The sequence below is a fragment of the Phaseolus vulgaris genome, chromosome 3, assembly GCF_000499845.2.
Source record: "Phaseolus vulgaris cultivar G19833 chromosome 3, P. vulgaris v2.0, whole genome shotgun sequence".
Taxonomy (NCBI): Eukaryota; Viridiplantae; Streptophyta; class Magnoliopsida; order Fabales; family Fabaceae; genus Phaseolus; species Phaseolus vulgaris.
This window is the reverse complement of record NC_023757.2, coordinates 50,697,548-50,757,013: the sequence shown is the minus strand read 5'-3', so window position 1 is coordinate 50,757,013 and position 59,466 is coordinate 50,697,548. Positions and strand designations below refer to the sequence as shown.

The 59,466-nt window shown below is 30.1% G+C and overlaps 6 protein-coding genes across 15 annotated transcripts; 5 read left to right on the top strand and 1 right to left on the bottom strand.

The window, feature by feature from the left end:
* The first annotated feature begins 4,413 nt into the window (after positions 1–4,413).
* On the top strand, positions 4,414–16,396 carry LOC137808529 (protein GET1). Of its 6 annotated transcripts, none has more exons than XM_068609685.1 (10): positions 4,443–4,581; positions 4,882–4,962; positions 7,084–7,120; positions 7,601–7,821; positions 8,850–8,929; positions 9,739–9,809; positions 11,621–11,679; positions 11,765–11,846; positions 13,811–13,860; positions 16,037–16,396. In XM_068609685.1, exons 4-10 carry the CDS (start codon positions 7,705–7,707, stop codon positions 16,109–16,111), a joined length of 534 nt encoding a protein of 177 aa, XP_068465786.1. In that variant the 5' UTR covers positions 4,443–4,581; positions 4,882–4,962; positions 7,084–7,120; positions 7,601–7,704; the 3' UTR covers positions 16,112–16,396. The 6 variants fall into 6 exon arrangements, with proteins under 6 accessions (XP_068465790.1, XP_068465788.1, XP_068465791.1 ...); XM_068609686.1 differs by having other exon boundaries at positions 4,469–4,586; XM_068609689.1 differs by lacking the exon at positions 4,882–4,962 and having other exon boundaries at positions 4,414–4,581.
* A 1,613-nt stretch (positions 16,397–18,009) lies between these two features.
* LOC137808528 (uncharacterized) lies at positions 18,010–19,948 on the top strand. Of its 2 annotated transcripts, none has more exons than XM_068609683.1 (2): positions 18,010–18,253; positions 18,986–19,948. In XM_068609683.1, the coding sequence occupies exons 1-2, from the start codon at positions 18,237–18,239 to the stop codon at positions 19,761–19,763; spliced, it is 795 nt and encodes a 264-aa protein (XP_068465784.1). In that variant the 5' UTR covers positions 18,010–18,236; the 3' UTR covers positions 19,764–19,948. The 2 variants fall into 2 exon arrangements, with proteins under 2 accessions (XP_068465784.1, XP_068465785.1); XM_068609684.1 differs by having other exon boundaries at positions 18,044–18,253; positions 19,075–19,948.
* A 6,003-nt stretch (positions 19,949–25,951) lies between these two features.
* LOC137808527 (probable serine/threonine-protein kinase PIX13) lies at positions 25,952–30,608 on the top strand. Its single transcript, XM_068609682.1, has 6 exons — positions 25,952–26,254; positions 26,338–26,684; positions 28,423–28,558; positions 28,644–28,786; positions 29,354–29,477; positions 29,896–30,608. Exons 1-6 carry the CDS (start codon positions 26,197–26,199, stop codon positions 30,282–30,284), a joined length of 1,197 nt encoding a protein of 398 aa, XP_068465783.1. The 5' UTR covers positions 25,952–26,196; the 3' UTR covers positions 30,285–30,608.
* Positions 30,609–32,133: 1,525 nt separating this feature from the next.
* Positions 32,134–36,618, top strand: LOC137808521 (dehydrodolichyl diphosphate synthase CPT3). 4 transcript variants are annotated; one of them, XM_068609671.1, is made up of 4 exons: positions 32,134–32,405; positions 33,738–33,831; positions 34,575–35,740; positions 36,256–36,618. In XM_068609671.1, the coding sequence occupies exon 3, from the start codon at positions 34,620–34,622 to the stop codon at positions 35,697–35,699; it is 1,080 nt and encodes a 359-aa protein (XP_068465772.1). In that variant the 5' UTR covers positions 32,134–32,405; positions 33,738–33,831; positions 34,575–34,619; the 3' UTR covers positions 35,700–35,740; positions 36,256–36,618. The 4 variants fall into 4 exon arrangements, with proteins under 4 accessions (XP_068465772.1, XP_068465775.1, XP_068465774.1 ...); XM_068609674.1 differs by having other exon boundaries at positions 32,294–32,384; XM_068609673.1 differs by lacking the exon at positions 32,134–32,405 and adding an exon at positions 32,479–32,578.
* Positions 36,619–39,203: 2,585 nt separating this feature from the next.
* LOC137808520 (dirigent protein 5-like) lies at positions 39,204–39,939 on the top strand. Its single transcript, XM_068609670.1, has one exon. It carries the CDS (start codon positions 39,259–39,261, stop codon positions 39,814–39,816), a length of 558 nt encoding a protein of 185 aa, XP_068465771.1. The 5' UTR covers positions 39,204–39,258; the 3' UTR covers positions 39,817–39,939.
* Positions 39,940–40,900: 961 nt separating this feature from the next.
* LOC137808519 (phosphoinositide phosphatase SAC6-like) lies at positions 40,901–56,884 on the bottom strand. The gene is made up of 21 exons (XM_068609669.1): positions 56,737–56,884; positions 56,324–56,490; positions 56,126–56,209; positions 55,660–55,790; positions 55,485–55,576; positions 52,993–53,050; positions 52,712–52,768; positions 52,580–52,613; positions 52,347–52,427; positions 50,144–50,250; positions 48,513–48,599; positions 48,346–48,423; positions 48,006–48,076; positions 47,825–47,923; positions 47,412–47,511; positions 47,016–47,124; positions 46,791–46,863; positions 45,771–45,864; positions 44,882–44,971; positions 42,255–42,321; positions 40,901–41,336 (listed from the first exon to the last, which is right to left on the bottom strand). The coding sequence occupies exons 2-21, from the start codon at positions 56,469–56,471 to the stop codon at positions 41,206–41,208; spliced, it is 1,791 nt and encodes a 596-aa protein (XP_068465770.1). The 5' UTR covers positions 56,472–56,490; positions 56,737–56,884; the 3' UTR covers positions 40,901–41,205.
* Between the last annotated feature and the right edge of the window lie 2,582 nt (positions 56,885–59,466).

Here is a 59,466-nt window from a genome sequence, read left to right as displayed (position 1 = left end):
CATATTATTTTTAAAATATAGAATATGAGGATACAACAAAAAAAATATTTTTATAACTGATTAAAAATAATTTATTTTTTATTTTTATAATCATAATAAAAATTTATACAATAAATTTAAATTTTTATAAAATTAATGTATTTTTTTTAAATTATTGTAGAACTAAATTATAATTATAAAAATTTTAATAAATATTTTTTAAATTAGACATGATATATATATCTAACACCAACACGTTATTTGAAATGAGTGTCTCAGATTCTTAACGTATATGATAACTATATTTTATATATCATAACTATATTTGTTTGGATTCACTAGTAAGAGTGTACAATTTATTTACATTTACGACAATTCGTTTAAAAATATCCCTGTAAAAAGCTAATCAAAGGTACAGATAATTTTTCAATTAAAATATTTTTTTAAATTACATCTAAAATATAAAATCATAACAAGTATCACATAAAATATCAGTGAAAATAGGACAAATTTCTTACTCAAAAATATAATTTTTAGAAACAGTGTCATCTTCTTCTTCCTCTCTATAATTTTTTTATACAATAACAAATTATTATTTTTCCAATAAGAGTTCCTCACAACAAAATCAATCCTCATTTATTACTCTTTTCTATATAAAAACAATACACAAATGGAGATAACCATAATATACTTAACTTTTTTAGTTAGTTTCTAACTACCAAAACATTAGATATCTTGATATTATCTTAATATTTAAAGTTCAAATTATATCTTTATTAAATAACAGACAGATCAATAAGCAATTTAATATATGAGATCTCACAACAAATATTTGCATTAATAATTTCATACTCAAAGGAATCTCACCATTAATAAATTTACAGAAATATTATATACTAAATTATTGAATATTAATATTTTTTACCCTCTATGATAATAAATAACTTATCATATATTTAATATTATTGAAAATTTGAAGATTTTAATATCAATGAGATTTGTCATCTATAATAATAATAATATATAATTAGATTTTATATACCCAAATTATCTTCTTCTTGTTTTAATGAACGGTTAATTACAAAAATACAAAAACAATATAATAAAAAAAAGGAGAAAAAAAATAAACTAATATTGACATCTAAAAAAATGTAACTAACTACAAATAATTTATAAATATTTAAAATATGTTACTTTATATAATTAAATTTGTTTTATTGAAACACAATTTCAATATAATATGTAATTAGTTATCTTAATTTATATATTAAATAAAATTACATAAATATAAACAGCGATAAATCCAATATATTTTTTATTTATAAACAAGTATAATAAATATATGTTATTGTTTTTAAAGAAGTTTATAAGATTACATGATGTAAATGAAATTTATTATTGATTGCAAATGTTGTATAAATGTAATACAATACAAATGTAAGTTTACAATTTCCTAAGTTAAAATATCTTTTTATTTTGTAGAAACTCTTTTTATGCATCAACCACCTAAAGATAAAGTGTGTAGACTTCCTAAAGTCCTGTAAAACCTCAAGGAGCACATAGGTACTGAAATCTCTTGGGTGATTTTCAGTTAAGTGGGTTTTTAATTGATTAAATTATGGATAAGTTGTGTTTTGTTATGAATTTATTTTAAATAGGTTATTAAATTATGGATAAGTTGTGTGTTTATTAGCATGATTTTATTTTAAATAAGTTATTAAATTATAGATAAGTTGTGTTTTGTTGACAATATTTTATTTTAAACAGGTTATCATGGTGATGTTATTTTAGTGTGAACACATGTTAAATAAATAAGTCATACTAGTATAGAATAACTTTCACATAAATTTTGGATGATTAAAATTATATTGAATGGGCACTACTTTAATTAGCACAAGATTATGATGAATTAAAGGCATTTGTAACACAATCTCAATGTAAAATAGAAACAACTGAAGTTGTGTATGAGTGTGAAAATTTTAGTTATACGAACACGATAATAATTTAATATTTCAGTTTTAAAAGAAAAAAATTGTCATACATATATGTACGAGCAAGATAAGGATTTTATAATTTAGCTAATAAATAGAATAATCATTGGCGTGTGAGAAAGGACATAATATAATCAAGGTGTATGATGGAAGGATGAAAAAAAACACAATGTCTTTTTTGAGTCACTTTGAGGTTCACGACCACGTTCAAACATACAAATTGGATATTATGTTAGTGTCAATTATCTTTCATCATAAGGAAGTTCTATTAAATGGATCAATAATAACAAAAACATGGATGCACATAAGAGTAATTGCACTTTCTAACAAGGCATTTGATTTACTTGTAAGGGACAAATTTAAATTTCCAAGGCTCTGTACATTGTGAATTTGCACCAAGGTTGTGCTGAGTAATAAGATTTGTAAACTAAAATCGTGTAAGCGTAACACGACCTTGGTATGCAGGAAAAACAATTGAAATTGTCATGTGTATGGACAACTTTTAGTTATTTTTGTTTTGTATTGAAGTTGAACCAACACAACTTCAATTAAACCCTAATCTCATGTTAATCAAAGTCGTGTATACTCAAAATTGTCACGTGTATGCACGAGTTTTTATTGTTTTTATTTTGTATTAAAATTAAACTCACACAACTTCAATTAAACTTTAATCTAATGCTAATCAAGTCGTGTATACTCAACACAATTTTGACCATCCAATTATTGTGCCAAATTTTTTTATTATAGTACAATTTTTCATTTGACTTTCACTCACATTGAAGTCAAGTCGTCCATCACCATTATAACTTTTTCCAAGACAAAATTGTATCATCAAACACAACTTACTCATGTTGATAAATATTATTTTTGCTCATTCTTGTAGTATTAAATGAAAGTGTATATTTTTAGTGTGGAAAAATCCTGTTATTATAGATATGTGGTGAGTGCAATTCAAAGTGTAACTATTAGTATAACAATTTAGCCTAACTTACTAGTAAAGTTTGCAAATCAAACCCTATGACCAAAGATGAAAATTAGTAATACATAATCTACTTTATAAAAAAAACATTTACTATGACTTTCAAATAAGTAAGTGTTAACAACTACAAGTAATTAACTTCTATAATATAAATTAAGGTTGCCATTATAAAGAATCCTTTATAGAGATTTTTTTTATATATTTTCGTTCCAATATCATATCAAGGTTTTAAAAAATATAGTAGACTTCTAGGAACATTATAGAAGTTAATACAAAAGTATTGTAACAACAACATATATGTATTTGGATTCCTTTCAATTAAGTTGAAAGTAACCACTTTTATCCTGAATATATAATATAATAGTTTTAGAGTCATCATATTAACAACTTATGTATAATTTTTTTTATCAGTAATAAACAATGAATAAATGTGAACCACTTCAGGGGTGATCAAACCCTTATACAAAATAAAAAAAACTTAAGTCACCCCATCCTAAAACGCACACCACGAGACACCTATGATTTAAAAACACTCATGACTTTACTCAAAATCAAACATCCTAAAAACAAGCACTTGAGCTCAAAAACATATAAAGAAACCATCCTCATATAGACTAAAGGTTCGATACACCAATCAGAAAAGGAGAAAAAAATTAGAGAGAGACTTAGACGTAATCCAAAACCAAACTTTTACTTGAACCAAGACAACCACTTAAAACTATCGACAACTTATCTATGATACATCTATCAACAAACTATTTGGAATGGTAGGTCTTTTAGTTTATGTAGAACACAATTATGAAGAAAAAAGTCCAACTTATTTCGTTTCCTTAATCTTATTAATTTTCTCACAAAATATTTATAGAGTTTACTTTATAAATCTCAAAACTAAATTTAGATTGAATTTAAAAAGAATGTTAAATAAGTAAGAGGAAAACTAATTATATTTTGATTAGATTTTTTATTTAGTTCTCTTATATTGGTTGATTTTCGCTAATGTTTCATGTTTCTCTAAGCAACCCTTTACCTAACACTTACAAAAGAATAAATTTAGTTTGGTGAGTTTTTTTTTTTTTTAATATTGCGAGATTTATATTAATAGGTGTCTAAATAAGATAATCAATAATTTTTTGTATATCTTATGTTTTTTTGGTGTAAAAAGCTTTTACCAGAATAACTGACTGAATTGTTAATATCTTCTTAATACTTCATGACAAAATCAAACTATAATTTTTGTTTTGTTTTTAAACTTAATTTGTTATTATAATTTTATGTTTTACAAATCCTTCAAAACCTAAAAATACAAAATTAAAAGTATTTAAAAAATATTTTTTATAAAAAAATTAAAAACCTGCATATTTTTTTATCGTAATAAAGTACTTTATGTATTATTTTGAAAATATATATTTTAAAATATATGTAAAAAAAGTCTTCTATACATAGTTTTCCATTATTTTTCATTGAAGTAAGAAAAAGAAAAAGAAAAAGAAAAAGAGAAAGGAAAAACTTCAGGCTAAGTCTTGAAACGGTGCGCATCGTTGGATACCTTCCCAAGATTTGCAGGTTGATCTAGGATTCACATTTTGTGTCTCTTTCCTCCATTGAAGCACCTTCAGCGATCTCAAAAAACATGTATGGTATATGTGAACCTAACTTCATCTTTCTCATTCCTTATTCCCCCAATTTCTGGGCTCTCATTTCTGTGCGGTTCTGCTTGTGATTATAAATCGTGTGTGCATGTAAAACTAGTCTTGTTTAGCGTTTATAGGAGATGTTTGTGTTAAATTATATGGTGATTGAGGTTGATCATTGTATGAAATTATATTTTGATTTTAATGTGTGCGTTTGGCTAGGTTGGGTTTGGCAAACAAATATTATCAGGTCTGAGGCCAGCTACCGAAATACTTTCTGATTTCTCTCTTAATTTTGTAGCATGCCTAATTTTCTTTCAACCTTGTGGATGGGGTCAATACTGTATTCTTACACCCGGGGTAGCCTTTTGCTTATATTCAGGTTATATGATTCTTTCAGTAATTAACCTTGTAAGTTTGTTAGTGTAGCATTAGGTATATTGCTTCACTAGTATTAACTTTTAACCTTGAACCACTTTTCATTGTAATTTGTATGACTTTTCTAGCTTTGATGTTGTTTATACATGTCTGGCTTAAGAAAGTTATGGTCCTTGTTTGGTGCTCTGTTGCTTTAAGAAAGTTATCTAAGTTTTAGCCAAAACGACTCCAAAAAATAATTTCTCCCACTACATTAAAACTCCAAATACTCAAGAGATTAAACACATAATGATAATTCTCCCATAACTTATATTGGTGTTGAAGATATTCTTTAAAGGCATAGAGCCCGCTCAGCTTTGGGGCTTTTTAGCGCTGGATTGTTTAGTTAATATTGTTGTCAATGCTACTATCAGTTTATTTCATCTATGAAGGTAGAAGAAAGAAAAGGAAAGAGACTTCCACTCCCATTGCTACTGTTCTTAATTAGCAGTGTTATTTTTTAGATTCAATATTATACTTGAAAAAGGCTTTAATCAAGCTCGTGGCAACTACCAGGGAATCAGATTTTCTAAAATGAAATGCAGAAGACTTTAGTTTAGAGTACTATTTTAGTCTCAATACAACCAAATTTAGAGATAAACACAATATAAAAGTTTACAATAATTGAAGATGATATAACATTTGGAAGCAGTAGGTCGTTAGTTATTACTCCAATTAAATAAATAAACCAAACTAAAACTAAAACACTAATTAAGGTAAAATATCTAAATCACTATCTCTGTTTACCACAGACAAGATAAAAGCTAAAAGTAACTCCCACCTAAAATGAATTACACAGTGGACTCATCAAGTTTCCACATGTGTATGAGAAGAGGGGGATTTTTTGTTGGGTATGGAAATTTGAAGGGCAATATAGAAAAGAGGGGAGTTTTGAATGGGTATGAGGTTGGCTCAAATAGACCAAGAATGATGGAATCCAATTCATACTTCGGAGAGTGAACAATGAGACAGGTAGCTTACTTTATGGATATGGTAGTGGCTTCTAGGCCCCTCTCCCTTTCTCGCAGTTTGTCTCTGGGGGGTTTCCGCTCAACTGCATCAACATTGACATCATTAATTTTTTTGCTGGACTCACCATTGTCGAAGTGTTGTTGGTCAGAGAGGGGATGGTTCACAAACGAGCCATTTGTAGTCTTTGTGAAGGAGCAATGTACTTAAGAGACACTTCTAATATAACACCTCAAATTGGAATCTTTAACCAAAGTCAAAATGCACTTGAAATATGATTCTTCAAATAGGAATCACAATACCCTATAGCTAAGACAACTTGTGAACTTGCATCCAAAATTTCTTTGAGTCTTAATATGTACAACCTCACCCTACCTCCCACAAACACAATAAGTTACCCTTGTTGACCTCCTCCTTCTACTCATTGAAATTCCTTCCTCTTCAATTAAAGAAAAAATGTTTATGCTCCACTGATGTTTTTTTATTTTTAAAATTTCCTCCATATTAATCAGTCAAAAGTTAAGAGTTTATTTTAAAATTTAGTTAAGTTAATTTTGATAAATTTAATTTTAAGCCATCAAATATATGATTGAGATGCCAATTTAAATTAATTTTAACTATAAAGTTTGTATGATAACATGTAGTGAGAAGAACTAATTTTGTGTGTTTGTAAAAAATGTACCAAGTTAATCCATGACTCCATTTTCATTGACAGTAATATTAATAACACATTTTCTATTTAAATTAATGATAAAATTATATTTTTCATATTTTTATTTGTAATTCTATTGGTGAAAATTTATTGAAGTTACTGTGTATGAGACTTTTAAGAATGATAACTAACTACATAGTTTTATATGATATAAATCTTAGTTAACTATTAAATTAGGATCTTATATGATATGTGATACACATACAATAATTTATATAATATTTTTTTCTGTTTATATTTTTCTATCATTATGACATGTAATAAATTATGTCCAAGAGTGATTAGCACAAAAAATATTGTGTGCAAATTGTTCTATGAATTGATCTACAAATAACATTTGTCCCTTTTTATAACGTTTTTATGACTTTTTCCTCATTCTAACTTAAACACGTGCATTTGCCACAGCCCTAATCCTAATGCTCTTTGGTACCGCTGTTCCTAGGTATGATTTCTCCGTTTTTTTTTTCAATTCTCTCAATTACTATTTTCTCTCTTAAATTTTGATTTTCAGTTTTGTATTTGTAACTCATTTGGAGATTTTGTTCACTAGCGGCAATTTTTTTGTTTTCGATTTATTCTCTTACATTTCTTTTTCTGCATCGTTTTGGTGTGAATCGAGATGGCTATTATTTTCATCAGTGCTTGCTTCCTGGTTTTGATTTGATTGTTATTTATTTTTTCTGTATTTATATTGTACGTGTCACTATGTCATTCTGTAAATTCCTTTTTGTGCCCTCCCCTTCACTGTATTCTTAATCATTGCTTATGAATCGTGTGAGTTTTTTTTACGTGAATTTGTGATTGATAGGTACTTAATTTGATTTTTTTGTCTAAGTTTTTATGTGTGTGTGTGTGTATTCAGACCGTCATCTGGTTCAACCACTTGGATTAACTGGTTGAACCTTAATCTGAAACTTTACAGGTTTGTGGTTTGGTGTGTTTTCATAGCATCAATTTTTCCCTGGAGGAAAGAAAAGAAAGCAAAGTAACCTGTAGAATAGAGCTTTTTGAGCCTTTCAAATTGACATGATGATGGGAGACAAAACAAGTGAAGAAAATCAGAGGTCACTAGCAGCTCCTTTCATATTTTTCGTTGTTCTAGCTTTTCACTTTGCTTCTCAGAGGATTAATCAATCCAAGAAGGTGATCTCTCTCTTTCTTCTTTTCCTTTTTCATTATTCTAACAATTTAAAGGGATTCAGATAGTGATGCTAATATTGTTTGCTTTTAGATGTTTGGTTTGGCATATATCTTATTTGGCTCACATTTGCTTAATTGGAGTTTTGGTTATTTGATTTTTAAGCTATTTATGAGATGTTAATTGCTGTCCATTTCACACTTATAATAGGATTCTGGGAAACAGTTTGCTTATATGCACTCATTATGTTTAAATTTAACATTTTAAGAAGAATAGTTTACACTTTTCAAAACTCATTTAATTCCATGCTTTTTATGCAGTTGTTTCCTTGAAAAAAAATGTATAGGATGGGTAACTAGGTTCTGAATTTTCATGTTTGGTTTAGTGATTTATCTTGTTTAGTGAAAATGAATAGTATGTCACGAAAGTATACAGAAGATGAATAAGATGGTGTCAGAAACAGTGAACAGAAATACCTTCAGCCCCCACAGATCTTGGTCCCAAGTTTAGAGATGAAATATCTACAATTCCCTCTGTTTCCCTTGTCTATTTCATGCTCCCATTAATCATTTATTCGTTTCCTATTAACAAATGCCGCAATGTGTTTAACTGTCTGCTCCATTGACTGCTGCCACATTTCCCCTCCCCTTTTTTTAGAGGAAACCGTCCAAACTCTTTGGGTTGGGTCATTGTGATTTTAGTCTAGCATTTGCTAATGAAACCTATAGTGGATCAGGATGACCCTGTAGTTTTTTGACTTTTTTTAATCAAGCTTTGGAAATTTTCAATTTGAATTTTCTTCTTGAGTTCCCATGGTTGAGAATGAAGAAAGCTGTCATGAAACTCCAGTAGGACAATGTTTAGGCTGTTGTAGGATTGTTGCCTTTATTTGCAATATGCTATATCTTGCAATTTGTCTCTACCATAAATTTTATGTTTATTGACTTTTACTTTGATCTACAAGAAACATATCTAACACATTGACTGTTAGATTATGATATTAATTTCTTTTAGTTTTATGCTTTTGCTTCAGAGTGGATCCGACAAAGAAAAAGAAGCTGAGTTACATAGAGAAATAAAAGAACTTTTGAAGGAGGCGAGCTCACTGGCACAGTACGTTACTCATGCTTTGGCAATTTTTTCCTCCATGAAAAGAAATGGGTCTTATATAGAATTCCAACTCTTAATGATCAGAATTATCTTTGTCCTTCCCTATTTTAGTCTCAACTACTATTTACAAGGGTGGGCATACATTCTATATAAGCATGGAAGCTAGTAGCCTCACCCCTTCTATCAATTTATTTTTTTCTATACTTTTGGTTAGATCTATGATAAAAATATTATAGATATATTACATTGGTAATTGTTAGAATTTATGAAATATCTTATCATGTCTTAGTTTATCCTCTTGGATTCGTTTTCTTACTTCCTTATCCTATCTTAGGATTAGTTATCATATTTTATTACCATGATTGGTTTCCTAACAATGGTTTGTACTCTAAAGGTTTTTGAACATATCAACACATCAAGACATTGTAATTCATCTCAGTTATTACTAATTTAGTATTTTATTATCTTTTATCTCTCTTTCTTGTTCTATACCTAAAATCTCATAATGACAATATGTTTTCAATGAAAGAAAACATGTAAATTTTCATGTTCGAGCCAACTATGGGTTCTTTTACCTTCTCATTTATTGTATCTTGAATAAAATATTTTGTGAAACCCGAAAGGCCATTTATTTTATTTGTTTTTTCTATGCTTTTGTGTTTACTTCCAGTTTCTATTTTCTGAAAGTTTCATAGTAAATGAGATGCTTTATGGAAATTATGAAAAATAGAAATATCTTACATTTAAATCTAATATATTTGAATAATATATGTTTGTGAGAGTGTACATAAGTGATTTCATTCTTCTCTCAGGCCATCAACCTTTGCACAAGGTGCAAAACTCAAGAGGAAAGCCGCTGCAAAGGAGAAGGAACTTGCAAAGTGTAAGTTATTTACACGAGTCATTTCTTGTTGCATACTACATTTTTTATAATGTAGTGGGACATTTCAAATCTGCAATTTTGAGTTTGCTTTGAGTATAAATGTTTTGCCTGCCTACATTAAAAAGTGTAGATAGGTGGTACATATGCTCTTTTCAACTGTATTTAAAAAAAAACAACTATGATTTTAAACTCATTTGTGTTTTTCCCCTGTATTACATGATTCTGTGCCAGAGTAAGTAATAATATTGAAATCCAAGGGGGTAGAAGCTCTTTCAAGCTGTTATTCTTTGTGGTTTTGTCTGGAATGCTTCTCTATCAATCATGAAAAGGGAACAACAGAACTCTTGAGCTGACTTTTTTATGTTATTTGTCTTTTATCCTTTTGATGTCTTTTCTTTGTTTTGGGAGGATTTCAGATTATCAGTCTCTGATGTTGGATGAGCAGCACAATAGGGAAAGGGAAAAAGAATTGGGAAGAGGCAAATATATAGACAGGAGAATATAGATTTTTTTTAACTGAACTCAAGTTAGGCCAAATCAAAATTCTGAAGAAGCTACATTTGGATGAAAATACTAATCCTTTCTAGACCAAGCCAACTAGATAACCAAACAACTTAAATTTCTAGATTTTTTAAGATATTTAATAAATTTCAGAACGAAGAAACACTAAAATTCCAATTAACAATAATTTTGCTGGTGATTAAATGATATAGTTCTCCTGTAATCTTTATCCTTAATATCACTTCTTCATGTATTCTTAACCTAGTCATCATCACTTTGTATTTTCAATCCATCTCTATAAAGTCTTCTTATATGAACATGTTTACTGATCATATTACCATAATCATCAATTGATGGGATTAGGAGCAGATATGATAGTTATTGACAGAAAATAGGAGTGGTTACGTAATATTAATTGTGTATATTGTTTAAGTAGGTTCAGTAATGTAGTTTAGGAGCAGTTATTTTGTATAGAAAATGAGGAAGAAGTGGGCAGAGGAGGCGTTTTGAAGTTTTTTGGACAGAGTTATTCTCTGAAAGAGTTGTTACAAATATGGGACAGTTTCAGCTGTAATTTTCTAATTGATTAGTGTGCCTAAATACCAAAAAATGCTAAGAGGGCATGGTGGTTGCTGGAAAGAAAAAATGACCAGAGGACCATCCTTTGCTTACTCAAAACATAGGAAGATTACTCCCTCTCCAGACCCTCCTCCTCTGGTAAAAGACTTTAAGAAAACGTTTTAAATGACACTTGGCTTTTAGAACAATTAAGTTTCCATATTTTATGATAGTTAAGTTTACATTCGTGTCAGTTTTCTAAATGCTTGATTTAGGATTTTAATTTCCTATATCAAATTCAAAATACTAGGCATTGTGCATTTAATTTGCAAAATTATGGTGCTTGGCATCAAATGATGTATTGGTTAGAGTAACAAACTTTTACCCTCACTAAAGGATTATGGAATGCATAGCATAGGATGAGACAACCACTTGTAGATAAATTATTTTGTTACCTAATTTTTATGAATATAGAAATTAGGTAACAAAATTGTTTAATAAATTGTTTTATGAATATAATCTCATATGTACAATTACAACACTGGTGATTATTTATCAAAATATTGCAAGTGCTACTTAATCCATTTCTAAACAGATTAGATAAGACTGCTACTGAGTTAGCTATTTTTTTAAGTTGGATCCTTAAGTAGGTGGAACTAGATTTAGTCGCATAAGAATTTATATGCTATTTGTGCTGAGATCATGGTGAAAGTAGCATTACCGGAAAAGTTATACTTTAAACTAACATGCAGTTCAAAATTTACACGTCAAGGATACTGCTTTGTATTCAAAATTTCTGCTTATCTCAAAGGTATTTTCTGATCTAGAAATTGTTTCAGGTTTACTTATTTTCTTTGCAAAGGCCGATAAGATATTAACATGGTTGTGTGATGCAGGTTTTAACATATCTAATTTTCCTCATGTGGTTTTGGAGTGTTCCTGTGGCTAGCATATCTCAACAACTTGTGCAACCATTTGGTAATGCAATTATGATTAATACTTAATTTTACTAGATTATGATACAAACTCTCACTCATTTGTATTAAACTGTTGGGAGCTTAAAATAAGAAAATGTGCCTTTTTTGGATTCTAATATCTACGGACTTGCTGATTGAGAATATTTACTTATATTATTTAGTTTCCTTTCGTATTAGGTATAGGTTATGGTTGTAGATATATTTCTTGGCTATGATTATGGATATGTTAGGTTTACTTTTGGTTATATACATAGGCGCAAAATGAATTGTAGTTATAATATATTTATAGAGTTCTTGGTTGAATTTTTTTTGAGGTTTTTCCAATAAAACAAGTTTAGTTGCAAACTCTTCCCTTAACTACAAAACGCTTCATAGTGCTAAGATGTGACATTTATAGGCATAGTAATTGATATAATTGAAGTATTAGGGTTTGTTTGGATTAGATGAACTTCTTCATAAACATTTGTAGGGGAGAAGAACAAGAAGAAAAAAAATGCAATTAGTTTTTTTATAAATTAAAATTAGCTTACACACAAGTTTAAAACAAAATTTTAGGAAAATTGTATAAGAGTTTCTACAATTAGCTTGTGTAGAAGCTAATTTTTAGTTTATGGAGAAGTTGATTTCAATTTTTCTTATTTTTATTTCTAAGAATGTTTATGAAGAAGTTCGTCAAAATATGCTCATAATTCAAGAACTTTACTATATTTGGTCGTCCTATCTAACTTTTGGTCCCCTTATTATTTTATAATTTTAGAAATATGAATAAGAAGATAAGCTACGCATATTGTAAATACTTTTCTAACTGAGTAATTATTAAGTAGAATAGATGTATGTATTGCGGGGTGTATTGGTTTGAAATTTTAAAAGACTATTTTGACAAAAAGTCTTGTGGATTTTACTAGACATGTAGGAATCTTATGACTTCAAGATTGTTTAGAAGTCTTTTTGGATTTTAACCAATTTATATTGTAACAATCTAAAAGATTTAATGAATTTATAAAATTTGAAAGAATTTTATCCACACTTAGAAAACATTCAAAACTACAATGTTCCGACCTCAAGTTCGAGAGATAGTATCGCTAGGGTCAATCACCGCATCTGAGGTATTGTCCGCTTTGGAGGTCGGTGCTCCGTCACGGTTTTGTCCTTAAAAGACGCTTCGGTGGGTTAAGGGAGTGTATTTAAACTGTCATTGGCCTCAACTCCTAAGCGATGTGGAACTATAATGGCGGTACCGGAACAAGTAACAATAAAGTAATAAGTTTTGGATAAAAAAAGTAAACTCAGTACAATTTTTCATTAGTTAATTGGTTCTAACTTTATGTCCTACTCTATGCATTGGCATTTTTTTCATCCATGTTCTTGGATCTGAACAATACATTCCAGATTATGGTCCTTTTTGCATCCATGTTCTTGGATTTGAACAATATGTTTCAAACTATGATCTTTGTTATCTGAAAATACTATAGATGAAGATGTCTATTGGTTAAATTGTAATTCTTTTGTGAAAAAGGTTATCAAGTTCTGCACACCAACATCTATATTGGCTTCCGTAAAGAGAGAATACACATGTTATAAAAAATCTTAATTGAATACTATTGAAGTTCGTTGCCATCCTGAAAAAATCCTTCTTAACTCTAATTGAATGCCATGACTTTTTTCGTTCATTTAAAGTCTGAATTGAATACCATGAGAAAAACACTTTTAAAATCCTTGAAAATCCCTTGTTTTTATTTATATTATATAATAATACTTTTAATTTAAATTGATGCCATTTTTAATATAAATTTTTAATTTTAAACATTGTAATTTTTGTTTAAATTAAATGTGTTTAAAGTTAAAGTCGTTTGTTGCACCGAAAAAACATTTTTTTTGTCCAAATGTGGGCATAGGAGACAAATGCATTTCTTATTGCCTTTTTTTAATGGTTATGATCTGAAAATTATTTACATATTTTTGCAGGGAGATTATTATCTTGGAGGACTGGAGGGATTGAAAATAACAATATTATGGTAAGCAATTTCTAGTATCTTTCCTTCTTATATTTGAAACTTTGAATAAAAAAGAGATACCCAAAGCAAACCCTATTTAGGTTTTTATGAAAGAAAATTCGATGCAAGAATTGCTGAAAATTGTCTCTGGACTACACAATGTTGATCATAGTTATATGAAATTTTATGCTCATATACATGATGTGATATGCATATAAATCTGTTTCTAATAAAGTATTCCTATAATTATAAAAATTCTAGTTATATAAGGAAATAAATAATAAAATATAAAAGAAGAATAAATACTGAGATACTCTAAACTATTTTATGATATCATTAGATATTTCTTATATTTCTAAGACTTCTTAAGCTAAAGCTTTACTAAACTTTCAGCTTATTACAAGAAATTATTCATTTCCCAACAAATAAAAAACATAGAAAATGACCTTCACCAAAAAGTAGTTGGAAAAACAACTCAGGGCTATTGAAGAAGTTAGAGAGAATTGTTATAAAGATAGCATAGCTAGAATGGTCATCAATTTGACAGAATTTTCATGACATGGAAAGCAAGGTTTGTTCGGAGCAAAACCATATTAGGAAGTTTTAAACTGATAATATTTTTGGAAGGAAACAAGTTACCGCCGGAATGAATGTCGGTTTGAAAGAAGTTGCCATGATTTGTATGTGGGAAAAAATCACCAAAAAGAATGATCTTCGATGGGAAAGAAGTCACCGCTAATATGATTCATACAGGAGAAAAGACTCACCACTTGAATAATCATAGGTGTGAATGAAGTCACTACTAATAAGTAACTTAAAAATTGCCGAAAAAATCATTGTTAGTGAATAATGAGTACTAAGAAATCACCAGCGAAGAACAACTGTTGTCGGAAAAGTATGCAGCAGGGGGTGAACTGGAGTGGAAAATGGAATAAGGTACTGTGATGGAAATAATAGACAAAGAAAGGGATGATTGATTATATCTATATTACACAACTTGATAATTTTATACATGTTGATGATAATAAATACAAATAGCTATAATAATTTTTGTTTATATAATGCTTTGATATGCTATAAATAAGATTCTAAGAAATGTAACTCTAATTAGATATTCCTATATTTATAATGGTCCTAATTAAATAAGAAAATTGATCATATAATATAAAAGAATAAATTTTAAGAGAAAGTGTAAGGTACTCTAAAATATTAAGGCACTTCTCATATTTCTAATATATTTCAATCATTGAATGTATTGTTCGTTGCTCTTGCTTTTTGAATTTGGATGTATTTAGTAGTTTTTGACAGTGTCCTGAATTATGCCATGTTATGATGAATTCAAATACCCGTCATTTAACAAACTTCATTGGTCAGAGTTGAAAGATGGGAGCTTTTTATTAGAAAAAAAGGCTAGTGTCTCAGCATCTAATAAACTATTCATTCTTAGCTGAAATTCATATTTGGAATTTTGGATCAAAGTTTGCAAACATGAATTTGAAGAAAAAAGTATGTCTTAAAATGAGTTTACTGCAGTGCAGTTTATGTTTTAATATTTGTTGTTCAAAGTATGTCGATAAAATGAAATTTATTGTATAACATTATCAAGTACTTTTAGTATTGAAAATAATTTTCAAAAGCAACTAATTTGTTGCTTCTTATTCAAACTTTGTTTTGGGTGAAGCGATGATGAAAATGTGACTTTTAGAGGCAACAAACATAATAGAAAATTGAGTTTAGTGGTCCAAAAGTATGTTGGAGGAACCCAAAACGGTTATCCAAACATACCCTTAACGTATTCCAACTCGCAACTTTATTGTTTTCAATAAATTTTAACTAGTAGAGTATGTTAGAAAATGTGTTAAACTCCTCAAAAGAAATCACAATCTCCCGATTTTGAGATGTAATCATGAATTGGTGTTTCACTTGTGTATTTTGTGGATGGAATGTGCTTATCCAAAGCACTGGAAGTGAGTTTAACTTGCAATCAGACTACATTAAGTTTGGCTCCTCCACCTCTTAGTTTTACTTTTCATCTTTACGTGGAAGCTGGTAATTTTTCATGCTTTTATGCATTATACAATATACAGTGCAATCCACTGTTTTTCTACCCACTAAATAATGTAGTATAAATAAAAGAAGACGTGTGAAGCTTGTAATAGTTTATGAATGGCGTTCCAACTGTTTTATACTATTTCAGGTTGGGATAATACCTTGGCTGATAGCGTCTACCAGGGTTAGCAGATTTGTTTGTAGACTCGCCTATGGCAAATAGATGGTGATGTTCTTCATCTAGAATCACATAACATTGTTACCTCCTTCGACTGCTTGGTCTCCTGCATTTAAATGGAATGAACAAGGCTTCACTAGATTTGTTCCTTCTCTCCTTCTCTGGTTGATAACCATTATATTGTGTAAACTCCATTCTGCATATGCAAGCAAAATTTTCATATGCCTGTAATATGATAAGAGTTGCAGCCCCCACCCTACCCCTACTTTGGTCTTTTTTAAGGAATTGGTTTATATTCTTCTGGATTTCTAATTTTTTTTGAAACATGTATGCTGAGTGGTACCATCTTCTTCCCCTTTCTCTCTAGGTTCACTTTCACATCCAAAAACTTCTCTCCCTTACAAATGTTTTGCTTTGTAATAAATAATTTTTCATTCCAAACACATAACATGCACTTTTCTGGATTATTTTCTGCTTTTTAACACAGTCCCACTTCCCCCACAGTGCCCTAAAACATCACTCATCTCCTCTCTAATTGTCTCCCTTTTTGTTTCTTAAACACAAAGAATATACACTAAAATTTAAATATTTTATAAGAATTTAATAATGTAATTTCAGATTTCTAGAAAATGATTTTTTTTATAAGATCTAAAATTAAAATTGGTTAATTTTATAAAAAATAAAAGAAATTTTTTTGTTTAGTTTAAATATTAAGTATATATGTCTATCAATTTCTTAAACATGTTAAAAGTCTGATTGATCACCACTGCATAAATACTAGGTAATCCCTCGTTTAAAAAAAGTATTATTATAGAAACTGTTTTCCGTGATTTTAATTTCTTATATCTTACAAAAGTTATTTTCTCTAATGTAATTATTTATTTATTATTATAAAAGTTGGGGCTTCTTTTAAAAAAAGTATGTTTTGAAGATTTGTTTCTGATAATAATATTTTAATAAAATGATATACTTACAAACAGTACAAAGAAGAAAAATTGTTGCAAAAGAAGTAGAAGTTGTGGTTTCTATTCTCACTCCAAATGAACATTAAGAAAGAGAAAAAAAAAACTAGAGTAATACTTATATTAAAAATGGATGAAAAATTATTATTTAATTTAAAAATATCCGTAATTAATTATAAGTGAAAATATATATAAAATTGTCTAGTATCTTGTGCAAATGATTATATATATATATTTATTTATTTTTCAGACAATTTTTATACAGTTATTTACTACTTTTCACACAAATGGTTAGTTATGACTTTGAAAATTTTGTGCCTCTCTCCTTTTTTTTTTCTTTGATCCACTTTCACTGTCATAACAAAAAAAATTGTGTTCTTTTACCTCCCATCCCATGCTTTTTTGCATAGCATTGGATTACTTAACATCCTCAACTTTCTCTCATCTTGAAACTTTAAAATATTAAAAAAGTGACTTTTTTTTATCAATTCCATTTTTTTTTCTGCGAGTTTATATAATTAGTCTTTAATTAAAAAAAGTATTTTAAAAAATGAACATTTTGATCCTAATATAAGCAGATAATAGTATATGAAAGAACCAAAAATAATGTTTTTTATGCATAAAAAAATCTGACTTATTTATTAAATGTTTTAAAAAAAAGATCATTATTACATTTTATTTATAACTTAATAACAAACTATATTTGAAATTCAATCTTAGACACTACAATCAACTTGTAAAATAGTGTACTAAAAATTAACATCAGACAATAATGACTTTATTAATTCTTTTGAAAATTTAACTATTATGGGCTATCAAGCCAATAAAAAAACTACTTGTTAATAAAAAATATCATTAATTCTGAAAATAAATATATAAATTTTCTATATCACCCTTTCATCGGACGGTCATGTGAGGATCAACAAATCAGTGATTGAAGTCCAATTTAGCACTATATAGTATATTCTCTGGTATAGCACAGGATAAAAAAAACCATGAATAAATTAGATAAAGGAAAAAAAACATTAAACGCGAAGCCTTGAAAGGGGTGCGCAGTGTGTTGAAGAAGTAGAAGTCCGTGTAACCCTAGTTAGGGTTTGTATTTCGATTTGGGATTTCTTTTTCGTGTTATTGCAGCGCTGGATCCATATCGTCTTCCTCCATCTACGGAAGCGCCTTTCGCTCGATCCTTCGGCGATCTCGGAAACATGTACGGTCCCCGAGGGTATGTCAACCTAACTTCATTTTTCTTATTCTCTGTGTTTTTTTTCCTCCCATATCTTTTTCCTTTTTGTAATCTGTGGGGTTTTATTTCTGTGAGATGGTGCTTATGATTAGAAATCGTGTTTGTATTTAATCTGGTTTGATTTTATTGTTTACATAGATGTGTGCTTTGATTAGGGTGATTGAGGTTGTTTGTTGCATGAAATTATATTTTCTTCTTACATGTGGGTTTTCCTGGGTTGGTTTCGCCAAACAACATATCTATCAGGTCCCAGGCCACAAAAATGCTTTCTGATTTCTCTCTTAATTCTGTGTATTTTAATTTTGAATGATTTAATATATTCTATAATATGGGTGATATAACATGGAGTGTTTGTGAGTATGCCCGATTCTCTTTCAACCTGTTGGCTAGGGTCAATAATGTGTTGTTGCAATCAGTCACATTGTGCTTATTTTGGGTTTATATTATTCTTTAAATTAATTTGCCTTTTAAACCGTGTTAGTGTAACATTTGGTATATTGTTGTGATCCTTGTGTGGTCCCTCTGTTTCTTCTATAGGTGGTCTGGTAGATCTATTGTTTTTTTTTTTTTGTATGATGTTTGGCTGTGGGTTGTGATGAATATTATGAGAAATAGGAATTAAAATTAAGTGTCAGGGAAAAGAGGGTTGGGTTTGGCTTTATTAACATGTTGAGTGGGGGATTGTGTTTTTTTGGGTATGGAAATTTGAAGGGCAATGTTGGGAAGCGGGGGGGTTTCGGACGGGTACGAGGTTGGCTCAAAGAGACAAAGAATGATGGAATCAAATCCATACTTCGCAGTGAGCAGCGGGACAGGCAGCTTACCTTATGGATATGCCGGTGGCTTTCAGCCCCCTCCCTTTCCTGTGGTTCGTCTCAGGGGGCTTCCATTCAACTGTACCGACATTGACATCTTGAAGTTTTTTGCTGGACTGACCATTGTCGATGTGTTGCTGGTGAACAAGAGTGGACGATTCTCAGGAGAGGCCTTCGTGGTCTTTGCAGGAGCAATGCAGGTTGAGTTTGCTTTACAGAGAGATCGCCAGAACATGGGTCGCCGGTATGTGGAAGTGTTCAGGTGTAAGAAGCAGGATTATTATAATGCTGTTGCTGCTGAGATCAATTACGAAGGAATATATGATAATGATTACCATGGTAGTAGTCCTCCACCCTCCCGGTCAAAGAGGTTCAGTGATAAAGATCAAATGGAGTACACTGAGATATTGAAGATGCGTGGCCTTCCCTTCCAAGTGACAAAATCTCAAATTGTTGAATTCTTTAAAGATTTCAATCTGATAGAAGACAGGGTACACATTGCATGTCGCCCTGATGGGAAAGCTACTGGAGAGGCATACGTGGAGTTTGTTTCTGCTGAGGAGGCTAAGAGGGCAATGTCCAAGGATAAAATGACCATAGGATCAAGGTACGTGGAGCTGTTCCCTTCTACTCCAGATGAAGCTAGACGGGCAGAGTCAAGATCAAGGCAGTGATCGTGGTATTTTATCTTGTTTTAGGACTTTTACCTTGTTCCTTCTGGTGCTACTATAATGTTTTAAATTTTAGATGTACTTTACTATTAGTAGTTGAACTTGTTATAATTGCATGTCTAAAATGGATGCATTAATTGATTAATAGAAAGGGCCTTGGAATAATATATGGCTCTGGGATGTGAAAATGTGTAATATTTCAAAGTCCTTCCTATATCAGTCAGGGCAGATTGTGTCGATTTTAATATTGTTCAAGCATAGTTGGTAATTAATACTGGGCTGGGCTGGGCTGGGCTTTAATGACAAAGTGTCATTTCCAAAGTTCAATTAATTGGTATGGTTATTACATCAGAATGGGTGTAGTTTTGGATCCGACTGTCTTTTTGGATCAAAGTACTCTCTGTTTGGGTGGGTTAACTTCTGGGAATTGTTCCTTGTTGGTTTTCGTGTGTTTGGTTCAGCATTAGAGATCCAGGGTGAAGGCTACATCACGTGAAAACAATGCTAAGCATTTAATGATGTGTTGTTTAACGTAATATGTGAATATATGTAATTATGGAGTTTAATTTAAAGTTCATTAGCCATTTTATAACCTTAATGTTCAACTATTAGTTTGTGGGATTAGAGAAAGTCTTGTTATTTGAATATGAAACGCTTGAAAGTTTATACTTTACCTAAGTGTCTTCATCCGATAATGGTTTTTTAACATATTTTATCCCACGAAGTTGGAAGATAAAATAGTCATGCTTCCTTAATAGAGAGGGCATACATTGGATTTTTGAAATTTCAATTCATATTTAGTTTAAATTCAATCCAAATCCAAGAAAATAGATTAATTTAAAATTTATATCCATTTTTACAACTTAATTATTTTTTGTTTTAATTTTTTTTTCTTTTTCCTTTTTGACAATATGAGCATTTATGTATGCGTTTCTCTATTTTTAAAATAATGACTTATTGTTTGTTACTCTTTTTATTTCTTTTAATGTCAGTCCTTAAAAACCAAATAATTTTTGTAGTTGATAATGCCTCGGTTGAGGTTGAGCGTGGTTAAATCAAAGAAATAGTTAGTACATTAAATAGAAAAACGTTTCAACCATGATAAACATTTATTTTAGATTTACAAATCTAAAAAAAATATTGAATTCATATTTATTCTAAATCTAATTAGTTGTAAAAGAGTTTGGATATTAAAAAGTCTATTGAAATGGATTTAAAGTGATTTGGATCTGAATTAATATAATTATGAATTAAATTTGGATATTTTTTGTAATAGGGTACTTGATACAAAGTGGATTTATACTACTGAGATCCAACTCTTGACCAATACAGTCACTGTTTTGTGGAAGATGCAGTTTCTGCTTTGTGGAAAGTTGGGTAGATGGAGAAAAGGATAAAGAATAGTGTACTCTACTACTTTCATTACTTTGAATTGCCTCATTATTCAACAGCTGAGTGACTTCATAGGCAGAAAGGCTTCAGTATTCATACAATATGAATACTGAGATAAATAAAGTTTGAAATACAAACTTCACTTTAGTTTTGTATTCAATTACTTATACATGTATAGTATTTGAAGTTTCTTTTAAATTGACAAAAAACTAATGCTCAATTTTATGCTGGAATAATGTGCACTCTTTAAATTAAATCATTCATATTTTGTGTTCTCTATTTTTCATATTTGGCTCTTTGCTTTGCTTTTGTGTTTGTTTTGTTTAATAGTTTTTGCAAGGGGCATTGACTTGTATTGAAAGAATTTGAAGAGAAGGTTTGAGGATTTTGAATGAGAAAGAGAGTGAATAGGAAGATAGATAGAGAGGAAAAAACCCATTTGTCTTCATCATAGGTCAAAGAGTTACACCTAATTGCAATAATGGTCAGAACGACAAAACTACAATTTCAAATTAGTATTTTTGACATATTGCTTTGCTTCCAATTGTCTAACTTAGCATTTTTTAATGTTAGACTTTAACTACACCTAACATAGCATCACAATCTAACTCTTCTTTTACTTTTTTTTTTCCATTTTCATTATGCTTTCATTTTACAAGACTTTGTATTCATTCCATTTCCATCTTTGAACAAATCTAATTACAAAATACTAAGAAATATTTGTTGGTTATATGAAATTGTAGAAAGAAAAAATAAGTTACCATGTAATTTATTGGTTTTTTTAGTTTAAGTGTTTTTAAAAATTGTGTGTCTTGAGTGATGATATTAATATATGTTCAAAAATTAAAATGAATTCATTTGATATATTGGAAATTTATTTTGAAATTGCTTACTTTTCATATATTAACGTGTTGACATTTTATACTTGATAAAAAAATATGGTCAAAACCGAAACAAATCGGTATTGAACAATATGAAAGCGTTTCCCAAGTAAAGTGGCACCCCTTTTGTTTTGACTAAAGTCAAAAATACAAAATTATTAAAATTTGAAAATTTAATTGAAATGTATTTATAGTGTAAATATGTTTACGTTGTTATCCAATTGTGACATAATTAAAATTATTAACTTTTAAAAGTCATATTTAAAAGGTGATGATACTTTAACACCCACCAAATAAAAGTCACTCACTTAAAAAACCCTCACTTGAAATCTCTAATTAATAATATTTATTTTATTTTTTAATTTAAAATTATAATATATATTATTATTTTAATAAAGTGGGTTGTTAAGTGAATATAATATTTTGAAAAAGTATTAAAGAAAATTTTTAGTTTGAACATTTTTATTATAAGTGCGTTTTGTGTCCCCACCTTTGATTTTCTTTCTCAAAAAATAATAAGTGCTTCCCTTCTTCCATTTCACAATCAACTAGGTCGGGAACATTCATGGAAATTCTCCTTGCATATACTTTTCCTCAATATTCATTCTTGCTACACATATATTAAAAATACTTTGATTCGGATTCGTTCAATATACTAGTATGACGATTTATATATACTTTCTTTCTCCAATTCATCGTCTTTTAAAAACAAAACTTTTACAGATCTTTAAAGTGGATAATACCTCATATGTGATAATTGATCTTAATGATATTATTTATCGGATTTAAGATTAGATCATCAAAACATATTTAAAGTTATTTTTTAAAGTAAATCAAAGTCTAAACTTTTATTGTATCTATTATTTACAGTCAACTCTTTCTATCTTGATTATATCTTAGGTCAAGTAGAAATATATAATCATCTTATCTTATAATTTTTTTTTATGATTGAAATTAAACTTAAAATCTAATTTTAATATAAAATTTTATTTTAACAAAAATTGTTATATTTATTATGTCGTTCATTTATTAGACTTCAATCTCTAAAGCTTAAAATGTTAAATCTTTTTAAAAAGAAATAAGTATTGAAACTTTGACCTAAAGTATAAATATGACTAAATTATAATATGGATAATTCTATATCTAACTAGTTTATAAAATTGAAAAAAACTTACAAATTTATTTTGATCTATTGGATTTTAAACTCTAAAAATACTTATATATATATATAAAATAAATATTGATGAATAAAGATGTTTACATGGATAAAGATATTGAAAGTTACATTGTTATTTATTAGACCAAGTTTGTTGAAGTTGTCTCTGATTTATGAACATTGTTATTTTCTTGTGTTTGGTTTGAAGTGTTTGTAGTATATGGGAACACACCTATCAAACTGTTACATAGACTTTGAATGATAGGACTTTATATGTTACTTTTTGCCACCACTTGAGTAGTTACTATTAGTGTCAAATATGTCATATTTTTAAATGTTAAAAATAATTTCATAACTATTAAAATAATTCACAGCTAAATTAGTGAATAATGGTTGGTTCAGATTTATGATCCTTTAAGAACTCACAATTATTGTATTATGCTTTGCAAAAAAAGAAAGAAATAAAGTTTGTTATGATTGAGCATGAGAGGGACTCTCACCATGTCACTATTCCTAGGGTTCTTCCAAGCCTAATGATGAAAAATAACATAAAACATTAAAAATTCATCAAAATTAAACACTATATAACTTACTAATGGATATAAAAAGTTAAGATTATAAATATAATCATTATTATAAAAATTATAGTTAACCACTTTTTTACTATAAAACCATTAACAATTTATTTTTAATTTTTTTTAATAATTTTATACTAACCATTTTATATTACTATAAAACCATTATAGTTACTTTAAATTTTATACTGTGAAAATCGATCCAGCGAATTATTAAAAGTTTATTTGATTTATACTGTTTTTTTTTATCATTAATCTAAACAAAACTTAAAAAAAAGTTAGAGTTTTACTTGCTTGTCATAAATGGTCAGAAATCACTTCATTGAAGACATATATTAACCGTTTTAAATGTTTATTGAAGATTTTAAATTGTGAGAAATTAATAAACATAAAAAAAATTCAGGAATCATAATCATTTTTCAACTTCGAGAATCTATTTTAATTTCAACCATCAATTTATTATTATTTTTCTCATTTCTTTTTCTTTAAAAAATCAGCCCTAAATTTTCATTTATTATATATTTTTTCTATTTTCATATACCTTAATTATTTTCTTCTTCATAATTAAGAAACAAAGACACACGAATAGAACATTTTCTTCTATTTTCAGTTTATTTTTAGCATCATATATTATTATTAATTTTTATATACTTCTTTCAATTAAAATAACACAACGCACCTTAGTTAAAATCATATTTTTTTTTTATAAAAAACTTTTATATTAGACATCACTATGCTACTTGACATCTCAGCTAGGCTAACACTTCAAATAACAACATTATGCTATTTCATACACATCAAATAACAATAATCATATGAAAAAAAATATTATTAAAAAAAGAAAAAAAAAATATAAGTTAAAATCATATTTCACAAATACAATTTTTTTTACAAATAATACACATGTTCAATTTACACCAAATATTTACCGATATAATCTTTTTGAAAATTAAAAAATTGTGCATATTGACAATTTAAAAAATGTTAATTATAATATAAAAATCAATTACACGTTAATCAAATAATAATGTACACAGATTTCAGTCATTTAATGCTTGAAAAAAAAGTCATTCATCACAAACTCATAGTCTAAATGAAACACATTTTTAGTTTATAGGTCAATGCCTGAAATAATATTTGCAATATTCTTTTTAATTTTATGCAACTTTTCTTAATAATTGATAAAAATATTTAACGCACTAAAAGTCAATTGCTAAATGAAATGCTGTCAATAAAATACGTGGTTTAATTTTGTCTTCAATCGATTTTATTTTATTTTATAAATATATAATGTTTCTATGATATTATGCTTATGCTAAATATACCGTATTAATATTTTTTGAAATTACATGTATCGTAATGCATTTAAATATGCATTATATGTTTATAAAAACTATTTCTTTTGTCTTATTTCATTCATCGATTGTAATAATGCATGCATTTTAAAAAATCGATTAAATAGCTTTATTTCCTTCGTTTTTTTTTTCATTTCTTATTACTTTACTACAGTTTTTTAACAAATAAATTAAATAAATGTATATTACTTATAACAAAAAAAATATAATTTATTTTGTCAAAAGCAGGTTGATAGAATAAATTGAGAGATTTCCCGATACTATTTATTTTTTGGAATTATTATTGAAAATTGTAATCTACGATTTTTTAAAATGTGTTGGCTTTAATATTTTCTTAATATTTTAAAATGAATAAAACAAGGTGAAATGAAAATAAATTATAAAAATAATTTAGAACAGAGAAATTTATAAATACTTATATCAAATATGTATTATTTAAGAAGAATGATCGAGACTCTTAAACTAAGAAGCTCAAACACTTCTTTTAAATGGTGTGTCGGTATTGGATACTCATATTGGACACTGATACACGTATAACACTTGTAAGATACGTGAAGTGTCCAATTCAAAAAGTATTTATTGAATTTCTGACAATTATAGTACGGTTCTAACACAATTTAAAAAAAAAAAATACACTAATTTTATAAAAATTCAAACTTATTGTATAAATTTTTATTATGATTATAAAAATAAGAAACAAATCCTTTTAAACCGTCATGAAAACATTTTTTTACTTCAAAAATATAATATAAAGATCCGTGTTCTCGTGTTATATATTTTAAATAGTAAAAAAAATATACAAGTATTTGAATGCAGAAAACCACATCACAGCATACACATGTTTGAATGCAGAAAACCACATCATAGCCTATAATCAAGAGAACTCATAACATAACAGACAAAGACACTTCTCTCTCTCTCTTCCTCTGTAGTTTCTTATGAACCCACCAAAACAAAAGAAAACAAAAGAACAAGACCCAGTACTAATCGGAACACCAAGCCATAATTTTTTGTCTGAAATTGGTTGATAAAGTAAGTGGCAACCTCGCCAAACAGAAGAACAACCTTCCTCACCACATGGGTCTCTGCTTCTCCTCCTCTTCCTCCCCTTCCCCCAACCCTCCTAACTACTCAGGCAAGTCTTCAACTTTCCCATTGCTTCCCCTTTTTCTTCAATCAAATTTTCATTAAACCTCTTCCTTCGCTTCTAATTTTCAGGTTCAACCAGTAACGTGGGGTTCTCCGCCACCACCAGCAGCTTCGGGAAGAGCCAATTCTCGGAGATGGCCAGTGGGAGCATCGACGGCGAAGGCTCTCTTCCATTTTGTTCCCCTGACGGCCAGATTCTGGAACGGCCCAACTTGAAGGAGTTCAGTTTCGTGGACCTGAAATCCGCCGCCAAGAGTTTCAAAGGGGACACATTGCTGGGTGAAGGTGGCTTTGGCAGAGTCTACAAGGGTTGGTTGGACGAGAAGACCCTCGCCCCTGCCAAACCAGGCTTTGGCATGGTCGTCGCCATCAAAAAATTGAACCCCGAAAGCACGCAAGGCTTTCAAGAATGGAAGGTAACTTTCTTCCATCCCTTTACCTTACTTTTTAACATCTACACTAAGAAGAAGCCAACAAATATTATATGCACTCATGATTCAACACTTACATGATTATCCATTTGCAAACTGGTACACACTGTTAGTTTGGTAAATTTCATTAGACTTTTTCTTGTTGATGATTAATGGGTTTATCGTTATTGATGCAAGTGATAATGCAGAGTTAGTAATGCCATAGTTATCTTTTTCCTAGTTACCTATTTTGGTGAAAAGAATTTCCAATATTCACCAAAAGAAGAAGAATTTTCAAAGTAAAGTTTTTGTAGACAGTAATAAATGCTCTTCCGACCGGTTATAGTTAATAGTTAATATTGTGCAGTTTGTAACGCTATGTGCTTACACCATCATCTGGTGTTCTGTTTTTTGTTCTTGTTTTGACTGAAGACTTGAAAGATATTTAGATTGAAGTGTTAATCAACATGGTGATGGTGATCTTGATTAATGAGGAGTCACAGCTGTGTGTGGTTGATGCCAGGGTTTGATATTCCACAGGAAATATATTATTATTATCTAAAAAAATGGGAGTCTGCAAGGTGTTCGAGGAATGTGGTTGGAAATTTTGTTGAGGGCCCACTTTCCTGACCTGTTTTTCTTCCATTCATTGGTTATCCACGAGTGAAGATGGGTTATTAAAATACGGTGCCTTAAATTCCACACTATTGAACGTTTGACTCATCATATACTATTCAAAATGGGTGTTTACCTTCTTTCAGTTTTAAAATATTGATCCTTTTGGCTGTTTCTGCCATTTTCTTTGACTTTATCCTTCAAATAAGGGGAAAAAACTATTAATGTTCTGCCATTTTGTTTGAAAAGTATGATGCCATCTTGCCAGCTTAACAATTCCTTATGAAAAGTAGTTAATAATAGTAATGATAATGAATCTGAAATAGACTACTAAGGTGCATAGAGTAACATTACCTTATAAATGATGTTGGTGTTATTTATAGGAATTGAATTCTTTAATAATATAGGGTCTAAGATCTCTTAAGGGCAATATGCTTGTGTTTTCATCTCATTTTATTATTCTTAATCTTAGACAGTTGATTTATAATCCATTATGTGGATTGGGCCTTGGGCCGAATCTGGAGCAAAGATGCATTATAGAAATGGAAACTTTTGGTAATTACTTCGTGCACCTGATGAAATTTGAACCTGCACCCGATTTTTGTGTGAAATGACAAAAGTGTCCTTAGATAACTGAAAATTTATTTTTCTGGAACACGTTTCTGGATTTTGTTTCCTGGAGTTCTTTTCTGCAATGTATTTTTTATATTTCGAAATTTTTATTTTCCAATTCTACTACGGAATTCCTCTTCTGAAACACAAAAATCTATTATGGATTACTTTTCCAAATGTATTTTTTTTTTAATTTTGGAATGAATGGTAATTTTGGAAATTTCGAGATGTATCGGGTGCAGGTCACAATTTGTAAGGTGCAGAAAAAATTTGCCAAAACTTTTCTAGGCAATGTTGGTAAAATTAAGTGAACTTTTTCTGTTCTAAAGGAGATGCTAATTCTTAACAAGATATTCCTTTGGCTAAATGTTTTCCTTCTACCATGTTGTTATTTTCAGTTGTCATATTGCATTTAATCTTATAGTGTAATCACCAACATAAGGGTACCTCCCGTGTGATAAATTCAGTTTAGTTATCTGATTATCTAACACATTTTTCTGTTGATTTGAAAATGCAGTCAGAAGTGAACTTCTTAGGAAGGCTTTCACACCCCAACCTGGTCAAGTTATTGGGCTACTGTTGGGACGAGGATGAACTTCTTCTTGTGTACGAGTTCATGCCTAAGGGAAGCTTGGAGAATCATCTATTTAGAAGTATGGATTGAACATTAATACAATAATGAAAGCAAACTCCTCGTGAATTTGATTTTAATTCTTTTTCTGTCATTTTTCTGAGCAGGAAATCCTAACATAGAACCACTTTCTTGGAACACTCGGCTTAAAATAGCTATTGGTGCTGCTCGTGGACTAGCTTTCCTGCACGCCTCCGAAAAGCAAGTCATATACAGAGATTTCAAGGCCTCAAATATACTCCTCGATGGGGTCAGTAACTTTTTGTTAGTTGATTTTCTTATGTTGTTTTTTAGTCTACCATTTCCCTTATTTTTAGAGATGGAAGCTAAAGCATTTGTCGTGTCAAAATGTGATGAACACAGATTTTGCTATTATTAGTTTTACTAGCCAAACTAATGTTGAAAATATTAACTTAATCTGTTAATTTAATAGAAATATCATCTGAAAAACGCTGTCATTACTGGACCCATTTACTAATTAAAGAATATTTAAGGATGGATGTTATGAATGTGTTGTTAAGAATCTAAGTATGAGTTTGAGTTTCACACTAAGTAGAAATGAGAAAGTTTAGCAACATACAAGAAGACCCACAAACCTAAAACCTTAAGATTATGGATAGAAAGTGGTGTTGTATCTGATATGAGTTTGTTCACGGATCATTGGTGTCAATGTCCCCCTCAGAAGACCTAACAATGATATCTCAGTACATGGAGTGGTAACCTAACATGCATAATATTTTTTAAGTAAGAAAAGTGATGTTTACTTGGTGCTAAATTCTTCATATAATTTTTATAACCATTGTTGTGTATCTTACAGAATTACAATGCTAAAATATCAGATTTTGGCTTGGCTAAATTGGGACCATCTGGGGGACAATCACATGTAACTACGAGGGTCATGGGCACCTACGGTTATGCTGCTCCAGAATATATCGCAACAGGTGACTATATCTGCACATAATTGACAATTAACGCAGCTTTAAATCTATGTTTTAACTTTATTAATGTTTCACAAAGCATAATATGAACCAAAATTTACATGCTATGCCATGCAAGAAGGAAAAGGAAGCAGAATGTAGGGAGAATGAACGATTTTAAATGACACTTAACTTATTGATTTGAAAGACACTTAACAGGGAAAATAAGTCATTTTTGTGTGAAAATAAGCCAAAGACAAGAAAACAGAGAAAGTTTCCTTAAAACAAACAGACCTTAATGTTGTAGTAGTAGTATTAAAGCAATGAATGTTTTGTGGAAGATAAAGCTGGGAAGGTAGACTAAAAATAAGGAATAATGAAGTGCAATGCTTTGACCCAACACAAAGTAACATGTCTTTGAATTGTGTAAATATTTGAACAGGTCACTTGTATGTGAAGAGTGATGTGTATGGATTTGGTGTAGTTCTTCTTGAAATACTGACAGGCATGAGGGCATTTGACACAAGAAGGCCAACAGGGCAGCAGAATCTGGTTGAGTGGACCAAACCTTTTCTCTCTTCAAAAAAAAAGTTGAAAACCATTATGGATATTAGGATAAAGGGTCAATATTCATCCAAGGCTGCATCACAAGCAGCAGAACTTATTCTAAAATGCCTAGAGCATGACCCTAAACAACGTTCTTCAATGAAAGAAGTACTTGAGGGATTGGAAGCCATTGAAACCATCCATGAAAAATCCAAGGAATCCAAAACCCGCAATTCTCACAACATTTCTCATCAACATCTCCGGCAGAGAGCTGTGAAGGTATAACTAGATTTGTATACAGAAGACCCACTAGAAACTCAGATGAAATGCTCCTTCAATGGGGTGTTTTATCAGTCACTTAATACAAGCTTTTTTTTCCTCTCTTTTCTTCTGCTGGTTGGAAGGGGAGAAATTTTATAAGCCTTTTTACATGTATGATTTTTTTGTTGAATTATTTGTTTTTAGTGGGAAATTATTTTTTACGTGCGATAAGGGGAAGTAGCTTTGACTATTGTTGTTAATATGTCACATTTTCAAGACTTTTTCTTTCCATGGAAAGTTGATCAGCTTATGTACATCATGAATACTAATGATATGATTTTTGTGTTATTTTTTATATCAAATTATACCACCATTTATATCACTTTTTTTCTTTCTTTTCCCGTGTTAGAGGTTGATTTCACCCATCTTTATCATGTTCAAATTAATTTTGTTGAAAAAGGCTAAAAAAATTGAAAAAAAATCATTAAATGATGTCAACTAACAAGCGTGTTGAACAAGAAATATGTTTAATGTATTTAATGTTTTGTTCCAATGAAACAAAATACTTGAAAGCTATGTAGGAATGACATTCACATGGAATTATATAAATTAACAAATATTTATGTATGGAATTATATAAATTAACAAATATTTATGTGCACAATTATATTTTAGTTTTTTTAGAAAGTATCTTTGGTTAAGATAGAGTTTTTTTGAAAATTAATTTATTTATATTTTTAAAATTGTGTTAGAACCGTACTAAAATTGTAAAAAATTTAATAAATATTTTTAAATTGGACACTTCACCGATATGGATTTTACAAGTGTCATATGAGTGTCGGTATCCAATATGTGTGTCTGATACATTTAAAAGACGTGTCCGAGTTTTATATATATATTTTTTGTATTGAAAAATATTATTTTATTTATTATTTCACTAGTTTTAATCCAATTCAAATTCACACTCACATATGCCGCCAGGACTGGCCAGAAATAATTGTTCCTAGTGAATACCTAAATGTTGTGTATCTTAATTTTAAATTTAATTTTTAAAAATAAGAAAACTACTGGATATCAATTTAAGATTCTAATTAATTAATTTTGATATTTCTTTTTCAAAATTAAATCAAGTTAACCTTATTTGTCTGAAAACTAGCTCATAACAGTAGTAAAGTTTTGTTTTAGCCTTTTGGATGAATATATCCATTTCTACTAGATTTATTTAAAAGCTAGTTCTATTTACTAAATATTTTTAAAATAAAATTAGTTACCATATTATGTTAACATTCCTTACATTTAAAATTATTATTTTTCACTCAGAGAGTTTATGAAAGTTTATCTGAATTTAAATATTTTACTTAGAAAAAAGTTTCATACTGAGTTAAGTCATTTTCCATATCTAAGATCTTAAAGTTTAAGAGTTAACTCGAGATAAGAATTTATAGTTCTCTAAGAATGGTTAATACTCGAATTAGTTTTCTAAAGGTTCTACATTTTTATTGTCCAAGAAATATTTGTAATATAAAATTAAGAATAATCATGATAAAAATTAAAAAAAAAAACTTATCTTACATAATACTTTATCATTAAACTAAAAGCATAAAATTGATATATTATTTATTTTAAAAAAGATGCGAAATAAACACTAAATCTTGATTCCCAAGGGTTTTTTTTACTCCAAACTCAACCTTTTTCCTCCCTCCTCATTTTTTCTTTGATTAATTTCATTTTATTTCAGTGAGAAATGATGGTAGATTTTCTTCGTTTTAGATATTTTAAATTATTGGTGTTAGTGTATGAACATAACAATAGTAGAAATTTGTGATTCATTTAGGTTGTATTTTGTTGTGTGTTTTTAGTTTTTGTTGAAGGTAAGTGTTTAATTGCATGCAAGTGCATCTGCTACTTCTACTGTCAAATTTAACCTATGATATTCATTATTTATCAAACAAAGAATTCCACATTCAACGAATCATCAACCTTGTTCCTTGTCACCAAATAAGACTAACGTAAACACTTTGCCACGTCAGTTGTGAGGATTATTCACTTCGCTTTGGGAATGAAAACGTGTTTAGAATAAGATACTCTCAATTATTTGGGATTTTGCTTCAGTTCAGTCCACATGTAAATTTTCCCTCCTCCAAGGTGACACCGGAGACTATTTTTTTTAATTTTATTATTATAATAATAATTTTAATTTTAGTTGAGGGTTTTTTCTGTGCTCCTCCATGTTTCTATACTTCATGAGATGATTTATTTGTTACAGGGTTTTCATTTTGTCCCTTACTTTAATAAAAAGTTGTTTTCTTCCTTTTTAAGTATGACTTGTTCCTTAATTATTCGTATTTTGCTGTTTTGTTTTAATGTTTAATATTGGTCCCTGGCAGTTGCTGCAAGATAGATTTCCAGAGCTTGTGATATTGTTTTTTTGTCTTTGGATCAACTGGCTGTTAATTTTCGTGCACCTGCCAAGTGTTTGAAGGAATGCTTGAATGAAATTGAGAATTGATTGTTTTCCATAGTCTCCTTGACTTTAGATCTTTCTTTCAATAGTGTTTTATAGGTCTTTATTATAGCACTAGTACAGGTTTAACAGGTTTTACTATATCTTTATCAGCTTCTTAGATTGAATTGGTTATCAACCCAGTAGTATTGAAAGGAAAGTGATTGTTAGTTTTAAATTTTAATGACCAGGATTACCTTTTCGCAAACCTAAAACTTGTCAGTTTGTTAATGTAGTTGTAGCATGCTCTTTTTGTTGTATGTGTCGCTCTAACACATGATGATAATACATAGTCTTCATAACCCTCCTAGTGTTTGTTCCTACTGCTCCTCGTCCATACATATGCAAAGATGCAAGTATAATGGTTTTCATTTTATTTCAAGAGATGGGTTGAAAATTTAGTATAAAAACAGAGTCATTATAGCATAGGGATTTGGGTACAAAATGAATATAATGATTACTCCTTTCAGCTCGATCCATCAGCTTTGATCTTGCAAGAAAATGTGATTGCCTCAATAGACACAGGAAAGCAACAAAATTTACAAAAGGATTTAATCATAAGCAATAATTTCCAATGTTATCTTTCCAAACCTTATGAAATAGGTATTTGCTGCTGGACTAAGCTATGTTCAGAATATCAGAGCAAGCGCTTTACTAAATTAATTAGATTGGCTAAGGTGAAAATACTTAGTTAGCCAACAAAACATGTGAACATCTGAGGATTTTTTTTTTTTTTGTATTTTAGACAATTTATTTACCAATGGGAAATATTATACTGTTAAGTCATGATAGATCTGTAGTCGCAGCTAGTATGTATATCAGGCCTTTCATTAGGAAGTGAGAAAGTCCCAACTCCTCTGACTTATAGGTTGAATTGTAACTTGGAATTAAACAAGTTATGATCATTTTGCACATTATGGTTTTTCGTGCACTTTGTGCTTTTGTCTGACCATATTTGTGATATTTTCTTTCAGAATTACGGACGTTCAAGAAACCAAACCAAGCACGTTTAGTTGAAGAAACCATAGGGTTTCAAGAAGGCTCTGTTATCAGGCATTGGCATCAGAGGTTGACCATTTTTCTTCTATATGTATTTTATCTAGTTAAAAATGAGTTTTTCTCTTATGGAAATTTTGCATCTTTGTTGTTTGGGTTGATATTGTAGAATTTGAGGCATTAAAGTGGAGTAAAATGTCAAAATTCTGCATTTAAGTTTCTAAATATTGTAGTCCTGTCATACTAGAGTTTCATGCAGTTTTTTTTTCAAGTTTAACATACCAGGCTTTAAATGTGCTTTTTAGCATGAACTCCAGCCCCATTTTTGGTGGTGTTTAATTGCCTTCAACTCGAAAGGATAAAAATGAGACCAAAGTAGGATGAACACCTGAGTTCTGTGAGCGTAATAATTCAAATGTTAATCACGCAGGACCAAAATATCTGCAACTATATATGAAATTGTATTAGAAACAAAAACACATCGCTTGTAAAACGCAGCTTTATCTCCCTCCAGAACAAAATACTTTATTATTTATTGGACGTTGTGGTGATAATGGGGTTTGCTCTTATCAGATTATTGTATTGTACGAGTCTTTAGAAATTTTATCGTATCACTCCCCAGCCTTATACTCATGGTTCTGAATTGCAGTTGTCATTATTGTTGTAGTTAAAGCCCTAGCAGTTAATGTGATGTGGACTGTGGTTATTAAGATGAGGAATTATTATGTTTACATTGAACATATATTTATTCAATTATTCGACTGTTGTTGCTTTAACTCTTATTTCTACCTTATTATGAAATTATTTTTAAACAGGTTTGTTTATCTTGGACTCTTCAAGTTTCATAACTGAACAGTGCAATGCAGAAAAATACTGGAAATATTATAGGCCAATTCTTTGGTGGTTTAAATTGTTATCTAAGAAGATGTATGTTTGCGATTTTATCTGTGGGTCCTGTGCCAAGTCATATTGCTTTTATCATGGATGGGAATCGAAGGTATGCAAAGAAGAAAAACATGGAAGAAGGTGATGGCCACAAGGCTGGATTTAATGTTCTCACGTCCATCCTTAGATACTGCTATGAATTAGGAGTGAAGTATGTAACTGTCTATGCATTCAGCATTGATAACTTTAAAAGGAAGTCTGAAGAAGTTCAGTCCTTGATGGAATTGATGCGGAAAAAGATTGAGGAGTTGCTTCAACAAGAAAGTCTCATTAATGAATATGGTGTTAGATTACATTTCATCGGGGAGATGCAACTGTTGACAGAGCCAGTCAGGGCTGCTGTGGAAAGGGCAATGAGAGTTACTGCCCACAACAACCAGAGAGTTCTTTTGATTTGTGTAGCATATACTTCTCGTCAAGAGATTGTGCACGCGGTTCAAGAATGTTGCAAGGAAAAATTGAATGAAGTTCAAGCGTTAAAAGAAGTGAAAGTTACAAATGGTGCGTTTTCAAGAATTGATCAGGGCTTGAATGGAAATGATTTTGATTTGCTTTCTCAAGATTCATGTAAAGACTATCTAAAGGCAATCAAAGCTTGTAGTAGTGAAGTAGAAAGTGCTGCAAGGAAAGATGGTTTGTTTGAGAATAATGTCGAGAATCATATCGGTGACTACCCTGAAGCTGAAATGACATCATACAATGGGCTGGTTGAAATTACCGAAGATAGAAAGAATAAACAAGATGAGGTTCCTTTCATAAAACTGGCTGATATTGAGAAGAACATGTACATGGCAGTTGCACCTGATCCGGACATTTTGATCCGAACTTCTGGAGAAGCTCGCCTCAGTAATTTTCTACTTTGGCAGACTAGTGCATGCCCTTTATATGCACCAACTGCACTTTGGCCTGAAATTGGTCTAAGACACTTGATCTGGGCAGTATTGAACTTTCAGAGACACTATTTTTATTTGGAAAAGAAAAAGAAACAGTTTTAAGTGTATCCTTGTTGGCCAAAATTCAGAATGTGTCGCAACAGGTAAATTTATCTGCACACAATTGGCAATTACAGCAGTTTTTAATTAATGCTTTTTGACTGTACTAATGACTACTAGGCATAATATGAGCCGATAATATTTACGTGATATGCTATGTAATAAGGAAATGGAAGCAAAATGTGGTAAAAAATGAACAATGTCGATTTAGTTTCAGATTTTTTTATCTCGTTTTTATCTCCTCCTTTAACGTATATTTTGCTAAAATACCACTAGATTTCTTGGTTTCAGATATTTATACTGAAAAAAACCAAAAAGAAAGAGGGAATTGTATTGTTTTCACTATTTCTGAGGTGAAAAACAAGGCAGTATATAGTAGTCTACTGACATTTTATCTAATTCTGAATAGAACAAGAAATGAAAACAAAGTCTCCTTAAACAATCAATGGTATGTGGAAGATGAAGTTGGGGAAGGTAGTCTGAAATTAGGCATCTTGTGTGAATAATGCTTAGATCTCTCACAAACTAATTTTCCTATGAACTGTAATTATCTGAACAGGCTACTTGTGTGTGAAGAGTGATGTGTACGGGTTTGGTGGAGTGCTTCTGAAAATGGTAGCAGGCATGAGGGCGCTTAACACAACGTCCAGAAAGCAGAAGAACCTGGTTGATTGGACCAAGCCTTGTCTCTCTTCCAAAGAAAAGTTGAAAACCATAATTTATGGTAGGATAGAGGGTCAATATTCGTGAAAGAAAGCATTACAAGCAGCACAACACTTACACACTAAAGTGCCTAGTAGATGACCCTAAACAATGTCCTTCAATTTAATTTCACTAGATTTTGAATGTTATTATAACTTGTTTACAAAGGGGTTATCCTTTTTTGTGAAGATATTCATTAAGTTGCGTTATTTTGTAGACACCCCTATATGCTATACCACTCTCCACATGCCTAAATCATAAGAAACTGAGAAAATAGGTTTCGTTTGTATGGTAATGGATATGAGACGTTTATTCCTTTCGTTGAAAACTATGAAATAAAGGTATGATCTAAGCCCATATATTTTTTTCTCCACAAATGTATAAACTTCTCATATCTTAATATTTTTTATTAAAATAAATAAAACATCAGTTTCTTAATGTATACTTAAAATATTATTTCTTCGAGTATTTCATAAATATGCCAAAAATTCCTAATTTTCGTTTTTACTTTAGCTTCAGGGATTATATTTATTGAAAAATTGACTAGTAACGTTGACTTTCTTCTATTCATAAAGTATTACTTTAACTTTCTTTAATCCCATTTATTCAATTAAAATTTACTACATGTAACATTATTATAAAATTAGGAATTATTTAATTGCAAATTTTCTTTCTTCCCCACTCTGCTCACTTTTTCATTTAATTAATTTTATTTTATTAGAGTTTAGGATTTAATATTCTATAGCTATTTCTTTAAAGTGTAAAAAATATAATTTTCCTTTAACACATCTATGTTGTTCCTTATCACCAAATGCAATATATGTAAACACTTTGCCACGTCACTTTTGACAATTATTCACTTTGCTTTGGAAATAAACTGTGTTAGAATAAGATATTTTTTAAATTTATTATATTAATCAATTATTCAGAAACTTCTATTAATTTTCTCCTATTTTTTTCTTCACTTTCTATTATCCATCTAAAGAACCTCGCTTTCTACCTATTCTCCCTTTATTTACATTTATATTTTTTATACTATAATCTAATAATAAAATGAATTTATTAATTTTCAAAATAATTATTTCAAAAATTATATTTATCATCACATAATTTGCGAATATATTGATTTGCATTGTAGGTTATTGTATTGAATTGTGGGTATGAGAGAAAGGAGCAATTTATAGAGTCTAAGATGCATTTATGGAAAGTAAGTATGATTCTTATTGTAGTATGAACTAAGGTTTGCATTGGATTGGAAGGAAAAGTATTATAAACATTTGAATTATTAGTGTTAAGATTGGACAATTTAGACTTTTGTCATCTTCTTTTCTGTTTCACCACTAAACTGGTTTGATATTTTTATAAAGTAGATGTGGACAGGTTTTAAATGCAAGAATTTATAGTGGTTGTTCATCATTATTGCCACTTTTCTTCTTCACAATTCAACTTAACCTAAGTGGAAGACTGATGCACCATACCAACTCTACTTTTAACATTATATAAAACTCATACAACTTTCTATAACTATTTTTTTTATAATGTGAAACTTATTATTCACATTTGCACTCAACAATTTTTCTTTTCTCATGTGTGAAATTCATTCACTTTTTTATTTTTTTATTATATCTTTAACTTAATAACTTTACTTTTTATTCTTTTATAAAATATATAATTTATCAATTCCTTCTAATGTGAAACTTTATTATATTAACATTTGCACTCAACTATTTTTCTTCTCATGTGTGAAATCCATTCACATTGTCATATGTGGAACCATGACCACTATTACAACTTTGGAATTTGAAGGAGATAAACACCAAAGATTTTCACCAATGAGATATAAACAAATAAACTTAATCCAAATCTCAATAAATTATGTTTACATAACATTATCATTTTCTATGTTATTCAACTATTTTTTATTTTTATCTATGTGAAATTTCATATATTCATACTTATAGTAACATTTTTCTAATTTGTAAAAAAAAATAAATTCAAGGCAGATCAAAATCTACTCCCTTACACCCTAATTTTCTTCCTCTCAATTTAAGGTGCTTTTAATAAAAAGACCTTCTAATTTGTAAATTTACTATATTATATTTACTAATTCTATCTTAAATATAAATATTTGAGGTGATATCTCCCTTCCTTTTCTTCTTCAAAGATTCATAATGAACATCCTACAGATAAAAATAAAATAAAATAAGAATATAAGAAAGAAATATTTTAGTAACAACATCTTTTACAAGCAAGAATAACTCCTATCTATCAATTTTCAAATCAAGAAATGAAATATTTATTTCCTTCCATTATAAAATATTCAATCAACAATAGTTTAGTACATATCATTCTCTACTAGAATTTAATATTCAATAGATACTTGATAAGCTTACTTAAATATTATATCAAAATTTGTTATTAGAGTAATTATGAAAATAATTTCAATCAACCAAGTCGTGAAATAAAAAAAATAATATGTCAATAGTAAATGTCCAACTAAAAAGTTGTATTTTTTTTTATTTGGTTAGGACTCAGTTGTAAATATATTGAACTAATATTAGTTATAAGGAATTCTCATAGTGGTTAGACACACATTTTGAAATTCTGTGGGAACAATATATGTAATGAAGAGTTCATATTTGATCCTTCACCTATGAAAACGTTTTTGTTTAGCCAAATGTAGTCACATTACAACAAAACAATATTAGTTTGTGATCAATGAATAACAGCCCCACATGACTTGGCTCTTGTTTTCATTGACTTCATTGACTTGGCTATTTAGAAAAGAAGAAAATTAAGCATCTTTTCTTGTATATAATCAAATGAATATCACTTTTCTTTGCATTACAACAACTAAGTTATGGCTTCCTTACAGAACTATGTTCTTGCCATTTTAGTTTTGGCCACAATCCAATTGAAAGCCACATCTGCAGGCTCCCATGATCACCTCCAACACCTCAAATCCCTTCACTTCTCTCTGTTTCAGCATGAGACCATAAACAAAACCGGATATATCATAGTGGATGGTATAAAAGGAGGAGCAGGAGTGAGCCAAACCACAACCCCTTTTGGCACCTTATTTGCCTTTCAGGACCCTTTGACTGTTGCAGTGAATAGATCCTCCAAACTTGTTGGGATTGCAGAAGGAACTACAGTGACATCTAGTCTTGATGGCCTTCGAAGCATTTCAATTGCAAAGCTAACTCTTCGGCTGAAGAACCACAAAGGGTCCCTTTCTGTTGTTGGTGTCACAAATAATGTGAAGTCCTCAGATCTTCCAGTGGTTGGAGGCACTGAAGATTTCATGTTTGTGCAAGGAAAAGTTACCACTTCTCCTGTTGATCTTACTGGTCTCACTGTTGTCTACAAGATTCAATTTCATCTTTACTGGCCTCCCTATGCAACTCAAGCCTCATGAAGTAGGTTGCATGGTACAATACTTGGCTTTTATATATTTTCTTAGTTTCAATTTATTCCATCTACTCACTCATTTCTAATGTATTCCTAAGATGCTTGTTCAACTGGTTCATATTCAATTTTACTGTCTGCTTTATTTTTATTTTTAAGTTAAAGTTAAAAATAAAAACTGAAGTGAATATTTTCTTAAGCTTAAAAAATCCTTTTAAGCTAAAAATAGCTTGGTAAAATTATTGTTGTTTTTATTATAACTCAGTATATATATTGGGGGTAAATGTGTATGACCAAACCCAATCCATTATTTATTATTTTTAAATAAGAAATGTTTTATTTTATTATTATATTAAATTTTTAATTTGACAAGATTTATTATCATCATAAAATTATGGAAACGTGATTTTTTTTAATCTAAATTTATTATTAATCATAGAATTTTATAAATATGACATCGATCATTAGAAATTGTTTCTTCTAGTGTGGTATAAGTAAACCTTTAAAATACGTTTTGAAAAGAAGAAATGAAAAAAAATAGCCATTCTGACTCATTCACAAATACCAAATTTTAAGGACTGTTTATGATATCTTTGTTTCACTAATCAAAGAGTTAATAACCAAAAAATGGTCTCCGTATGAACCTACATAGTGCCTTCACATAATTGTTGGAGATAATCTTGAAACTTAAAAAATAAATATATGTTACAAAATTTCAATTTCTCAATTTATTCTTGTAGAATATTATAAATATAAAAATAGATCCTTTCTTTTTCATTGCTAGTGTTAGTAAAAATAATAAGTGTTAGAATACAAGGAAAAATTAGTTATGATATTTAGAATATTAATGAGTTAGTTAGGTGGATAGTTAGAAAAGATGGATAGAAGAGATTCAGATTTTTTGTGATTGTAAATTGAGGATTGACTCTTTTGAAAGGAAAAATCTTTTGTGAAAGAAATCTTGAAAGAGAGAGTTTTGTCATATTTCTTTTTTGTTTTTTTTGTTTTCAATTCTCTGTTCCTAACTAAGTGTCTGCAGAAGATACAGAAATGAAACAAAGCAGTTTTGAAAGGAATGAATTCTCTTGGAAGCATACAAAAAAGAATAAACTAAATATGGATTTCAAAGAACTTGAGGTGTTTCAATCTTATACAAGACACAAATAAAACGTGCATATACAAAGAGAAAGCCAGAGCAAGAACTGGCGAAAAAGCACCAACCACTGTAATGCGATATGAATCAATCTTGGAAGCTATAATAACTACAGAATTAGTATCATAATAGAATAAGTATCATACGAAGTGTGCTGGGAATCCTGTGCAAAGATTGAATTCATTGCAGTGCAAAGATTCCTGCATGAGATGAATGTTAATTGAAAAAGTAATCTGTATATTGAAGTCAACACCGCGGCTTATGTAGGCGAGGTCTGTTGCAGAAAACGCGACCATTGGCCTTCACAAATGCTGCTATACCGACACTAATGCTTGCCCACAAAAGTGAGAAGAACAAGTGCTTAAAATCATATCTAACTGCAGAAATTAATTAATGATTGTCACTTGAAAGCCATGTCAGACATATGCTACTAGTTTCATTAACATAGCACTTGGATTGCCACTACTTTACCCTAAGTGGTAACGAGTTCACCTTTTTATAACAAATTCTTAATTAGCACATATACCTGTAGAGACCGCACAGGAATTTTCATAAAATTTCAGATCATGTTTTTGCTTTAATTTACTAGAAACCTAGACAAGCAAATTTGCAGTTGAGGATCACATGACATCTAACTACTTTAAGTCATGTCATTAAACCTTCTGATTCGCCCGTGGATGTTTTTATTGAGGAAAGTTTTTTTATTCTTCTCAAAAGCTAACTCAAAAAGCTGCATACTAACTACGTGACTGGGTGATTTAGCTACAAACATACAAATTCATTTGATTAGCATGGTGCAAAATATTTCTCAAGTTTAATTACTTAATTAGTCTATAAAGTTAGAAATTTTACCTTTTAGTCTCTACTTAATAATCTACCCCACTTTGAAGGTACATGGCGTGTATTAGTATGTAATACTCACAATTCATAACAGAACATTGTAATGTATTGACCGGCTATGGATCAAGAGTAATGAACAATTAAGTAATTTTATGTTGAAGGAAAACAGTATGTGACATAGGAAAATTAGTTATTAGGATTATGGATTATGAAACTGCATGTTTAACAAATCACCAGGAGTATTTATCAGTAGTTTACCTTATGAATGTTTTAAATTTTTATTTACAGGCTAATGGATGTAACCTATGTGAGGGGATTCTAATTCCATTCTTGTGGCATAGTTCACTCATCTAAGGATGGAAAAACCATAAAATAAGAACATAAAAAGAATGGCAGTTAGAAGCCATAGGTTTCTCAACACTATGTGGGTGAGCAGGCGCATACAGTTAACTCACCTTGCGTCAACGACATGGTTGTGAAAAAGAACCCAGTCAAAACCAGACCCAAAGCCAGAGGAAATGACTGCAATGATAAACAAAGAGATGTTAAAATTTTAAAATGCAAAACACATTCTTCAAGCAATCCCAAAATGATTAGAAACATACCACTAAAATATGTACGGAATGAAAAATAATTATAATAACACTCCCAAATTAACATTTCATAATCCTTCTTCTATTTTTTCCTCCTCACAATTATCTTCTCCAGATTCTTCAACTAGAACCATTTTTTCCTTCCTAGTTGAAGAAGTTTCTCAAAACAAAGAATTTAAAATTTGAAATTTAAAATGAAAATCACATAACCGAAAGACATAGAACTAAACAGATAAACCGAAAAGAAAAAGAACTTCTCAAAATGGAGAAAAAGAGACTAAAAAGAAATAGATAACAGTAAAATACAGAACACGAAATAGAGAAGGAACATTTGAAAAAAAGGAAAAGAAAGAAAAAACTTCAGAGAATGTTAAAAATCAGAGAAGGGATAAACTAGAGTCCAAAAACGTCATTTAAAAAGAACGCCATGAACCGCCAAGGCGGAAATGGCGGACCGCGTTATTAGCGTATGGGAGATGGCGATGACTGCCAAAATCACCCGCCATACCGTTATGGCGGCACTATAACGGTTATTAACAGCACTCACAAGGATCAAAGAACTTTTGCAAAATGGAGAAAAAGAGACTAAAAAGAAATAGATAACAGTAAAATACAGAGCACCAAATAGAGAAGGAACATTTGAAAATAAAAGGAAAGGAAAGAAAAAACTTCAGAGAATATTGAGCAAAGAGTGCTAAACTAGAGTCCAAAAACGTCATTTAAAAGAAAAAACCGTTTTTCCACCATGGACGCCATTGAACCGCCACGGCGGAAATGACGGACAGCGTTATTAGCGGATGGGAGATGGCGACCACCCGCCATACCGTTATGGCGGCACTATAACGGTTATTAACAGCACTCACAAGAATCAGATAACTTTTGCAAAATGGAAAAAAAGACACTACAAAGGAATAGATAACAGTAAAATACAGAGCACCAAATAGAGAAAGAACATCAGAAAAAAAAGGAAAGGAAAGAAAAAACTTCAGAGAATGTTGAGCAAAGAGTGCTAAACTAGAGTCCAAAAACGTCATTTAAAAAGAAAAAGCCGTTTTTCCACCATGGAAGCCATGTACCGCCACGGCGGAAATGGCGGACAGCGTTATTAGCGGATGGGAGATGGCGATGACTGCCAAAACCACCACGCCATACCGTTATGGTGGCACCATAACGGTTATTTAACAGCACTCAAAAGAATCATTATCATCGGTTGTAGTATACATTGGAGATTCGTTGACTGGTTTCTCATTCTATTTTGGCAGGATCTTGTATTTTAAACTTGGTTCTTCTTTTCTCATTTCTGGTAACTAATCCTTATTAAAAAGAAAAAAACGTTTTTCCACCATGGACGCCATGAACCGCCACGGCGGAAATGGCGGACAGCGTTATTAGCGGATGGGAGATGGCTATGAATGCCAAAACCACCACGCCATACCGTTATGGCGGCACCGTAACGGTTATTTAACAGCACTCACAAGGATCATCATCGGTTGTTGTATACATTGGAGATTCGTTGACTGGTTTCTCACTCTATTTTGGCAGGATCTTGTATTTTAAACGTGGTTCTTCTTTTCTCATTTCTGGTAACTAATCCTTATTTTCTATCAAATTTTTCATTCACCAAATCTCATACCTCTTTGATATGCATCTTGAACTTTGAATTCTGTTCTTTTTATATTCCTTTTAATTTATTTTTCATTAATCAGCTTACTCCTACTCTTAGCTATTCCCTAAACTTTTTTTATTGAGTTAATTTGTAATTTGTAATAATCAAGTAGACTTCATGTCCAATCTTCCAAGGATGAATAAAGCATATAGAAATCAAGTGTCTTTTCATCAATGAAAAATATATTTACAGGAAAATCACTACTTCATTTATAAACTCTAGTGACCAAGTGGTAGATGTTCTTATGATAGCTTCAGCTAGTAACTAGTTTGAAGGAATAATTTTGGAACTTAATATTCTACGAAATCCTTCCTTGTATTTATTTATTCTCACAAATAACGGATTGCTAATACTTTTTTTATCCATATAATCTTAAGTGTGGTGAGGCAGGTTCAAGTTCTTAAATGAGGAAGTTTCAGTGCCGTGTAGAGGCTTGAGATGGTGAGAAGCCCTGCTAAAGTTTAAGCAGGGTAGACTAGGAACTGGATTTATGCAGAACTATTATTGAATATTAATAATTTTGATTTTTTTCTTATAAAATGAATTTATATAAAAATATGAATTATATTAAGAAATTAATTATTATTTAAATAGATGTAATTTTATGTAATGTTATTAATTCAAATAAATGCACTTTTTATTCTCTCTCTCTCTCCCCTTTTTTTTTTTTCCTTTTCTATTCCCACCCCAATCAAACAAATCATAAAAGTATAACTATAATGAATTTAGCCATATTTAAAAGACAAGTTAATTTTTATTTATATTATATTAAATTTCCAATAACTATTCTAAAACCAAAAAGCAGTGTAGAAATTGAACTCACAGCAATAGCTTCAATGCCTTGACTCTGAGAAGGAGTCTGTTCTCTGTTGGCAGAGACTATGAAATGCCCTTGTAAGAGATCAATGGAATCCTTTACACAAAGAAAGAAATCATGAACAAGATCAGTTAGTTACAAATACAATGTTGACTTCTTTTAAAACCCCAGAAATAACAAAATGTATTAGATCTAGAAAAGCTAAGAATTTCTTTCAACTAAGAACTGTTTAGTTTAGTTTAGATGGAGAAGAACTAATGGACAATGTTTCTTAATATGATCACAACAACGTGAAAAACAAGAATTGCCAACTAAGGGAGAGATTCATAACTAATGAACCATCACAAAATCATATCTGTAACTAACTCAAAACCTTAAGGCACCTTAAGGCTATGTGTTTATGAATTCTTTTTTTTTATACTACTGAACTTTCTTATCCCACGCAATATTAGACTTTCAAGTCATACTTAGACTTCGAAGAGTCTTTCCCTTAAGTATGAGTTGAATTTTTATCACAATAGGACATATTTGTCTCCATTTGAGCCGGTCACTTAAGTTTTTAACACAACGAGACATGCTTGCCTCCATCCATAAAAAATTCCTGTAAGAGATCATGCCTCCAACCTAAGATGTTATGGCTATTTGTTTATGTTTTTTTTTTTCTTATATAGTATTCAACTTTCTTATTTCTATTCAATATAGGACTTTTAACACATATTTCTATTCAATATAGGACTTTTAACACATACTTGGATTCTTAACATTGAAATGGGAATGTAAAAACAAATTCAAAACATACGAAGGACCAGACATACAAACGTACATGATAATAAGTAATGACAGCATGCACCTATGAATTCTACCCAATGTATATAATGAGATGAGATCGAGACACCTGCTTTGTTCCATCACAGAAGTTATTCAAATAATAGCGCATAAGAGCATTCACCCCATCATTTATTATCCCCTGCATTGTACGATGCCCAAATCTGAATCCAAACAAAGCTTAATGAGGAGGAGGCACAAGGTTAAATTTTAAACTTGCGAGCGTCATTATTGAAAATGATTAGAAATTGTTACATCATATTAGCTAGCATTTTTGCCTATAAACTTTATGTGATAGATACATGGGGAAGTTATTAAATATCGAAGTATAAAACAATTGCATGTGTTGTACATAATTTATAAGAATTTGGTTCTAATTAATTGAATATACTGATAATGTAATTAAAAATAGGAAGCTCATGTGATTAAAATACTATACAAATAATATGAGAAAAATGCTATGAGAATTTCGTAAACAAGGCTGTGGTAAAAAAGAGAAAACATGAATCAATTAGGAGAGATTAATTCACACAGAGTTAAGTAAAGAGCATTATATAGATTGTTTTTGTAAAAACTGAATATCAATAAAATGTGAATAAACAGTTTTATTTCGCATGTATGTCTAAGGTGGTTTTTTGCTTGAGCATCACTAGTCCAGGTTTATTAAAATATATGTAGGACTTGAGTCAGTTTCCTATAGTGAATCTAACATAACCAATGAAGTATTATATAAACATTGACGTGAAATTTTACAAACATGTTCTATGTGATCAGAATTTTCAATCCACAGTGGATTTTGTGAAAAAACAAAATAAAGTTATTGAAAGATATAAAAACACTTTTGGCTTATATTGATATGAATTGATCCCAAGTCTGCATCAATAGATTTCCTAGCACTACTTAATGTCGTACACTTCTCCTTTACACAATGCAATTAGAGCTAATTAATATACAATTTATCTGATTTTGAAATTATCCCTATGCTAATGTAATTTCAACATAAAATAATATTTTGAGGATGCATAACTTCTCTTAAGTTTTTTACATGTAATGAACACGGAAGCTGATGGAAAAATTCATGGGAAAATACCGGACAAAGTCTCCTTTGAGAGCAGGAGTGCCTGTATATTGAGTACTTATATCATCCCCGTGATTGGCCCACACTGATAATAGAGTCAGTCAGAATAGAATCTAGGTTTGAAATCCTACGAAACAATCTAAAAAGGAGAAAAATTTATCAAATGAAAATAACTAGATAAGCAGCATATATTAATACTGCAAAGATGTGTAACTCGAGAATTAGCAATACACGTACAGATCTTAAAGTTGTCATCTAGATTTGGATGTGAACTAATGGTTTCCTCAGCACCAAAGATCCCAATTCTTCTAAGCTGGAATTCTAGCATATTTCGGCCTATCATGCTCTGCATGAGTAAAAACATTATTAAGTGGGAACATGATACTATAAATGCACAAGTATGGGTTTGTAGTCAAATTGAATAAAGAAAAAAAGTAAGCAATTACAGATGTTGAGTGCATATACACACATACGCAAATATATATTATGCTGAGCTTTCTATTTCATACTAAGCAGCAAGTCCAAACTGATAATACAGAAGGAATGAAGCGGTAAAAAAAAGCGGGAATGAAAATTGAAATTTATTCATCTAGTAAGGCTTAAAAAACTTGCTTAGTATAAACCAACACCAACCTGAGTAACATTTGTACGGTCTAGACAATCAATACAATTGGTTCTAACAACCCCAAGTTGCTCCTTCATTTTCTCTCCCTTTTCATTCAATAGAAGGTATCTACAATTTCAAAACAGAATCGTGACGAAGGGATCAAAATTCTGGAACCCTTTAACTAATGCTCAGTGAAAAAAAATTATTACAAATATAGAAAAGAAAGACAGTTTTGAAACTAGAGACAACAAATTACATTATGCTTGACAATTATCCAAAATCTTATAACAAACCGCTCCATAATATGCAACATAATAAAACTATTAAGTTTGTTGAAGCCTACTTGGGCAAAAGCAAGCAATGAATGCAAATCAAATTATTGAATATGAGAAAATTTTATATCTAGATGATTAAAAACTTAAATAATAAAACATCATACCCATTTCTCTCAAGAAAATCAGATATTTGATCATAAAGGATTGAAAGACGATCAAAATGAATGTGCCCGCAAATGTGATGGAAATCGAAATGCAGATATCTACAAAAAAAAGGGTATGCACCAATATCAAATAACAGATATATACGTATATTATTTAGAGTCAATTGAAAGAGACTCTTACCTCACATCATTACCAGATACATGTTGCATTGTCTTTCCAAATTTTTCGCAAAGCCGACCTTCTCCACCATGCTTTTAAGAAACCACGTAGATAAAAAAATGAACTCAAATAGATGCATGGTGATACATAAATCCATCCTTATTAAAAAAATATATTCTTAGGATATGCACAACATTATGTAATGATAGTATTTGGTTGGTACCCTATTATTGACAGCATGTAATTTCTTTAGTTACTTTTAAGATTCAGTAACCAATTATAGACACAAGAATCATCTGAGACAATTGTCCCTCATCAGATAAGCCTTTTAAGTTTTTTGCAATGGAATAATAATATTCACCTCGTTAACTAGGTCAATAGCTAACACAGACCCATACTTTTTTCTTAAATCTAAGAAATGCCTCTCCAAGACTCGGGGCTGCATAATAAGGAAAGAAACAATAGTCAAATAAATATAGTTTATTAGATGAAAAATTCAAGAAATACAACAATAAAACAATCACTTACAGCTTCGTCATGTTTCAATAATTCATACTTCGGTTTATATGTTAAGTCAACAATTTGCTGCCAAGGCACCGGAATTGAACCACGAACCTGCTAATTATAAACAATGACGCTTACGTAAATGAAAATGCATGATGCCAGCTCATCTTAGCTTTTCAAAATTTCACCATGGAATATGGAGTATGACATTACATCAAATGGAATATGCTTGGTAGCGAAAGTGTAAAATATACAAGACTTGGATAATATAAACAATGAAAATCTAACTTATATCAGGAATAATATAATCCAACTCTTTTCTAGTATACAAAGTAAAGAGTATCACAAACTCAAATAAAAATGAAATAATAAGGAAACGTGCATAAATACGACTACAAAAATATAATTAAGGATTTCAAGGCATCATGTATTTGTGAGGGTTAATGGCTGGCTGGGTTAAGAAAAATGAAAAGAAAAAGACTTGAAAATGAGACACCAGGAGAGAGGATTTCAAGCCAAGGGTGACTCAGTGGATATTGTAAGCCATGAATAGGATTCGGTGGGCTATTTATCCTGAAGAGAATGTGGGCTGTTAGGGAACCCCATTGCTTCTTGATGTTTTATCAAAAGAATAGGAGCGTCAAGGGTTGAACTCCTAAATCTTGATCACTTGGTTCAGTCTTTGGCTCGTTCAAGAAGATTCATTGAATTGCATTTAACTAAGTTGCAAAAGTACCAGTCCTGTTATGAAAATGCTTCAGGACTGAAACATGTAATATTTCTGGTTTTTTAAATTAAAGACTTTCATCTTTCTCCTTCAATATATGTTCCTGTTCTCTGTAACGCAGATTCAGCCTTTCTTTTCTCTTGAAATTTTTTACCAAGTCCAATCGATTATGAAAATTTCCCCAAAGATAATTTACTATGAAACATAGATGTGATTTATTGTGACTCCGCTTTTGCATAATAGTATTACTATTACACTTCGTTATTACACTTCGTAAGAAAAGGTTACTGTTAAAACAAAGGAAACACAAACATGTTAGACTGAAACCATATATATTCCAATATACCACGAAAACTTGTTTACAGTAGACATTATTACATTGATTGAATATATAGAGAATATTTTGATTTTTTAAAAATCAGATATTACTTACCAGTAAACCACTTTACAGTAAATATATATTATTTTATTATGATTTTCTGCAGTTACCAATACTTACTTTTCAAAATTAGACAATTTATTTTCTTTTTACAGATAACAATTGTTTATTTGATAGTGGGGAGGAAGACCTAACTTCTGAATACTAGTTTACTATCAATAACTTGAAATGAAACATCATGAACTAATTCATAAGTTGAATGCAGTTCGACCAAAAAACAAAGGGAATGAAGAATTTTCTAAAACATATAGTACCTAAAAAATGGTAATTTTCTTATCTAATACAAGGTAAAGGAACAATTTTGTAAGAAAAGTTCAATTTATTAATTAAGCTAACGTTAACTGTCTTGTAAGTTGAGAGGGTAATGTTAATCAAAGAGTTATTTCAAAAATTGCTATAGCTCCTAATGATTTGAAATATAATCAATAAATTAAATAAAATCAAGAAAACCATTATCTTGCATTCCAGTATGATAATACAAAACATTACCTGAACAATTGATCCTGTATACCCATTGATCTGCATAATTTGCTCGGTTTCCACAAAATTAGCCACATATCCATCAGGATCAGCTCCTCTTCTCCACATTCGGGTTCCTTTCAGGAAATTAATTGTGTTTGTGTCATTAGCAAATCAATCAATGACACTACTTCAGCACAATCTATTGGAAATTTTTGTACTCTACAAGACGATCAAATAACATAATAATAGTTATCTTTAATATGGTAGCCTAGTAACTACTATCAATGACACATGCTTCATTAAGCAGCCACAAATGACAATCTCACATTTTTTAAATTCATAGATTATGTTAGAATATAGAGATTGTTTATCTTTAGCATTAAATGTATGATAACTTTGGGATTTTTTATGGTTTTGGGTAAAGGGTTGTTTGTTTGGTAAAGACTGTCAACTGAAGGATAATGATTGTTTTCTGTTTGCTTAGCCATTATTACTTTTCTTCTCCTATGCCCGATGTGGTGCTTCGTAACAATGCCTATATATGCTCTCATTGTATCACTGTAAATGTTACAATACTGAAATAAACAAAGTCACTATGCTATACATTTTTGCCTTTTCTTCTTCCATCGTCTGGAAGTATCATCAGGGTTGTGTATGATATGCATATAGCGATAGATATTGTCTATAACGCATCACATATAACCTGATGAACCGGACAAGTGTTTGGTTAATTCTTTTTGTAATTAGGTGGTTAACCCTGCAACACTTGTCTTTAGTATGGCCAAGAACTCCACAATGGCCACACACTGGACAGTCTTTCTTGGCCCCAAACTTAGCCTTCGAATCTCATGTAACTTTAACAACAAAAGCATAAGAATTGTCTTCAGTAGAAATAAAAATATAAGATGCACCAACCTCCTTCGGTTTTTCATCTTGGATCACAAGAGAGAAAACATTAGTGATGGGAGGGAACGAGTCACAGAAGGGATTTGTCCACAGATTGAAGAGAAAGAATCATTCAACCCATTAAGAAATGGATTCCATATTCCATTTCGCTAAAGTAACACCAAAAGGCTAAATTCCGCCACAATGACATGAATGAGCAAATTTTAATTTTCATAGAGACTCCCGTAAGGGTGAGAAATGAATTCACTGATTTTATTGATCTAACAAGAGGTTTTATATACAACTGTGACAACAAAAAAACTAACTCAATTAATTGTTACAACGAAATGGTTACTGAACTAGCCCCACTAATTATTACAATAGAATAGAACTGAACTAAAAGCATAGTGAGTTGACGTAGGGGTTCGGCTTACGTTTTGGAGATGATCTACGTAATGGAATCCGTGTTTTATTATCCTGTACAGAATTAGTCTGTGACTTGGTGGATTTAGAGAGACCCTAGGACAAAAAGATATAGTAACTCAACTATGTATCTGTAATGGGAAATAAGGTTCGTAAAGGGTAGTTAAGTGAACTTGGCAATGGTGCAAGAGGATGGCGATACTAAGGGATGGATAGCGTTTCCCTATGGTGCACCTAAGAAGCCTTGACGCAGAAGTAAGCAGGAGACTTCGTGGTAAACCCCAAAATTAAAACTGAAATTAGACAACAAAATGAAATCAAGGAGGACGGGCTCAGGCCCGTATGACACGAGTAGTTTCTTCACGGAGTAGCTTTTCAAATCCCCCATAGAATTTAGCACAAGAAATTAAGAAACTGAAGGACTTATTGGGTACTTTGACAAGACACACCGACCTAGGTTGTTGCTCCTAGCATTCGATATCTTGAACTCACCTAGGTTGTTGATTTTGGAGCTACGACCTACATGAATGACACTTTATATTCTAACCATGTATACTATGAATGAATGAAATCCCTATTCTAGCTATACAATCCTACAATATTTTCCTATTTATATAGAATCAAACCATTCCACCGCGTTTCCTATTTTCTAGAAAGAACTAATACCAAATCTGACTTCTTACAACTAGGAGGTTCATAAGCCCTATAAAACATATCTATAATGTAATGCAAAGTGCAAACCATCCTAACAATCTTTCAGAATTATTTTTTGTTATCACCACCAAATTAACGACTTTATTAATTTAATGGGACAAAAGGTTGACTTTTAAATGGTAAACAAAGCACATGCAAAAGCTTCGCAAGTGCATAGATAATAATCAAGAAACAAATACAAATTTATTTTTAAAAAAATATTAAATACCATTTCTTCTCGTGCATCTCCTAGCAATTATAGTGATTTCAATAATATCTTTCCCAATAGCAGCTTCAAAGTGATGAAAGCCTAATGATTTGTTAAGGATAATCCTAAAAAGAAATAATTAATTGATTGACATATAATACTATAATTAGTCAAATTAAACAAATTACCCAAACAAAAATTACTTGTCAAAAAATGAGAAAAGGAATGCATATATAATTGTGGGAAAAGGATACTGCCTTGGACGATAGGGAGTAAGTATGGATCAAGCTGCATGCACAGAATTAAAACATTAACTACTTAGTAATATACGAATGCATAATCAATCAAGGAACCAAAAACTATGAACAAATTTAAAACAAACCTACCTTGTTCTCTATAAGCACTTCCAACAGATAATTATTCCATAGAAATCGAGGCTCTGCCTGTGTTAAAGCATTTGTAACATAAGCAAAAAATAGAAAACATGTAAACAAAATAGAAAGTCAGATTGAATCACCAGAGTGGACATTGTTTGCATATATAAAGTGAGAGACCTAAGGGTAGTAATAATAACAAACTTCAAAAGAGTAATTTTTTAATTATGGGATCCACACTCCGGTTGTAAAATTCTTCTATTACAGATTACTAGACAAAGGCAGTATATTACCTGTCTCCAAAGGGGAAGCAACCTAGACTCATCACCAAGGTCATTTAGTCTTTGGGTACTGCAGGACATAATATTAAAATCATATCAATAAATGCAAGATTTTGCAAATACTTTTTTTCTTTCAATCACAAACTAACAAGTTCTTTTCAATCATGTAATTTTTTTACTATATTATAGATGTATATTGATTTTGTAAATGATTAATCTCGATAGAAAAACTTAATTAACCACTTTTCTAGGACCTTCACTTCCAATTATATATCTTTTTTAATTCACTAAATTCAGACTTGAGAGTTTGTTTAAGAGATTTATTATACTTCCATTGAAACCAATATTAAGAGCATCTTGCGGGATTACACATAGTCAAAAGATTAAGATTTAGATTTTATAAGACTTTTTTGTTAGAATATGTTGACTTAGACGTAAAAAAAGATTCTAGGTTATAAAAATATTTTTTTAATTTGTGAAAATATATATTTCTGCTAACAATTAAATAAAATATTAATAAAAATGTAATCTCATAAAATCCTTTCATTGGAATAAGAATTAAAAAATATATTAAAAGTGATATAACAATGAAACTCACAAAAAATAGATTAAGATGTAAAAAAATTCTCCAGACATGAAGTTGCTATAGTTTTATATTTTAATCATGCATTTGTAAACATTTCTCACCTTCAAGATTTATTATTCATCAAAGTCAATTTACTTTTAATGCATTCGTTATCTTATTATTTCACCCAATAGTTATTTACTATATACCCTCCCTTCTTAATATTCAAATAATTTATTTCACTAAATGATTTAATTTCTTTATTTTTAGATTTTATTTTATTAATTACTTTAAAATCTATCTATATTATACAGATTTTAAAAACTATAGGACCACACTATCCTTTTGAACTAAAATTTCTCTTTCAACTACTTTCAACAAATCATTTAGTCTTCTCATTTCATATGTTCTATACATTATTAAATACCATATATAATTACAATTGAATGTATATATAGATACTAACATTTTGTTGGTTGATCCAAGTCAAATTGCATACACACCTTTAAATAAAATTCTAAATTCAAATTTTATAAATAAGAATGGTTGTAATTGAGAGAAAATATATCATTAAAAGGGGTGAATTAAGTTTTGCAATAAAGATTATTCATTTCCAAAACTAGTGAATACTAATTTGTTTCAAAATTTTATGAAAACTGTGGTCAAAATTTAAAATAAAATTTATGTATTTCTTAGGATACTTTAGCTATTATTATAAGCTTATTTAATTAAGAAATTAAATTATATTTCTGTACTTTTCAGATTTTAATTTTAATTAATTTCATATAATGAAATTTTATGTCTTATAGATATACATATTTATATGTATTATAATATACAGAGACGAAAACATCATAACAAGGCCTTTTAATTTAAAATTTATTAAAGAAAATAAATTGATATCTCAATTGCAATATTAAGTATTTTCCCTGAAGCTAAAAAATTTAAATAAAGGTGTCAATATTTAAACTACATGGATACATTTTTATATAGCATGACGATAAATACTTTATATTAAAATGTAGCGTTAGATAATTTAAAAGAGTGAATATAATAGTCAATAAATTAATCAAAGTAATTTAAATATTAATAAGTTCAATTAATAAATATATTTTTCCCCGTTTAAGTATGAATGCATTAATTAATAATTGAAGGTAATATTTGAATTTGTTAGTACATTTTTGTATCAATAAAAATTATGATAAATTACGGTATGGATTATAATGAAGCCTTTTAGTGAAGATTACCAATGATATGAGGTTTCAATTGATTACGTTCAAATATAGACTATCAGTCTAAGCAAAATACAATTTTTTTAAAATTACACTTACTTCAATTCCTTCTCATTAGTCATTTTACTTCATCTTCTTCTCATCTCCCTCTTTGTTCTTTATCACATCACTAGCTATCACATTTTCTCTCGTTTTCATATTATCTAATTTCTATCTTCTTTTCCTTCTCTCCCAAAACAGAGTGGGCGTTTAATTAGTATTTTCCCTATTAAAATAAGTTGCTACTCTATGCAGTAGGTGGAATGCAGGTTCCTTACCCTGAAATACAGAAGATCTAATACTGTACTTCATTCGTAATACCCAAGACTCATTCTTACTCTATGCTGAAAACTTTCAAACTTAGCGTGAATGTCACTAACGCAAGCTGAAGTTCTCAAGCATGCACGAAGACACACTTTAGCCATCAAACAACAAATTCTGATGTGATTATCCTTAATTCCATGATAAAAAAATTGTAATACACTAATTAGTGTTAGAAAAAAAATGTTTTTTAAATTTTAATACGTTAAAAGGTTGCATGGTTCAAACCCGCTTGCTAATCGAAGATTATTTTCCCTACGGATTTATATACTTGTGTGAATAAATAAGCTTCATGTCTGAATCCCTGAGAATTTGGATGCTTACTAAAAATATGCAAAAAAGTTCACCTGAGAGTTAAATTGGCGTCGTACGAGAAGAACAGACCCGTAGTCTTCTCAGCAACTTTTAATATCCCAGAAAAATCCATCTCTGTCTTCTTCTGACACATTGCACAACGATTATGAGTTTCAAATTGTTTATTAACATAAAATTAACGAAACAAGTGGAACTCTAGCAGCTTACCTGTTGTTCAGAAGGGGTATTATCGAGGGAACAATCACATGGAAAAACCTTTAGAGACGAAACTTTGAAAATTGGATGTCCCAAGTAGGATCCAACACATTCACGCCCAGTTATAGCCAGCAAATACGATCCTAAGGCATATAAAGTTGAACACCAAAGTAAATGGTCAAATGGATGTCTACTATTGAAAAGGAATACATCCATGCAAGAAAGAACCTCAAGTTTATAAAGTAGATATGCAAAACAAATATCACGATCAAAATCAAAAGCACTGGCAAATAAAAAAACCAGACACTTCGAGCACTAACTCTAGTAGAAGTAAATGAACCAAAGGCAACTAATCACACTCGGTCATCAACTCCACTACATATACACTAATTATTTAAAACAATACTAGCAAAGAAAAGAGCGAAAAATGCACAATTCACCTTGGCTCTGCTATGGCTAAGGCTAACACGTCACTTACCCTCCAAAAGCCTCAACATCCCAGCCACACCATAAATTGTAAAAATCTTAGGAACTCGAACGGTGCTGCATTCACGAATCTCATCTGTAGAAAAAAAAAAAAACCGAAAACACAGAAAGCAAACTCTCATTTACACTGAAAGCACATGACAAACAAAAACAGGAGCAAAATATCAATGAAAACAGATTAACAACGAACCAATGAGCTTGATGGAGCCATCTTTTCGACTAACTGCCAAATAAGAACCAGAAGATCCATCTGTTGGTTCAATCACATACTGATCCGGAAATTCCCAAAGCCGCATTCGCGTATATAGCTTCTGTACAGAATCTGCTTTCTCCATCATTATTGAAATTCCCACCACACTGAACACAACACACACACAATTGTTCAAAAATCAAGGAGCTATAAAAATTTAACGTCAATTTCAAATTCAAATAAACTTCAGGAGTTTTACAGATTCAAAGAGGCAACAATCCAATCAAAAATACTCAAACTAGTCCATTCGAATCGAAGAGCAAGGTTCCCGCGAAAAAAATGAATTGAAATTAGAGTTTCTGAATTTTGTCGCACTGTACCAAACGCAGAAAGAGGGAAGAGAAAATGTTTACCTGATTGAAGAGTGAAGATTAAGAATGCAAATCGGATTTAACCAGCTCTTAATGATTTGAATGCGACGAAGAGTTACGACGAGGGAGTATTGTGCTTCGTTTGTTTTGAAACTAAGGACGTGTTTGGAAGGTTTGCATATGACCACATGTTAGTGAGAAAAAGATGGGAAATGCTAAAGGTTTGTATTCGTAATGTCCAAACGCGATTGCGGCACTGAAGCGGAAACTTCGATTGGCCATGCTATAATGGTGCCGAATGATCGTAACTTGGGACGCGTGGAGGGTGATTACAGGTCCGTGAGAGCTACTAGGCTACCACTATGGAGAACCCTATGAAGTAGTCAATTTAAATTTAAAATACCACTACGATTGTTTTTGTTTTTTTAGTTTCTTTTTATTTTTAAAATACCACTTTTCTCTTTCTTGATATAAAATATTATTTTTTATTGATAAGAAAGGTTGTTTATTGAAGTAATTTCTAATTTTTTAAACAATTATAAAATTAACTCATATTTCTTTTATTAATAATTCTTCAAGCAACTAATATTTTATTGAGCAGTATATTCGAACACCTGAAAAATTATTTCGGTTGAAATATGTTGTTTGAGCAAAAGCAATTTTATAAGAAATTAAATTTATAAGAGTAATTGAATTGTTTAAAATTAAAGAATTTCAAATTTTACTTAAAAAAAAGTATGAATTTGATATTTTTATATATCAAATTCATATTTTGTTTTTTGTGATTTTCTCTTGACTTGATTTTGATTGAGGTATTATTGACTTAATTAAATAAATCTCTTAAGCTTAGGTATCAGTGTAAAGAAATGTTGAGGTGATCTAAACCAAAGAAAGGAAATTTTCTTTTTGTACCTTAGATTCTAAGTTCTGATAAAACTTTGAGTTTAGGAAACAATATTGTTCCATTCCCAAGATAATGTTAGTCATCAAACATATCCTTATTTTGATTAGGTAATATAACTTATATTATACCCTATTACTAATTTGAACAATTAATCTAGATTCATTAAAGTAAAGACGCATTAAAATATTATAAATAAATAAAAATTTAATGTATGCACAATTAATTTATTATTTTATCAATATTATTTACTAACTTGAGCAGTGTATTCATCACTAAAAATAAAATTTCGATCATCACTTTTGAGAAATGAGATATAACAATAATATTTTTTTATTAGTTTTTATATGGTAAGATATAGGAGAACAAGTAACCTAGTCAATAATAAATTTTGGTTTCTACCATTAAAAAAATCCAAAATACCTTCTAGAATCTAGATGTATAAAAAAAAAAACTAAACTAGATTGAGTAATCTATAAATTTACCGATTGTACAATTAAAAACATAAAATAGAAAACAACAAAACGAATCTCTATTAATGATACAACTGACAATTATTCTCCAATATAAATGAGATATCCAACGTAAGGGATTGATGAGAGGCAAATTCTTGCACCATATAAATTATTAAAAATAACGAAAATATCTTTATAAAAATGACGAAAATAACCTTAAATAAAAAGAGGATGTGGATAAAAATTACTTTCAGAGCCATTTTTTTGGAAATATTCTGGATTTAGATTTCCATTACACATTTTTTAATTTTGGAAATTCTTACGTGGAATGCATTTTCAATTTTGTGTTTTGGAATGTATTTTGTTACTTTAAATTATATTTATTAAATTCCGAATTTTCAAATCTGAAATAAAAATAATTGTGATTTTCATAGGATGTAGGTTAAAATTGATATGTTAGAGAAAGAAATTGTCTTGATGAAAATGGTGTACACTACAACCAAAAAACTCGAAAGAGGAAAGGAGGTATTGCGGAAGGGATGCTTGGAAGATGAAGAAATGAAGATAATAAAGAAATAGAGTTATTTAACTTTTTAATTAAGGGTATAATAGTCTTTCCTTACCCCGTTGGGGGTGTAGGTGGAAACCATGGGGTTCAGGAAAAAATATTTCACAAAACAGACTGGTTCTATCACTTCTTCAGCCACCCTATACTAAAATTGATTTGACCATTATATCTTTCAATAAAAAATATTAAAAAGTTAAAATCTATTCTAATTTTTACTTTAACCTAAGTTCTATCTTTTCACACTCACATTCATTCACTATGCAGCATTCACGCACAACCATGCCCACTCCCCTCCAAAACTCCCACCTTACTCAAAGTTCTCCTCTCTCCAAAGCTCTTCTCCAAATCTCTCTTCCAAACATTGTCCTCTATCATTCATCATTCACCATAGTTGCTTTCTTCATCCACCCACCACAAAGTTAGCAATTTCGATGTTTTGAATTTTTAAATTTTTTAAATTTGAATTTGTAATGCAGTAATTTTAGTTTGTTAAATAGATTTAGGATTACATAATCTATATTTAGTTAGTTTCTAGATTACGTAACCAGTAGGTTTATTTTCTTAAATAATCTAGTATTGTAAGTTGTTAAATAGTTCTGGATTACTAAATATGAAAGTTGTAATTTTTGAGTTTAGATAGAAAATTCATAGTGTGAAATATTGTTTCTATTTTTATTCTTTTAGTGAAGAATAATGTTGGGAATTTTAAAATTTTAAAATTTATGGAGGTGGAGGAGGAGTTGAAGTTGAAGGAAGAAGCAGTCCACAAAACGCTACCCCAATTGTGTTCACCTATCCTAAAACCAACTTACAATACTAAAATCTCTCTCTCTCTCTCTCTCTCTCTC

What these genes read in the sequence shown, in the direction of transcription:
- LOC137808529 (XM_068609689.1), top strand. Translation starts at nt 7,705, where the DNA reads ATGATGATGGGAGACAAAACAAGTGAAGAAAATCAGAGGTCACTAGCA. An exon ending in GAGGCGAGCTCACTGGCACA is followed by an intron (nt 8,930 to 9,738) that starts GTACGTTACTCA and finishes TTCTTCTCTCAG; the next exon opens with GCCATCAACCTTTGCACAAG. An exon ending in ACAACTTGTGCAACCATTTG is followed by an intron (nt 11,847 to 13,810) that starts GTAATGCAATTA and finishes ATATTTTTGCAG; the next exon opens with GGAGATTATTATCTTGGAGG.
- LOC137808527 (XM_068609682.1), top strand. Translation starts at nt 26,197, where the DNA reads ATGGGTCTCTGCTTCTCCTCCTCTTCCTCCCCTTCCCCCAACCCTCCT. An exon ending in AAGGCTTTCAAGAATGGAAG is followed by an intron (nt 26,685 to 28,422) that starts GTAACTTTCTTC and finishes TTGAAAATGCAG; the next exon opens with TCAGAAGTGAACTTCTTAGG. An exon ending in TCCAGAATATATCGCAACAG is followed by an intron (nt 29,478 to 29,895) that starts GTGACTATATCT and finishes ATATTTGAACAG; the next exon opens with GTCACTTGTATGTGAAGAGT.
- LOC137808521 (XM_068609671.1), top strand. Translation starts at nt 34,620, where the DNA reads ATGCAGAAAAATACTGGAAATATTATAGGCCAATTCTTTGGTGGTTTA.
- LOC137808520 (XM_068609670.1), top strand. Translation starts at nt 39,259, where the DNA reads ATGGCTTCCTTACAGAACTATGTTCTTGCCATTTTAGTTTTGGCCACA.
- LOC137808519 (XM_068609669.1), bottom strand. Translation starts at nt 56,471, where the DNA reads ATGATGGAGAAAGCAGATTCTGTACAGAAGCTATATACGCGAATGCGG. An exon ending in ATACCCCTTCTGAACAACAG is followed by an intron (nt 55,577 to 55,659) that starts GTAAGCTGCTAG and finishes GCAATGTGTCAG; the next exon opens with AAGAAGACAGAGATGGATTT. An exon ending in GTATCTGGTAATGATGTGAG is followed by an intron (nt 47,924 to 48,005) that starts GTAAGAGTCTCT and finishes TTTTTTTTGTAG; the next exon opens with ATATCTGCATTTCGATTTCC.